This window comes from Ornithodoros turicata, chromosome 5 (genome assembly GCF_037126465.1).
Source record: "Ornithodoros turicata isolate Travis chromosome 5, ASM3712646v1, whole genome shotgun sequence".
Lineage (NCBI taxonomy): Eukaryota > Metazoa > Arthropoda > Arachnida > Ixodida > Argasidae > Ornithodoros > Ornithodoros turicata.
Genome location: NC_088205.1, coordinates 59566228 through 59627846, shown reverse-complemented (window position 1 = coordinate 59627846; position 61619 = coordinate 59566228). Strand labels below are relative to the sequence as shown.

The following is a 61619-nucleotide window of genomic DNA, read 5'->3' as shown; positions in this document are numbered from 1 at the left end:
AGTGTTCCGTAAGCTATGACTCTATTTATTTATTTCCACATTTAGTGCCCGCAAACAGCGGTTAGGCCTTTGATAGCGGTGCCCCATATATAAAGAAGAAGACAGAAATACAAATTTAAAAATGCAAACAAACAAGCTATAATTCATGCGATCAAATTAAACGCTATAAGAATGCAACATGCGCTTGAGAGTGATGCCTGAATTGACATTAAAAATGTCTAGTCGATTGTTACTCGTGAAGTAAACATTAAAAGTCATCTGCATCCATGATATTGGGCAGCATTTGTCTAGAACAGTGAGATAAAAAGGACAAAAGGTGCGCATTTGCCTCGGCGGAGCATGCAAATTTACAAAAGTAACCACCAAGGATGAGTCAACTGATCTGCGAATAAACTTGCTTAAGAACATATTTGACTATCATCATCTGACTATCAGAAAACTATCAGCCTGTGAATTAGATGATAGTTTTTCGGTATGTCTTCGGGAAACCTCAGGTACATTTTCTGAATTTACAATTAATTTAATAATTAAATTTACATATCTTCCGTTGTGCCTATACATGATGCTCATCCTCATCGTATATTGGTCAAACATTTCTGATGGTAATTGTGTGGTTTGCTTCTCCCAAAATTTGATTGCCAGTTAGCATTTATCTGGATCGATTGTGTGCTGTCTGTTATGAGGATTGTGTGATTAGAATTGTAGACTCCGCCTGCACGTCATGCTTGTAAAATCCCCCATTTGCATCGCAGGATTTGATAATAGATTCCTTTAAACATATATTGTCAAAAGATGTTATAGACATTCTTTCAATTATACATTTGTCATTGCTCAAGAATAAGAGAACAAGAGAGCTAGTCAAGCCGGTTGAGAAATATACACACTGTGCAATTTAATTCACGAAATATGATAAGTTTTTGCAAAAGATTAGTGAACCACTTTTGTAAACAAAGGTTGGTGTATCATTAACGATGAAAGATCAGTTATCTGGTGTATCATGCCTCTAAATTTTAATGACCGATTCTTCGCCGTCAATTCTATCCTTCGGATGTTGAAGTAGTAAAGATCATGCTTCTCTGCATTCTATTGCTGTCAGCAGAGAGAGAAATAGTTTATTGGTAGTCGGGTAAAACCTATTTGATGGTCAGCTCTGATTCCATATGATAATTCTTGCACATAGTGTGGAATATTCGTTTCCTAGGCAATCAATGTTCTCAGTCTAACCACGCTAAATACAGTCGCAATCAATCTGTTCAGGTTGCCATGCATATAATTCACTATAGTGATGACAAAGAAATTACATGTATTATTCCAGTTATACACTTGTTTATTTTGTTAAATTTCAATTGGCCTATTCCAAACTCTGAAGTTTTCGTTTGTTGTCTTGATTGATGAATTGAGAATGCATCATATAGTAATGTCTTATTATGGGTCGCTTGAATCCAGCGTTGATTAATGCAATCGATACGTTGTCGCCGTATTTGTATCGCTTCAGTAACTTGCACTTGGTCGTGTATTCCTTTCTCAGGTCGCAGGCAGATATTGGTATCTTTGGGCTACTCCATCATGAGATATGGTCTAACAATATTTTACAACTGTTGATTTACTTGGAAGAACAGGATTAACCAGGTCTTAAGGTTTGCAAAAAAAAGTGTGTCCTTTGGCGAACAGACTCGTTCAGACTGTTTATTTAAACAAAATCTACCTACACTTGATAACTTCTTTGCCCAGATGTGATTCGCAAATATTACTAGACCGATAATTTTAAAACTGCGCGGATTTTTCCAATAGAAACCAGACGTCCTGAAATATATATTATCCCTAGAATCTTCACTTCCTATAGAAAAGGGCAACGCTCTCACTATGTTCCTTCCGTTTTTAACTCTCTATCAGCTGAATTTATCATCGATTGCCTCCCTAAAAACATTGTTTCGTTGTTTATTCTGTAGTTGAAACATTTCCTTTAGAAAGTCGTCCTATTTCGGAACGTACTTGGGGTTGTAGGCATTTCAGTGCACTAGCTGCACTGTTGATCCCTCTGGAAACTGTGAACTAAATATTACGCGAATATTTCATGACAGTATGGCCAAAAACTTTTAACATGCTACAGGAGGCACAGTGTTTCAATATGCCCCGACCTTGGGGCACGTAGCAACAGGCTACGGGCATGTTCAACCATTGCCCAAGGCAGGAATCAGGGATTTGCCGTGCAGTCATAGCAAACGTATAATATAGGTCTTTGTTACTACAATCCCAGTGTGACCAGCCTTTGCCAACCTTTCACTGAACTCACCCTTGGTTCGCTTCGTACAATGGCTTCGTACTTATCATGTTATACCAGAGTGTAATATTCCATGAAGTCATCCACAACAGTACTTGGACGCTGTTTATTCCTGCATGGATGTCCTGGGCTCTGCTGAATGTTTGCCGTGGTCTTGCTTTTCCCTACGATGTACATATCACTTTTGCGCAAGGCCGGTGAGAGGGTTGAACAGCCGGGGATAGCACCATGGGGCCCGCACTACCCAAGGCATGTCGTAATCAAAAAAGAAGAAATACTTGGACTGTGTTATCACGACGTGAGGAGGGGGACTTACGTTTCGAAGTTGAATCACTTGTTGCAGTATGCCCCATAGCTGCATGGCTTCGGTAAAGGCCATTTTGCCGCTGAGGGAAACGCCACAAGTTACCAGAGTTTGGGAAGTTGAGACTACGAAACAAGGACCTAGAAGTACGTCCCAACTCTCGTGCTGCTAGTGCAAGCATTCTCCAGCACACCGACAATAAGTGTAGTCAGAGAAAATTTGACCAGCTCCCGTGGCATAGTGGTTAGAATGATCGCTTTCCACGCCGAGAGTGGGAGGTGACACGGGTTCGAATCCTGTCACCGGCTGTGCTGTCTGAGGTTTTCCCTGGGTTTTCCGAAGACGAATGTCAACACTGTTCCCCTTGAAGTCGGCCCAGGACTCATACTAACCCCCCTGTCCCCCACTCCTTCCTGCTGTCCTCTCTTCACCTGTCCACCTCTGTACGCCGCTCATAGCCACAGTTGCTTCGCGGCGCTAACACGGAATTTAAAAAAAAATGCTTTTGTTATACCGTCTCTAAGGACACATCAGAAGTGGCCCTTTCGCCGAGTATTCTTCAACACCTTAGTCAAATATCCTCACCTTTTCATTTTCATTTTCATTTTCTGATGTTCGCTCATCGCTTAACCCCTGACTGGACTGCAAATCCAAACATACACTCCTGTTTTCACGGGCTTGCGTTAGTTGTGACGTTGCCCGCCTTGCGAGGCCGACTACGGCAAGCAGTTACAGCACCACCACCATGTATTTCTTTATGTTCTACAAATTATGTGCTGTTCACGGACGCAAATTCAGAAGCTGATTATGTCTCTGCCGCGTCCATATTTAGGTCGCCGTACACGTCCATGACGCGGGACCATGAAACTATTTCGTACCATCAATTACAATTTATTTTATTTATTTATTTAGCATAACTCTATTTTGTGATTGTGATTGGAAGCCTCTCTACCACATTGCTGGCGGTCATGTTGTGAAATGAGTCACCTTACAGTGAGGACCGAAGCCCTACGGTGTCCAAGAAGGCCACAGAAGGTGCTTTGAGGGCAGAACGTTGGTTGGCTGGATTTGGCCAATGACCAAGCAATTTTGACATAGTGAGAAGGGGAGTGTCAAGCTGCTTGGGAGACCCGGAGAGCGTGGTTCGTGAAGGCTGGTAGTGCGGGCAATGAAGGAAGATTTTTCTCTAGATCTTCCAGATCACCGCAGTGACGGCATCTGGGAGCGTCAACTTGCCTCACTTGGTAACGCTACCGAGCTGTAAATTAAAGCAAAATTGAGTCGCATCCGATGAATTAAGGCATGCATCCTGACGAGAAGTGTTTCGTGGCATGTGGAAAGCGAGCCTTGGATCAACTCTTGTAAGGATAGAAGGGAATGGAGAGGGGGCGATAATGTAATTTCTCCACTGACGGGAAGCCAGAAGAATGGAATGACAGTCTCCACTCACCAGTGCAATACTCGTCCGTCTCCGAGATGATGAGAGCTGCTTCAGCGACGCTGTTAGCCTGTTCGTCCCCCACGATTCCACAATGGGCTGGGGACCCACTGGAGAACCAGCCAGTGCCCTGCTTCGTACGCGTGCTGGCAAGCCATTAACACACCAACTGCATAACATCGCAAGGCAGAGCGCAGCAAAATGCATTAATTTGATTTCTGTACTACGAGCACTTCCATATTTTGCTCGGACGTACAGAGTGTCCAGGCAGTGGCAGGCACTGCGGTGAATGACCCACCACATCATCACCCCATCAATGTGTATGTGTGTGTCCAGGCACGCGCACCGGGGCTAAACAAAATACGGTGCGTCATAGGCGAATAAGAACCCCAGAATATTGTGCGGGATATTGCGTGTTCTAATTTCTCGAATTTTTTCATGGCGCCCGATTAATTGATTAGGCGCAATTAATTGACTTTGTAGTTGTTCGTCCTAGGGTCGAGGTGTGAATACGAAAATTGTAGAGCGTGTCGGAGAAATACCCATAGCAAATGTTTCCTACGCCGTACGCAGAGCCGTAGCGACGGGGGTGCGAGAGCGGCAGCCGGCCCGGGCGCCCTCGCAGGTTAGTTGGACATTATAAAGCGGGAATGAGGAAAATTTGAATTTAAGATCTCGGCAGTGTGTTCTCTTTTCTTTGTTTACAGAGCTTCTGGTGGCAACTGGAGGTGCGAGGGGGGCGCTTCAGATTTGCCCTGGCCGTGGCTCTGGCCGTACGCCTTGCGTAGAGTTTTTTTTTTCCTCGCCCCGCGAAACCCGAAAGTGTACCACGTGACATGAGGCGAGCGCAACAACGTGCGCGCCTCGGTTTCAGGCAACACCTCCTACACAGTATAGAAGGCTCGCGCACTGCCCAACTCACGGAGTTGGGCAGTGCGCAGGCAGGTTGGGCCCCGGTACACGGAGGCTTACGTGAGCTTTGTGAGCTGCTTCCAGCTTTTCTCTTTGTTGGCTCTTTCATTGACGTCGTAGCAACATCCACAGCAGGCCTTCGTATCTGACGCTGTGTCACGTGGGACGCAGGCCTGATGCTATCTAGGAGATGTTGTTTCGGGGCTCTCAAGCGTACAAAAGAATTATTACGTTCCTTACCTGACGAGAAGCGACCTTCATGTGAGCTCTGACCTGATGGTCGCGTTTCGGCAGATAACGGATGCAGTTCTTTTTCTGCAAAAACAAACAAACAAGCAAAAAAGCACCTCCAGCGGTGGGTGCTTCTCGACACGACCTACAGCTGTCTAATTCACATGCGACCCTAAGACGAACAATTAAAAAAGTAAACTAAGTAATCGTGCCTAATTGTCGGTCACCATGAAAACATTCAGGAGATTAAAACACGCGATTCCGCACAATATTCATTCGCCTATGACACACAGTATTTTTTAGACCCCCGGTACACGTTAGCCTGGACACCCCGTATGTTTTGGTATAGAAATGCTTGGTTTGAAAAATTTGATCACAATCTATACCCACATCAAGGGCCTGGTAAAATATCCGAAATTGCATATGTAATTCTGTCTCTTCTGTGCCGTCTCTTTGCGCTTATCCAGCATGAATGTTACGCAACTAGCCCGTATCAGTATTGTTGAATTTCTTTCATGTCTGGCACTCAAACGTCGAGCTTTAGACCCGAAGCAATTTCCTGTATGACACTATGCCTGCGTAGGAATAACTTTGTTTTCCGAAAAAAAAAAAAAAAAAATTGGGATTGGCGAGCAGGCTCGCTGGGTCATTCCACGTGGAACGGCCACGCTCTCGTCCATGTTGTCTGCTTCAGAGCATGAATGTCAGAACGGCACGGCACGAAAGTTATAGGCAACTTGGGCTTCACTTTAATAACTCTTTAGCAGTGGTTACAAAACGTATAACTTCAAGGCACTTGCTTCTGGGAGTGTACAACGACAAGTGTGGCAGCTGTTCCGCACGAATGTTATACAATGTTATACAACCCAGTATGTATTAGTGGTCAGTTGAACATGCAAAATGCACAAAACAAAATACAATGTAACAGTTAATACAGAGAAACTGATCAGATATCGATTATGAGACAGGGCGTGAAATGCGTAAGACAGGTAACGCGGTATAGGAATGCAAAGTCGCTTCTATGTCCCAACTTCCAAGTGACAACAAGTCTCGCAACATGTGCAACAAAAGTGAACAATGGCTGACAAATGTAGGGCACCACAACTTGGATATATATATATATATATATATATATATATATATATATATATAGTGACTAGAAAGTCCAATGAGCAGCAAGCCTGACAATAAACACGAACGCACGTGATATACCGTATTCACTCACATATTTTGCGCCATCGCATAATTTGCAAACTAAATAAAAAAACTCGCGTAATTTGCACAACCACGTTTTCGCGCGCGGATATCTTTCCCCGGCCATTTAGCGACCGCAGCGATCGTTTTTTCGCTTAGCACGCGGTTTTCGCAACGCCTTTTAGTGCTACTGAAGTTACTGCGGCGCTTTTGTTTGATTTGCGCCCACGTGCGGGTGACGGTCCACTGATGTGATAGACGATACTGTCACTTCAACTACAAAATAAACGCGAAAAGAAACGCTAGACAACTTCGCTATGGACTTACAGCACAACACGACAAAGCTGAAGAACATAGCGTGCTTTCGGTTGTCAGTGTGACTAGCGGCATTGCTATAGAGGAGTCTTCAAGCAGCAGTTGCAGCGTGTCGCCTTATTACACCGGTAGGTCGAGCGGTAGGGAGCCGTGCCTCCCGACCGTCGCCGGTCGGCGGTTAGGTGAATATTGTACTTGCTTGCGCGATACAGTGATAACGTCAATACCGGCTCTACCGCGGACCTATTTGACCAGCAAACAAAAATTTTGGAATTTTGCGCCGTTCGAACATTGTTACGAACGTTCCTGCACAATTTTCGCACCCCTGACTTTTCCGACTTTTTGGGGGGGGATAAAAAGTGCGCAAATTATGCGATATACAGCTCCTGCCACTTGTACCGCGTTTTACTGTAATTTGTATGAGACACAAGACCTGCTGTTTCCTCTGTGGCACAAAACGCTCATGCAAAACAATCAAACATAACAACTGTGTGGCCACCTAAGGGCAATACTGAGTGGACTGGTCTTCAGTAGGAGGGCCTTAAGTAGGTGTTTTAGGGTAAAACCCGTTTTTACACCCCGATTTGCATTAAAGGAGCATGGAAGTGATATTTAACATGACTCGAAACCCTGATTCATCTGTGAAGCTGTCAACAAGGAGTTACCATGCAAAATATTTCCGATCTACGGCGTAATGTCACTGCGCAATACACTTTACAAAAGACAGTCGGCAGACGGCAGTCGCGGGAGAGAGACACGAGCCCCGCGTGACGTAGAAGTTGCTCGGTGCCTTCTTTCTTTGTTTTTTCATCTCGGCTCGCGCGCCGCTTATACATGTTTCAGCTGTGCCGTTGGACGTCACTGGTCACGTGCCGTAGCCTGTGATACGTCACGCCGTCTTCGGCTTCTCTTCGCTTCGGCGCTCTTCGGATCACCTGCGTCATCGTTCTTTCGCAGCAGCTCATTTTATTTGTTGTAGAAGACGTTGCAGCGAAAAACTAAAAATATTTTTGGGGTCACTTCAATGCTCCTCTAAAGTCCTGCACGGGCACGGGCCCCGACCCGGACCGGGCCGACAAAAGACGCCAGCACGGCTGGCCGGGCCGACAAACATGTTTCCGAGAGTCAGGCTCGACCGTGTCACGCAGCTAATTGCACGCAATGGAGGACGATTAGTTCATATCATCACGTGATTGCGTCGTTCCTGTGGATATATTTGCAAAACAAGCAAGGGACACTGCATTATGGTATGGTTATCTCAAAGCCGCTTTACATTGCTCCTGACTCCTTAAGTATTTCAGAAACAGTTCGCAAAGCTTGGTGAGAGGGCTAAGGAGAAGGAGTCTGTCGACAACATCCTCTACCTCCACGAAAACTTGGTAGTGTAACGATAACGCACTTGCCCGTGTGCGTTCTGGATTTAATTTGGTCTCGTGCTGTTGTGGTGTTAAACCGACAGTTCTTGTATGTTTGTGGCCGTGTCTTCTCTTCTTATAAATTTACTTATAATTTTTTATAAGCTCTAGAAACGCGTACGTCACGGCTGGAAGTACTAGGCCGTGATCTACTTGCTGAGTCACCGGGCAAGGCCGGGCTCTATTCACTGGGCCACCGGGCCTGGTCTGGCCGCATAAAAACATGAAGGTCCGCGCCCGGGCCGGGTCGAACCCGGAAAAGTCGGCCCGTGCAGGGCTGTAATTTGCATCATTGTCACGTGGGATAAAACCCAAAAACTAACTTGGCAAAGTGCCAATTCAGCCACCAATACGGCTACTTCAGAATGCTAAGCACTGCGCAGTCAGCATGGCTGTTTCGTATCTTGTGTTCATCTAAAATGCGAGAAGCGCTCTTCTTATTTTCGACCCGAACATCCGCTCTTCCACCAGATATCGCCCAATTTTACCCTTTTTTACAGCTCCTGATATAAAATCAGACTTTACCCCATTTTAAAAACATCAAACCCGAAAGCACAGGGCCCTAATACGAAGGGGGTACATTAGCGGCCACGCCCGTATCCTCCAGCCGTAAGTGGTCGTGGCATTCAGCTTGCTCCAGGTCCTTGTAGTACGAAAGAATCACGAAGAGGAAGTACACCTGCGAACAAAATGTTCAGAATGAGGCAATCCAATACTCCACATGTGCAAGTAGTTTCTCAACTTCATGCAATCCTTACGCACCCTTGCAAGGTGCAGTGTAAAATTTTGAAAAATAAATGGACGTGTTTCATGCTTTAATTTCGGTGGCTAAATTTTGGGGTAGTATAAAGTTGAAACTTGCTGTGCCATGTAAATGGCTGGTTTCTTTTATATTTTTTTACTTCTGTGTGTCCTCGCAGAACACGGTCGGACACTTTGAAGATTCCACCCTCGTTCCTTGCATGCCTGGGGTCTGGATGCGGCTCCCAGAGTCGCAAAAATACCGGGGATCGGGTTACCGTGAAGGGTTCTCCCAATGGTTCTGTAGCAAACAGGAAGCTATAAATTTCAGCCCGCGAATACGTTTCGGTCAGCCGAGGTAACATTTGTACGGGGGGAATATTGTTTTTGTCTTATTTTTGGCAAGTGTGTAACAGAAGCCGTGCGAAGGGAAGGGTATCACAGAGATGCACAGAGAGAAAACATCACACATAGACAAAACGTCTAGTGCAATACGCTTAAGTATGTATAATAATGCAATGCAATCGACCAGTCAATGACATTACATCACACACCTGTGTGCCTCAGTTCAGAAACAGTAGTTAATGAGTACCCGACCAAAGTATATGTGTAGTTTTGCGCATTTCTCCTCAAGGTTATTGGTAAGTATAAGCATTTATTAATGTTTAGTTGCATCTGAAATTTAGAAGTGTGATCGCTGACGTAGTGCTCTAAAATTTTGCTGGTCATGAAAAGTAACAATACCATGCCAATGATGAGGACGGTGCCCAGAAGAAGAACAGTCTCTGTTCGAAATATCGGCGGCTTCTGTCCTGAGGCAACTCCGTTCCGAGATACCCCTACAGTTATTGGGCGTCTTCATACAGCCTGATTTATGTACAGGGATTACCACATCGCATTTCCATGCCCCAGGTATAGCCGCTAGTTCGAGAGATATATTAAATATCACAGTGAGGTACCTGGAGCACCATTCCGCGGGTGAGTGTTCGTTGTTATCAACAGCAAACACTGTGCGAAAATAATCGTCGAACACATCTGCTATTAACGTTAGGCTGACTGATTTCCTCCTCGTTCTGTATGATTTTTGTACCTGTTTGCGAGGATCAGTTAAGTGTGTTTGGAAGGGGACTGTTTGGGCAAATTGGACAAAGTGGCGTTATGAAACCGGAGCAGTGCATCGCGTATCTCAGATCTCAGCTCCTGCTTTAGCCGCAACAGGACTAGTTGGTCGGGCTGATGTTTTCTTTGGTATCTGGGGAGCCTATGTTTAATGTGCAGAATGTGCCTTGTGATCCATGGACTATTAGGGAGCACTTTCCTCTCACGTCCAGGAACGTGGCGTGTGAGACATGCGTCAACCACTGATTTAAAGAAAGTCCATAACTCATCGAGATTGACGCGATGATCTGGGCAATTTAGTAAATACCTCAAAAATAAACGAGAGTTGGTCAATAATACCTGCGTCATCAGCTCTGGAATAATCGTAAAAATACTGAGCAGAGGAAGACGACCGTTTCGGTTGTGGTAGTTACGAGTGAATTTTACGAACTGATGGTCCGAGATGCCCTCCTCAACGGTTATTCTGTATGGGATACGAACAACTTTTTCTGAAAAAAAAAAAAAGAGAACACAGATCGAGAATTGATGCCGTGCCGAGTCCCAAACGTGTTGGTTCTGTAACCACTTATACAAAGTTAAATGAAAACGCGAGGACTAGAAGTCCCGAACTGGCGCACGCGCTACATTTGAGCGTAGCAGCATCCCAGTCAATATGAGGCAAGTTGAAATCCCCGCTTATTATGGTAGGCTTCAGTTGGTAGGGCTTCTCGCGGTGACTGTGTGCGGTGACCGCGGATACTCTGCACCACTGCTCAGGGTAATGGACCATTTCCGACAACACGTATGCGCATGCCCAGCCCTTGAGTCCGCCATTTTTGAGCGGAAAACATCGCCATGGACCCACCTGCGGGCGACTGTCGTGTTCATTGCGGGGAGATAATCGGTTTCAAGGTTACGCGGACGTTTGAGGTCTGGTAATGAGTACAATGCGCTTTCACTCTTTCCGCATTCTTCTTCCAATCTCTTTGGCTACTTTCCCACGCAACGTACGTGCCAGTTCGTAAAGCGTCACCATTATTAGAGGGATAGACACGACGTTCGACATTCCGCCGCCAGGGGCGACGCGAATATGGAAAAGGTCCATTTGGTGAATGTATAACGATGAGCCTCACTGTGCTATAAGCGTCCGTTATCATGCAAGGTCCAAGAACCCTGCCCGCCTCGCCTTCTACCAGGCACTGGCATACTACTTCCATACTGGCATACTTCCATACAAGACACTGGCAGCTCGTCCAGTCAAGAGGCCTTGGGACCAATGTGCCACCAGGGACACGCACGGAGGCCACAGTGAGTTTTACTCCCGGCCTCCCCGTGCTTCACGATGGTCCTCCCCACAGTTTCCTTGGCGACAACACTACGAGCCCAGCTCTCACTAACCGGTTGCCGTTCTGTCGCCCCTCTCTGAATTACTTCGGCCTACCTGCCTTCACACCGCTCCTGGAACCCGCCCGGTCAGCGCTTGCCCGCCCCAACCATTCTGTTGCTACTGCGCTTTCTGAACAAGACGCCAAGCCCAGCCGTCCCTATTCCACGTGTCGCCGCTCGACGGGTGTCGACGGGTCGGATGCCTTCAGGTGAGATGGCAAGTCCCAAGAAGCTGAGGGAGGTAGCGCCGAATTCGCATTTGGCCGGATTGATTACGACGCCGTACTCCTGGAGTTTAGAGAACAGCTGGCGCAACTGATCATGATGTTCGTCTTCAGACTTGCTCCCAACCAGAATGTCGTCATGGTAGGAGAATGCGAAATCGAGGCCACGGAGGACTTGATCAATAAAGCGCTGGAACGTTTGAGCAGCATTCCATAGGCAAAAGGGCATCGGAAGATGTCTACTGGGTGAGGCAGAAGGGTGTTACGATGGCAGTCTTCGGTATGTCGGAGCGGGAGAGGATTGACCAGAATCTGATGGCAAGCCTTGATTAAGTCAATCTTCGAAAAGAGGCGGGCGCCGTGAAGATGGGTGGTGAAGTCCTGGATGTGTGGCTGGGGGTAGCGATCGGGTACCGTGACAAGATTTAAGGCCCTTTAATCGCCACAAAGGCGCCAGTCGCCTGAGGTAGACTTCAGCACGGTATGAAGAGCTGACTACAACGGGCTCCACGACTGTCGGATTTTGCCCAAGTCCAGCATCTGCTGAAATTCATGCTTGGCGATTAGCAACCGCTCGGGGGAAGGCGGCGTGGATGGGCGGTTACTGGTGGTCCCCGCGTCACGATATGGTGCATGACAATGCGCTTGGGCGAGGAAGCGGCATGAGTGGCCTTCATGATCGAGGTGTACCCATTGAGAAGGTCGGCAAAGATTGTGGAGTCGGGTAGGCGTAACGTAGGACTTATGGCAGCGACGTTGGATGGCGCTCCCCGCGCTTTCAGAGATGTGGTGTTGTCAATCAAACGATGGCGGCGGATGTCCACCAGAAGGTCGAAATGGTTGACGAAGTCTGCCCCAAGAATGGCGTAAGGGAGGTCGGCGACAGTGAAAATCCAGCAGAAGGCGTGGCGTATGCCTTTGTTCAGTGTGACTGAGCGCTGGCCAAACGTAGCAATTTTGGAGTTGTTCACAGCTTGTGATATGTATTCGGCTCTTTGGTGCGGTTTTTCAGCAGAGGTAGGTGGCAGGATGCTCACATGAGCACCGGTGTCCACCAGAAAACTACAGCTAGACGTGTGGTCCGTGATGTAGAAGAGCCGGCCGTGCCTGCCCTCACCCATTCCAGCCGTTAATGGTTGTGAGCGGAGTTTCCCGGCCAGGAGCAAGATGGTTTGCAATTCCTGGCTGCATCACCGGAAGTACGGTAATACCAACAGTGGGGATGGTTGGTTGGTGAGGGCGAGCGGCGGTAGCGCGGTGGCGAGATGATGTCCGACGCCAGACAGAAGGGAGGCAGAACGGTTGACCAAGGCTGTGGAACAGGAATAGCAGTCACCTTCTCCGCGAGTGCAGCGACAAGGCCGTGAAGATGCGCTATGGACGTGTAGAGGACAGCGACGGAAGTATCGGTGGTAGCTGGCGACGCCGCATGGGGTGAGACCGCAACTATATCGCACGGCACGGAAACGCCAGGTAAATTGAGAATCCGATACCCCATCTTGGCCAGGCCGTCGACAGAAGACTGTTCGGCTGCTACCAGGATCATTCGAACATGATGGGGAAGGCGCTGCATGAACAACTCATGAAGAATGAGATCATCAGTCGTGGCAGTGCCAATCAACTCCCGGATACGCCGCAGCAAGTCGGTGGGCCGACGGTCCCCGAGTTCCTCCTTTGTCAGAAGCTCTTGAAGACGTCGTTGCTCAGAGATAGAGGTGCGCCGTATGAGCTCGTCTCGGAGGGTATCGTATGGCTAGTCAGAATGGGAACGAATAATGAGATTGCGGACTTCCGCTGCTGCCTCGGGTGAGCGTGAGAGGTGAGCGACGGCGTATGCGAACTTGGACAGCTGAGAAGTGATACGGGGCCCCGCAAATTGCACTTCGACTTGACCGAACCATAGTTGCAGGTACGGCATTGAGTACGGTGGCAAGCGAAGTTGGATGGTTGTGACTTCCAGCGAGGGAAGGGTGCAGTCGAATGATCTCCGTCTTGTGCCATGTTATCACGTCCGGGTCACCAAATTGAAGAGCTAGCGAGCAAGGACAACGGTGCTCTTCAATGGAAAACGGTTTAATGTTCACGAAGGTGCGCGCACGCAAAACGAAACCTGGGGTGCCTCGGGGAAACGAGCGTGGGAGTGTGCTGACGGTCGTGATGATGCTGCTGCATGTGGCAGGCTGCTACAGACTTGTGTCATTTCTTTATACAGTTTTTTATTCTTTAGTTTTTTAACAAGAAAGCTACAAGAGCGACATAGATGTTGTTCTTGCAGTTGAGTTATACAGCCTGGCAGATGTCCTCTTGAAGAGTGTCAGTACCTACTACATGATTAATTACTCGAATTCATTAATTAGGGCATGCCGGGAAATACGAGACACTCCTTCTTCAAAGTCATTCTACTTTTCCAACAACCCCGAAACGAGCATGTGCGTTGAAATATCTATCGCCGAATTTTCTCACGGTGTACGCCTTGTACGATATAGTATGCGTATGCTGTGTATGCCAAAATAAGTGGGCAAAGTATTCATGAGGGTGAGGAGGATGTCGCCCACATGCTGGAATCTTGTGCAAGTGTAGTGTTTTGACGCCAGGAAAACAAGGCACTCACGTTCAAGATGCAGTACACAATTAATGGGACAATAATAGCCATCAGGAACACATAGCCCACCTCCTGCAACCAACGGAAAGGAATTAGGTGAAACAAAATATTGGGAGAGTCCATGCTCCCATCAACTTGCCATGCCTATTACTTTTGTGGGAAACTATAATCACTAACAAATGGAAGATGAAGTTTTATATTGAAAAATGTAGGAGGCATTCCTGCTGTTGCAGAAGCATAATGTTTCCACCCTAATACGATACAGTCGAACGTACAAAAGGCCGCAGTTCAGCAGCTATGGTGTCTCTCTTTAGCTGCAACGGCCGGTAACAGAACTTGATGAACTGGCTAATGAGTTGGGTACATTAATTACACTCAAAAAACAGAACTTCACCGCATAGCACGGTGTGCTCCAACCATTGCCAAGAATGATAGGGTTATCGCTTCTGATTGGAAGAGAGCGGAGGGCGTACGCCTTTTTGTGTCAATTTTCATATATCCAAACTGACACAACAAGGCGTACGCCCCCCTCTCTCTTCCAATCAGAAGTGATAACCATATCATTCGGGGCAATGGTTGGCGCACAGCGTGCTATGCGGTGAAGTTCTGCTTTGTAAAAGTTCTGTAGAGTAAAAACTCGTAATTTTGATCTGACCCTACCTGACGTACGTGGGGCGGGTTATGGCAACAATGGAAGAACACTCCCTCTGTGAGAGTGGAGCACTTGGTGGAGGGACCACGGACTACTTAAAACATTTTCAATGGTCTGCGCCCGTAACAAAATCTGACTTCTGCAAAGTGCTCCTGTGTACTCTTGTGAATGTACTGAAAAACTACCAGTCTAGAATGCACAAAGCAAGCAAATCTTATGACAACCAACATTACAGGGAAGAGGAGCCCAGACAGAGTTAGGACACTTACAACTATACTATGCAAAAATAGCAAACTATGTAACAGTTACAGTAAATGCCTTACACGAGGGTAGTCACCGTGGCCCGATGTCGCGGCGTCCTTTCCCTGGTGGTAAAAAAAAAACATATGTTACTCTACAAGACATGTACAATGCTATGTCCAAAATTTCACGGAACACAGCGCAGTGGCATCGAAATTCCCTGGATTTCTCTCGTCCAATCAAGCATCCCAGTGCTATCCCATCTGTGTATCCCAGTGCTATGCTGGGGGTTTTTACCGCTTTTATATCATTAAGCATCCAGCTCTCTCAACGGCCAGTGCATCAGCAATAGAGAACTGACGCCGCTCCTGTGTTGTGAAAACCTCTGTCCAGCACCATTCCACAGAAAAACATTCACATACCCGTCAGACTTTTCCTATATGTTCACTCGAGTTTGGAAGCAAATATTGACTGCTGCTTTTATGGGCGTGTTTGAGCATTGTGCGCCATAACTGTACATATATACACCTTACGGCAGAATTATCGAGTAGTGACAGAGGGACCTTTCCTAAACTATGAAGAACTGGGGTCTACTGTAGAGAAGACACGCCTGTACTCTGCACTGTGCGGTCTTGTAGGGTCTGATCGATTCCTAAGCTAAGCAGATATTTTATTCACTAGTAATATAGGAACGCAGCTGTAAAAGTTTCAGTTAAAACAGCAAAGGTGCTTGAGTGCATCGAATTAAAATCGATAAAACCCTCATAGCGGGGACAAAAACAAAGACAAATTCGACGACACAGCACTGAACTGCCAACCAAAGAATTTTATAACAATAATTGTACCGCAATGTTACACGTAAAAATAATTTTATTGTGCAACGGGGTGCTAAATACACTCGAAAATTCCCTAACCCGGCTCCTCCTCGTGTCAGACTTCCTGATTATATGGCTATCACACACTTTTGTTATCTTTGAGTCGCCAACATGAACGTTGTTATTTTTTGGTACAGACAGGGTGTCGTACCGAAATGTTTTTCGTTCCGGTTTTCGTTCCGGTTACATCATAAACGATCTGGTACCGGTTCTGCTCCGGAGCAAAAAAATAACGGTTCATATCGGTTTTTAACCGGTTCCGCTTCTGCTGGGAATATTTATCCCCACAAAAAAAAAATCAATGTTACAAAATGTAAACTCGTTTATTCCGCATACATGGTATTTAATATTAATAGACAGCTGTGAAATTGGTAGCTCCTAGTTCCTGTAGGTTACTGTCTGTTCAAATAGCTTTTCTCCTTTCTTGAAGCACATGCTACAAACGGACTTGTTTGTCGTGATGTCATACGTAGAGTACTTTCTTGCTGGGTTGGAGCGATCGCGTCCCATCCGAATGTCTGTTGCTACTGTCTAGCCAGCAAGCGCCATCGCACGAGTACGACGCAAATCGAGGAACACCTTCACTCACAAACGCGCTCGACGGCTCCGTTTTATGTTCTTCGTGTCCTGTCCACAAAAGAGTTGCCACTTCGCACGGGCTTGCCCTCGCGTATACGTATTCAACTTAGCTGCTCTCAAACAAGGGACGCGTTGCGCGACATTACCGATAAAGAAGCCGTTATGCAGCCCCCTTGGGTCGCTGTTTAGTTGAGGAGAGTTTGCGGGGATCAAATTAGGACGAACAGTACGGCACATTGCTAGAGAGTCACATGTACCTCTAATTCTGTGTGCGTGCGCGAACGATAAACCATTACACAGGAAGCCTAAGGGTCATAGTATACCGACATACATTCCACCGTAACCGTAACCCTCGTATGGTACCCATGACATGACTTCAGAGCACACGACGTCTGTTTCATTCGCCTATCCGTAGCCCAAACCGGCTAAGTTTTTTTTTGGACCGAAAACCGTTAAATATATTTTTCGGTTTCCCTCCTGAGCGAAAAAGAACGTATACGGTTCCGATTCCGTTCCGGTTCGCACCAAAATAGCGTTTTTTTTTTTTCGGTTTTCGGTTCCGGTTTTCAGTTCGCTCCGACACCCTGGGTACAGATAAATAGACGTATTACTGATACACCTATCACCTGCATTTTTGATATCATATGCCTCCCAGCAAAGAAGACTGCCCTGTTTCCTACACCTCAACAAGATGTTTGTTTAATTAAATCATGCACGACAACCTCCTCAACGTGCTATAGGCCTGTTGCACTAACCAGGCGGCGCTGCGATTTCCCGACACATGCGACACGGGCGCCCAGACACGAATAACTTCCTAGTTCTCCGGCGGTCGGTCGTGCTGGGCCTGATGTGATATCTCCGTGTAGGACCTTTCTGCCATTTTTACTGATGTGCCGTACTGTGCAAAATAAATCATATGTTAGTCAACCGACATTTGTTTGATGATGTGAAGTGAAAGTTAGTTAGAGCACGACAGCAATTATGTGTCCTATTCACACGTGAGATTGAAGTTACAAGTATTTTTTTCGTTCAGGAGAACGTAAACCTTTACGCACTGAGTGGCACGTTCGACATGGTTGCGAACTTGAGCAATGTAGTCATTATCTTGCATCTGCTACTCTCAAAACTGCGCGCTAGACATGAAATTGGAGGCATCAGCTGAATTTGATCTTTGTTCTCACTACGGCCTTGAATTCCAGAAAGCCCTTTATCAATCAGTACGAGGTCCCCTGCTGAAATCATCTTAAAAACTGCTATGCTTTTTGTCTGTTCAAAGATTCAAAACGTATGTGTCATTGTAAAAAGTGAAAACTCGTTTCCGTCGTCTGTCATTCCAAAGCTAGAATCACGTTCTTTCACATATTTGTTGCCGAACTTAACCACACCTGCTGTGTGCCAAATTACATGTGAAACGTCTTGTCTGAGTCGTAGATAAATGTAGCTGGAGTCATTCCATTGAAAATCTTGTAAACATTGTTATCACACGGCGAACAGCACTGATCCAACGGTGGCTGCGACACCTTTCGCATGGTTTGTTTGCAGGACTGTAGAGACATGTTTATCTTCTGAATTTCTGTACATGTGGCTACAGCCTAACAAGAATAACAACTAAATTTTAATACTGCGATGTTTTCGCTCTCGTGCGCTTCTTCCCATTCGCAGGAAAATTACGCAAAAATGTACACAGGGGAGGCCGCTGAACTAGGGTCTAGTTTGCATGTCCGTCGCTAGCTGGCTCTGCGAAAAACACCAGCGCAACAGGCCGCATTAATGCACCTTGACGATTGACCGATATAAACCTTGCCACACTTCAGTGGTGTACAATAAACTACCACCAATATGATAATCTACAAATTTGTTCCCATAATTAATTTGGCAACCCCTTGGTAAATCCCTAATTGACATTATTCATTAAAGAATCCACCCGGAAACCTTTTTTGAATGGCATTTCCGCAACGTAATGTTTGGAAAACTTTTTGAAATGGTGCTAAGCCCCCCCCCCCCCTTTACGCGCATATAGAATAATCCCCACTCTTTGTTTACTGTCTGCACGTTTATCCTTCTGTTAGGGGTTCACCCGACTGACGACGCCATAGATAACCGTTATGGGAAAGCCAGCTTGTTCTAATCTACAAATTTGCGCCTCGCAATTTTCTATCACCTTGTGGCAACACAACCTATTTATGGCACATGTAATCACATTTCGAGCAAGAGCATTTTTCACATTCTTTGAATCGTATGACTCAGGCTGTAACAACGCCCAGGCAGCACAAACCCTCGGGAAAAGAATGGGAACGCAATGGGGGCTTCCGCTCCTGAACGGGCGATAGTGCCCGACTGGTTCCCAGCGGTGTGGGAACTGAGGAGGTAGACCGCAAGAGAAGATAAGGTAGTCCCCCGACGGTGCCTTGATGATTTCCCGCTCTGGTCTCCTTCTGGTCATGTGAACAATAGGGAGTTTTAGTGTACCGTACGCTATCGCCTTTACGTACGTAAGGGATACCGTTGGTGCTTCTGCGCACGCACAAACCATAAAGAGAGCTTCGCGCAGTGCGCAGAGCCACCACGCTATCCCTTACGTACGATGTACTAAAACTCACTATTAATATAGGATCGCTCCCCGATGCTGATCTGATCACTTGACGATAATCAGTCACATGACCAGGGTGCAGCAACGAATTTCTCTTCCCAGACTGTCAGGCGCCGAGTATTGCAATCACGTGACCGACAGTTTCGAATCTGGCCAATGATGTTCCTCGATCGTCCAGCCGTGCTTGCACTTTCGGAGTCCCCGTCGCCCTGGCTGCGAGAAACGAACGTATCCGGTCGTGCTCCCGAAACTTTCGAGGAATTCTGACATTTTTAAGCGAATTATCGAGGGGTAAGTGTGCCATACTGCACTCTCAGAAAAAGGGTGGAGCAATTACACCTTTTAGGAGATAATAGTTGTCGCATATGTTGTGCCTAAAAGGTTGCAAAGTTTTACCTGCTAGCTACGAGTGATAGAGCTACCGCTTCTGATTCGGTGAGCGAGGGGGGCGTACGCCTTTTGTCGCAATTTGGATGGACGATAATTTCTTTTACCACCCTTTTACACCCTTTATCAGACGCTATGTTGACCTAGGAGGTAACTAAGGAAGTTACTATCTTATCACACCCTTGTTTTCTTAGATTGTGGTTCTCATATTGTATGTACTGTATGTTGCCGTCGTATTATCAAAGGTGCGCAGATATTTTCTTCTATTTTCTTAAAGAGGGTATAGAACGATCATGACACATGTAGTACGGATTCTCAAGTTGTTCACGTGTTCCATGTTGTTGGGGGTAACTCGTTACCAGTAACTCAATACTGTAACCAGGCTACTCGGCTTAGCGAATTTCAGCAACTTTGTGCATAGCTCTTTGCTTTTGAGCTCCAGTAACTTCTTGTGGAGTTCGTTCCTTCCCCTTTTTCTTTTGTTTCGGGGGTGGAGGGTTAAGTTTGTCAAAGTAACTTGAAGAAAGTTCCTTTTGTTCGATTCTGGTCTACAAACATCGCAGGCTGTGTCCTCCATGATTTGAGATGAAAGATGACACGTGCATGGCGCGTCTAACTCCTGTTGTTACATGGTGAATGTTACAAATTATGTTTTAGCCGATCATTAGGAAGCTGAGGTATCGCGCATCTTAACGATAAGCAGTGTATTGATAATGATAGAGGGCATTGAGTAGCAGGGTTAAAGCTTGGCACGGTTCTACGATATGTGAGCTTTGTGCTCCTTTCACGTACCTTATTACGAGATCAAAATCATCAAATCCCTCCCTAAAGGAGCCTATAAATATAGGCTTCTTTTGTCGTAGCAGATATTGATATCGTTTTTGTATATCAAGACTATTTTGAAACTTCTTGAATCGCCCATTGTGACAGCAAGGTCTGAATTAACCATATAGACAGGTCAATAACTAAAAAGTATATATATTCAGCAGCAAATACCTTGAAGGTAACTTGTTACATTTATAAAGCAGCTTAGGAACTTCATGTCAACTTTCATTACGTTATATTACGTGTAACTGGGTTTGAAATTTAGTTACGGGCCGGTTTCACGTCAGTTCAGGCAGGGAGGTCCGAGCGACCTCCTGGGTTTCCAGTATTTTTTATATTTATAAGCTCATCGTGTATTATGATCAACAGCGGAAAAATGAATCATTTTTGCCAAGTAGCTTTCGTACAAAAAAAAAAAAAACGAGAAAATCCGGATCTGCATTCGGCCGTGTTTGTACGCGTATATCTCCCGGGTGTTAAAAGATATTGTTGTGAATTTTTTTGGTGCTTTATTATGCCTACAGGTCAGCTGTCAATGAGCAAATTTTAGCGCGCAGGTGCAACGCTGTGTGCCATAAAAAATGGCGAATATGCCCTCTCGCGCAGTTTGGTCCCAATTTCGACACGTGATATCTCTGGCTATAGATGTCCCTGATTGCCATACTTGGTATCAGCTCACTCAGCTTTTAATGCTCTTTCATCTGATACATCTATCCCGCATATACTTCCTAGCGGCATGTGCTGAAATAGGCAAATGTTTAGGCGTATTTCGAAAAAACTTGGATTTTGCGCGTGTATTTCTCAAAAGTGTCCCACTTGATTTCGTATATATTTTGCCAGGATATGACCCGATGTTAGGCCTTTCATCTAACGCAAACAAAAAATTCTTCTCCAAAGGCGTATACTGGTTATTAGCGCTTTAAAACGCGGCCCTACTGCGTACGAACCTGTCGGAGATATCTACAGCCACAGCAAAAAGCGTCGAAGCTGGAACAAAACTGCGCGACTGGGCATGTTCGCCACTTTTTATACAGCACAGTGTTGCACCTGTGCGCCGAAATTTGCGCTCGGACTGCTGGTAGGTAGGCATACTAAAGCATAAAAAGATTTCACTACGATATATTTTAAAATTCAGGATGTATACACGTAAAATTGCAACAATCGAATTCAGGGCCTGATTTCTCGATTTTTTCCGCGGAAAGTATTCGGTAGGAATGATTAATTTTATCAATGTTGATCATCATTTACGATGAGCTTCTAAATATATATAAAAAATAATGAAAATCCTGTCTGAGCTAACGTGGAACCGACCTACAATTATGTTCTGACTAACCTTTTCAGTGACTTCGATCTTTCAACAGTCTAACTTAACTGGCGACGAGTGCCAACTTCTATCTCTGTTCCAGATAACCTCTGTTAAGTGAATATCTGTGAAGTAAATAGTACATATGCGGGACTGGTGATTGTATACTTTCAATGTAACACTCATTTTTTTCATTGCTGGTGAAGTGATGCCATAAAGAACCCATGTATCTTGTGACTATGATGCAATAAAGAATTTTCTACAGTGACATATTGATTTTGTTTTTAAAAATCGCGCAAATTAACTCTTGTTTGGGGGTCGGAGGTACCCGTAGGTGGGCATTGGCTGCACCTCGGGAAATCGGGAAATCGTTGGGGTACGATACAGGCTGCCGATAACGGACCATTAACATCCCCGTGTTGCAAACCGTATGCCGGACCATGGTCGGGAGCCGACCCGGTCGGGTCGGTCGCCGCCGGCGCACCGACGTTGGATCGTCGCGCTGTGCTGCCTGGGCGGCTTTTCACCCCTGTTTTTGTATTGCCAACAAATACCTTCTTTGTTAACCTGTATCTGAATATCAAAAAGTTGAATGGTTCCACTACTGGATTCAACAGTGAACTATAACCCATTGCCATAAATTGCAAACATTTTCTTCACATTAGATACCCGCAATCAATCGTTGTAGTGCAAATTTAAAAATCGTCTACATATCTGCAAATTCCCATTACCCCCAATAATCAGGAATGATCGGGAAGTCTGACATGAGGAGGAGCTGAGAGAGGAAATTTGCACGTGTATTTAGCACCCCGTTGCACTGAATAAAATTATTTGGTTGGCAGTTCAGTGCTGTGTCTTCGCCTTCTTTGTGTATCTCGTTGTAATAATAATAATTTGGAGTCTATTTGCACGTAAGGTGAGTCAGCCTATTTGTGTTGCGACATCCTTCACGTGCCCTGTCTCTGTCCTCGCACTGAGGGTTTTATTGATTTTGCTTATGAGTTACCAACCCGCCCAAGTTTTAGCCCTTTTTCAAGAAATAAAATGGATTTATGCCATTCGCTAAAAATTCGTACTGCCCGATAATTCCGACTGATCTCGTGGCTCCTAGAAGTCCGAAAAATTGGTCTGCGACTGTATAAGGTGCGTGCCAGTCCATTGTCCTCCGATGTAACAAACGGAAGAATTGCTTTCATTTTAAATGTGGCGTCTGGAGCAACTTATATGGTGAAACAGTTATCCCGTTTAGAGCTTCAAATTTAACACGAATATATCAGGCACTGTGAATCGAATTTGGATTGTTTATTTCATTTTTTGACATGATGGAACGCACAGAAGACACAGACGGACACGGACTGCGACGAATCGAATTGGAATGTCTGCTCGTAATTTGGGCACCTACCTACAGCTACAGCAGGCATCTTGGGGGACACCACGGGCAAAATCAGTATAGGTTCATTAAAGAAACGTGTAGAAAAATGATGAATAGGAGGAATGAATGAGGATGAATAGGCAGTTCTTCGTGAGAGGTCGTTGAGAACTTCGGGTGGATGGAAAAGGCTATTCTTGTAAGTATGAATGTTTGCACATTTCGTTGCACTTCGAAGTAGCCCAGGTGTAGGAAAGAATGTCCCCGGAAGAAATGTCCCCAAAAATGTCACGGGAAAAAATGTCCCCTATTGGCAGCGCCATTTACGCTGTCGGAAGTATGCGGGCGGCAGTATTTTTGTTGTACTCTAAAGCTACATATTTCCTAAAATGCGAAGGCTTGAAGGAACTCCTCGTGGATATTACTGCCGTTTACCATTTTAGGTCTTAGTATTGCATTGTTTTTGGTAATACCCAAGCATAATTATTGCAGAAGCAAATATTGGCATCAAACGAAATAACATACAACACAAAAACTTTTATCAAATATACTTTTCGTTGTCTTGCATTGCTTGTCTGTTGAGTCATAAAACGTTTGCCGTTTCTTTTAGATGCCCCTTTATTATAGTTCATTCAGCTCCAGAAAAAAATTTCCAAACCACTGACCTATTTTCAAATATAACGTCTAACGCTACGGTAAAGTCCGATTCAATTCGATAAGTACCCTACAAATTAATTTGGTTTGGTTTGGGCTAAGTCTGTTTTTTCACATAATAAAATTTGTACTTTGCAACCCTAGTACAACACAGGAGCACACTAAATGTTCTAACAAACAGCGCCATTCGCATCTGGTACTTTTGAAACAAATCACTATCCATTACAACAACAGATATTCCAGAATTAAAATTGCGGGGTTTGCCGGACGCGTGCTTACTAAAGCGTTGGATCGCACCCGGTTGCGCCACCCCGGGGGCATTTTTGCCGTCTGTGACTGCTAGCTCTCCTGGGGACTTTTCTTTCGGGGACATTTTTTCTGGATCCTGACGCCAGGAAGGACTCGGGACATGCATGCCGCGATGATGATGACGACCGAGCGGAATACGCTTTAGGTCAGAATAACATGCATCGCGTCGCCACTCTTATTGTACAACATGTTTTACTTTTCGCGAATTTTTGCAGCTACCTTGGTCTCGTCACATCCCAATGCTTCCCAAACAAGAGTACGTTGCTGCTGTGTGGGATCTGGCACAGGAGTCACACACTACTCAGGTTGAAGGCTAACAAAAACGTTCAGCACGCTTCATCCTCAGCAACAACGTTCCTATACAGCCAGTGTCACCCCGATGAAACCCTTCCTTAATCTCGCTCATCTCTCGTTTCGCCGTAGGGTAGCTCGTCTTTGTTTCATAAAATTGTATTATCGTGACATAATTGCCCGCATCTCTAGAGTTTCCAGACCGCAGTACGTTTCTTCACGGCTGAATCACACACGAAATGTAAAAGCTCCTATCTTGCTACAACTATATACTACTCATTTTTACCGAAAACATCACTCGAATGGAACCACCTTCCCGACTCTATCACATCCGTTAATGAGTCATCACAATTACAAAAATCATGATTTCACTATCTCTATGTAACATAGTTTTTATTTTGTTGCTGTTGTTCTTACTGTTTGGTATCTGTATTACGATGTCCGCTAACTCCGTACTTTGTATTATTACCCCTCCCCTCTGTTGTGCTATCATGGCCTGATGATACTTTAAGTAAATAAATATTGATAATGTAATCAACAGACGTAAGTTCTTGAGTCAGGGATTTCCAGAAATGAAACAGAAGACACGTTGAACATCATTTTGGGTTTTGCTTCATCACCACATTTAAGTATACAATACACTATACACAGAGATTTACCGGCCCTGTGAAATTATCAACGTTAAAAGTTCCAGGGATATGTGAAGACTTCATTGCATCGAGTTTAGCTACATTTCTTCTGATCACTTACACCGTTTTGGCTGTGCTGACAAGAGGTGCCACGATATTCCACCGTTAAGAATCCACCATTTAAAATCCCAGATGTCCAAAATTTCAGATTTCTAGATTAAAGCATTAATATGAAGAATGGCGGTATGATACTGTTAAATAACACCTATTACTGACAACCCTTGGGCAATTGCGTAATTTTGACGTCAGTACAAGTCATTGTCGTGAATGAAATCCAGGTTTTTGGCGACCGTTAGGCTTAGCATGGCGGCCACATCAAAGCAGCAGAAATGGTTGGAATTGGGTTAGGTTAGGTTAGTTTTCAGAGATTAGGTTAGCTTAGGTATTTTCTGACAGTTCACCATGCCATTGGGAGGAGGCGGGCTCCAGCTCGGCACGCACGCAGCGCTACAAAACTGGTGACCGCTGACAAAACTGTGATCGCCTGTTTTAGAGAGGTTTTCTGTACTGGACTTGTTACCATTACAATTTGTCTTCTGCTGTAGTGCTAAACTCTCAGTCATGTGGTGTCATTGAGCACTACGTCATATGACGGCACGACTTCCCAAAATGCCAGAGCAGTTGTTGAAATGCTTTGGCACAGATCATGCCGTGGTGTAGCACTCCAGCCTAGCTTAGCTGTTGCAAGTACGTGTAAATAAATTCATTTTGAACTTACATATACATAATACTTAACTAACTTATCACAACTTGTAATATCTTGTAATAACTTACATAGCCATTCGCAGAGATAGCCACCAGAAACGTTGTACAAAAGGCTACCGTGTAGACCATATAGAGAACTTGATACACAATATATGGGAAGATCAAGCGACGTTGTTTCTGCAAAAGAAAGGCGTCACATGAAATTGTAAACCAAAAATTAATGAAGAGCAGTTCTGTTTAATGCTGCACTGCCAGACAAGAATCGTTCCCAGAAGATGTGGGCAACCAGGAACTTTAAAAGCGAAACGAAGAGTCTATATCCGAAGGAAATACGGAGTGAACCATAACAGAACATGACATTGCATACATGCATACGAGTAGTATAGATACATGCCAAGGGAAAAGCGTGATCAGTTGTAGTCGCGTTCATTGACTCCTGGGCCGACTTCATTCGCGATTTTGTTCCGCGCGCGGTGGGTGGCGTCTGGGTGGAGGGATGCCTGTGCGCTTACCATCGTGCCTTTTTCAGCGTGGGCCAACTTCTTTCACGATTTTTCTGGCTGGGCCGACTTCACTGACAAATTTCTTTTTTCATGGCACAGAGGACTGCCCGTGTGCTCATAACATGCACATACATGCAAAGAGGAGTCATGCACAAAGGTACAAGCTAAAATATATTTATTAAAGCCAATTGTAATGCCAGTAGTGGTGGAAATTGTGCGAATTGTGATGCCAATCAAGTGGAGGAGAAAAATCCAGCTTAAAAAAAATCTGAGACAGAAGAAACCCGTTACAACACAATTCACGTTTTCTTCACGCCGTCTGTATCGCTTCCGTAACTTGCACTTAGTTGCCACGAACTTGCACAATCTCTGATTGATGTTCTTGATGGGCAATTCTTGAATGGCGTACTGGATTGGCGTACAAGAATGGAGTACTAGAGAGTATTAGATGAAAATCGTCCAGTGGTCCGCCGAAGTTGATATGTTCGTTGAGTTTCAATAAGTGATGGTACATCAGACCTTGTACAACAATATTGAAATTTTGCTCATTCGACATCGCAACAAGAACTGGTAGAAGAAAATAAGTGCGTAGCCGTGGTAGTGGAACATATCACATGATAAGATTTTTTATGTACCTTCCATGTCAATAGTTAGTTGTAATTTCAACAAATCCATAATGAATCGTGCGATATAGACTGCTTGTATATGATAACATGATCTCACAGCTTTCATGATGAATGCAATGTCCATTCCAATGATTATGATTACATCTGGTCTTGAGTAGTTCAATTCTTCGTTAGCTGACCTCAAAAACTCCACCATCAATCCCAGTGGTCCTTCCAATCTTGATGTGCAGATATTTTTATTACTATTGTATATTCGGCATACAAATTCTTGCACCTTGAGTTCTGTAATTTCTACCATATCTCCGAATACGACCATGTCTAGAACGTATTGAAATCAGTGATAATGGAATCATTTCGCGGTTCTTCTTTTTTGAAGCAGTTTGTTATCACATCTTCGCATTAATTATGGTAACAGGTGCAAAATCTGTCTATCTCTTCAGTGTAGAGCAATTGTCTGTTCCGTTTTCAAGTGCGCGTCTACACTCAATTAAAAGCATATCTGTGCTCATTTTATTGTTTAAAATTTGTCATGCTATCAGGTTAAGAATGTTATTAATATCCCGCCCGTGTTGCCATGAGAATTATGGTAATTGATTTACAAAAAAATATTTGATGTGTAAGAAAAAACGTGTGCTTTCAATGACGTTGTGTACAAGGCCACGCGAGAATCCTCCCCTCCCTATCTTGACGTGTGTGTGTGGGGGGGGGGGTAGTTTATGGTCGTGGGTTTCCATCTCTCACTTTATTGTTTGAATCCACTAGTTGATCCTGATTGTTCATTGAAAAAGACAAGTTTCTGTACAGATTCTGTGGTGTATTCACGTTGCTTGCTTAGAAATGATTTGTCTGAACTAATTATTCTTTTTTATTTGTTTCAGTTGTTCGCTCGATTGAGATTAATAAAAATAATCAATCAGTTGGGAACGCCCTATATTTCTGAGTTGCATTTCAGATATGTTGTTTCTGTGTGATTCATCTGTGTAGAACTTTTTGTTGCAAGATATTGCAAAAAAATCTGAAGTACACTAATTAAACTTGCAATGTTTTTAGTTTTGATTAAGTATTGTTTCATTGATGTTAGTAAAATATTTCTCGCTTGCTTAGAAATGCTTGTCTAAAACCCGTTTGCTCTGATATTGATGTCTGTGATTACTTTTTGCTGGCTATTGATTGTTTTGATAGAATTGTTGTTATGTTCTTCAGAATTGAATACTGCTAGCATCTATTTGCGATAAATGTATAATAAAATATATCGCCCTTGTACTACCTTGTCTGGCATTGAGAGCATCCTGTTTGCTGAAAGAAGAAATAGGGGTGACCCCCCCCCCCCCTTGGAGTGATCAAGCATGTTGCTTTGCTTTGGTTGTATAGATACAGATAAGGTCTTCCAGCTTTGAGGAAAAGGGTGAAAAACCCTAGAGCCTCTCTCACTGTACCATGTCGTTTGGCTCTCTATTAGTGCTAGCTGTTGATCGTGTTGTGTTATTTCTCATTATTTCCTTACATCTGTACTATTTGCTTAATAAGAAACTGATTACTTAAAAGGTCTGTCATGTTGGAACAATACATGCGCAACTTAGATTTCATGTTGTGCTCAATTCCTTACAATGGTTAATAACAAACATGATAATGAGGAAATTATTAGTGTTGCAATAATGGTGGTCATATCTCAGACTTTTCATAATAAGACAGTTTGACAGTCAATTTAATTGAAACTAAAACTCCATCATATTGATTGTCTTCTTTGATTAAAAGTCACATCCATTTCTCGTTTTGATAGAGCAATGTTTCACTATTATTTCTCTACATGTAACTGTTGTTTGTGTGCTGGAGGATGCAGCAGTTTTGTTTCTCATATAGTGCTAGCTATTGATTGTGTTGTATCGACTTGAATTATTTCCTTACGTCTATGCTATTAACTTAATAAGAAACTGATGAATTAAATCTTTGTGATGTTGGGATAATGCATATTCAACTTAGCTTCCCTACTGTGCTCAGAATTACTTACACCTATCAGAACTTGTAATTGAAATTTAAACTTCACTATTGCAATGATGGTGCTAACGTATAGGAATATTACACTTTTTATAGTAAAACTTGTAATTTTGATTGTAATCATATTGATTATAAGAATGTCTTCTTTGATTAAATGTGCTATTCCATTCCAATTCTGATTAATTGAAAACTTGTGTGTACGATTCTTTCTGTGTGACACCTCTTCAATGCTATTGCATCATACCTGTAATAAGTAAGTATATTTTTTATTACATGAATTGTATTGTAATGTGTTTCTTCTGTTTCAGATTTTATCAGCTGGATTTTTCTCCTTCACCCGATTGGCACAATTCCCAGCACTATTCACATTACAATTGGCTTTAATAAATATATTTCAAGTCGTACTTTTCTGTATGACTCCACTTTGCATGTATATGCATATTATAAGCACACTGGCAGCCCTCTGCACTATGGAAAAAAATGTGAGTGAAGTCGGCCCAGTCAGAAAAATCGCAAAAGAAGTCGGCCCAGGCTGAAAAATGCGCGATGGTAAGCGAACGCGCAGGCCTCCGCCCACGCGCTGCCCACCGGTAAGCGCACGGGCAGCCCCCCACCCACGCGCCACACACTGTGCAGGGAAAAAATTCGCGAGTGAAGTCGGCCCAGGTGTTAATAAACGCGTCTACAACTGATCACGCTTTTCCCTCGGCATGTCTCTATACTACTCATACGTAACAGAACGAAACATATACACAGCATAAGAATGCTGTAGACGTACACCATGTGTGAATGATACATGAGACATCACTCACTTTGTTATGTAGCCGCTCTTCAAGTATCCGAACGTATATTCTTTTTGGAAGAGACATGGAACACACAGGGGGTCTCAACTATGAACAACATTTCTTCAATTGTTGGCGATCGACAGTATCAGTTGGCGATATATACTTCTGACTATTCTATACATGATAGGTGCATCTTCGGGAGTGCTAGGTTGTGGTACTGGCATGGCTCTGTCATCAGGCACATGTGCTATGTGCGGGCAGGCTCTCTCCGGACAACGCAGGCTTTTCCGGGCTCGCTAGCCCTGGCCTAGCTCTGGCAAATGCCTAGATATCTCTACCGTGGACTCCGACCTTTTTTTCTTTCTTGGGTGAATGAGGTCTATATAAATGTAAGGCCTGTACTCAACACAGAAACGCGAATGATTCTGATGTTTCCACTAAAAGCACCCCCTGGCCGGCACCACCTTTGAAAATCCTTCTGCTCAATTCTATTGACTCGTATATCACCCCTCTGCTTAAAACAATTGATGACGTCGCAGCTGAGGGGTCATAATTGAAGATGCAAAAACTCTGCTACTGAACTTGGTTCAATCGATTGACAAGAATGCAAGTTCCCTTAGAATGGAACTTTTTCACGTACGCGTCGTATCCTAGCGGCTCTGCAGCGAACCACCATCGGCGCGTGCCATGCCAAGCCAAACCTACGTGGGTAGCACAAAGGACCAAAACCCAAAACCGGTCCGGAGTGGGACCGACGTGATCGCACCATTCATGCAGTGTCCCCAGCTCTGTCCCCACTTCTGTGGTCTCCATCCAGCGCCATTGCAAACGGAGATAACCTTCTCCAGCGCACTCAAGGTCATGGGCATGGGTGTAGAGGAGGTGGAGTTCCTCTACATGAGCCCCGACCGGCGATGATGGTATGCCACGGAGAGGCGATGACTGTGGCCTATCTCCATGGCCGCGCCGGTGGAACTGTGGCAGGTGCTCCAGGCGCGTGGCCATCTTCGTCGTTGTCCACCGGCCGCTACATTACTCCCCCCTCAGACGCGGAGCGGCGATAAAGCAGATGTCCGCGACTTCACTAGAGGAGGGCAGCGATGGCGACCGTGGTTAGCATGCACGGTTGAACAGGATGACGGCACGGCAGACGGTGGCGAAACATCACAGCTGATCAGATCCGGTAGCCCGAGAAAAGCGAGGAAAAGAGTGAGGCGCTGGGGTAGTGGAGGTCCTGGGGTGCCACTACCGGCACGGGAGCCGAAGCTCTGAGAGTCCCAGAGGAGGAGAGGGTGGGGCTGTGGGAGCCGTTGAGAGACGCCGAGTCGCCGGCTGAAGCGTGCCGTGGCGTCGGCTGCCGCGACTGCCGCGACCGGCAGGTGAGCGCGAAGCTCGGGTGTCGCGGCCGGCAGTGAAGGAGCGCCGGGGTGCGGTGAGCGTCGGGCTGAAGTGATGGTTGATGAAGCTGTGAGGCGCGTGTGTGTGCCGAGGGATGTGCTTCGCAATACGGAATCTGCAGTACAGCTGGTCTTGCCGAGCAGAAGAAGTCTTTGGAAATATGACCAGTTCGTGGCGTGTGGATGAGATGGTTCGAAAGAGTCGAGTCGCAGTTGAATGGGCCGGTCGTTGCGTGAACGCTGGGCGTCGTTGGGCTGAGAGGCTTCAGGATGGGGTGCTCTGCATCATGCCGGTGAAACTGTTGCAAAACTTGGGATGGTTGAAGAGGCCGAATTGTTTACCGAACTGAGGTGTGCGTAGTTCGGGTCACCAAATGTAGAGAACGATGGTCTTCCTCTACATGAGCCCCGACCGGCGATGATGGTATGCCACGGAGAGGCGATGACGGTGGCCTATCTCCATGGCCACGCCGGTGGAACTGTGGCAGGTGCTCCAGGCGCGTGGCCATCTTCGTCGTTGTCCACCGGCCGCTACATGGGCATTACCGGTTGTAAAAAAGGTCCACTGAGCTTGCTAAGGCGAAAACTGAACTTCCACTACTTGACACCTTTCAAGCGCCCCGGGCTGTTTCCCGTTAGGCGTGTAGCGGACGACGACAACGACGACAACGATGGCCACGCGCGTGGAGCACCGGCTTCAGTTCCACCGGCGCGGCCATGGAGATAGGCCACCGTCATCGCCTCTCCGTGGCATACCATCATCGCCGGTCGGGGCTCATGTAGTGGAAGACCACCGTCCTCTACATTTGGTGACCCGGACGAAGAACATCACGTCCGGAGCAATTCGGCCCTTCACCATCCCAAATTTCTTACCACGCCATCGAGCAGCACTACCTCCGGCACACACGGCCCACCTTCACTCCTGCCGCACTCTTCGCTCTCTCTCACCTACGCTTCTCTCTTCGCTCAAGTCTTCTCACGCTTCTCACTGCCGGCCGCGACACTCGAGCCTTGCGCTCACCTGCCGGTTGCGGCAGTCGCGGCAGCCGACGCCTCGGCGCACTTAAGCCCGTCTCGGCACCTCATTCTCGCCACCTGGGACTATCGAGCTTCGGCTCCCGTGCCGGTCCCGGCACCCCAGGACCACGACACCGAGCGCCTCACTCTCTCTGCGACGGATCGCTGTTCCCGTCCACACCTACCACAAGGATGACTACCTACACACAGATGCTGTTCCCGTCTTCATCCCCTCTCAAACGCCGCCAACGTGTGCCGTGCCCCTATTCGACCACACGTCACCACATCTGCACGTCCACCACGGTCGTCCTCAACTCCAGCTCTTGCGATGCGTCCGCAACGCATCTGACGGCCGGGGGACCCCTGTAGCGGACGACGACAACGACGACAACGATGGCCACGCGCGTGGAGCACCGGCTTCAGTTCCACCGGCGCGGCCATGGAGATAGGCCACCGTCATCGCCTCTCCGTGGCATACCATCATCGCCGGTCGGGGCTCATGTAGTGGAAGACCACCTCCTCTACAAGGCGGTTCGAAGTTATACCTCTCTGTCGTCCAGATGTAACCGTCTCCGGCCCAACCGACACAAATGTTTGAAAGGGCATATCGTTGGGCCTGTTCGTACTGCATGACTGTTGCGTGTGTTGTTCGTTCGTCCGTTTTGTGCTGTCTTCTTAGCCCTTTTACTTCAGACATAAATGTTTGCAGTCATAATCCTACAACTGCACCTAACATGGATCTACGAAGTGGCCTTTCGCCCACTATGACTGCCACTTCCAACGTCTCTACTCTGCACGTACAGAAGTCTTGGATGTCCAACAATGATATGTATCAGCTCTTAGATGTCTCCCTGTTGTTGTTGTTTTTTTTGTTTTTTTTTTCATGTTCATTCTGCTCACCGGCTATGCCCAATTAATCGATCACTGTTAATGGTGAATACTCTCACACAGAACTGCAATGCTAACATTTTTGCAATCAAGTTTCGCATTCGTTGTTTATATTTTCGCATCTTTCTTGGATTTCTCATAGGGCCTCCCACAGTTTCAATTCATTACTTTGTCAATCATCTTGTTAGTTTGACATAGTTTGGCTCATTTGTTGTATTGTTCTTGTTGTATGACTTTTTTACGAACTTTTGTGGTCATTGGATGGTGCACCATTCAGTAGACCGCACTTGGTTGTTTATGGGCACCAACACTAAAATAAACATAAATAAAATTATTGTTCAATTGGGCAACCTCATGGGTGCAAAGGCGACCTCCTGGAGCGTTGTTCTAATCAATTTTGACTAATTAACTTTCGAAACACCCCAGAGGAATGGGAGATTTAGATTTTTGTTGTTGCCCTGGAAATGCGCTATTCCCTTGCCCCTGCCCTTGCAACTCTTGTTCTCGCTCACTATATGGGAAAGGAAAAATCACCTTTCCTGGGGGAAGGACAAAAATTACCTCAATCTACCACTTTTCTGGGGCAATTTTCTTGTGTTATATACCGGTTCGATACCTTTTTCTGAAAATAGCTCCAGAGTGCCTGACAATATGAAGTGCCAGTCACTCCAGTAACCAGGTGGTTTAATATGGAAGCAGGGTAGAGAAAACTTCAGTGCTCATCTCGCCCTCACATCCCTTTAAAAAAAAAAGCTGACAGCCACAGGAGCACCGAGCGACCCGCTTGCCCGTGTGCATTTCTGTGGCATGAGAAAACAAGAACAGACAATTTTGTGAAGGTACCTTTCTTCACGATCCCACTGCGTTTGACTAGTCCGAACTGCTTAGGAAAGTTTCGGGTGTTTTGAATGTCACTTTTTCCGATTTACCTAGCTCCAGTCATGCCTTTAAATGCCACCTGTAAATGCAGAACGGATGTAGCCGGTCTAAAATAAGCACAGAACAAGAAATTCAAAAATGCAGATTGTCTCATCTTGCCCCATCCCTCGGGGCAAGACGAAACATCGCGTGGGGCAAGATGAGCCATGCCGTGGTAATGAACTATGCAAATTAGTTTTTGCAATCCAAGCAGAAAAAGGAAAGAACGTAGGCCCCTACACAACCCTCTTGAGCCCATCCGCCCACATGATGCGCAATAAAAGCCACACAGAACCCGATGCAAGGTATATATTTATAATATAATAAATAACGGCACTGGAATGCTACACGTAAGGTTTGTCTGCGCAGTGTGGCGACATGTTGCACGTGCAGCAGGGTAGCATTGGGGATAATTTGACCGTAAGGTTCTTTTGACGTGCGCCGCAAATCTCCGACACATGGTGCTGGAAGCAATGTTTACCTCCCCCGTATTGCTACCGCCCTCGGCAGGGATCGCACCCACGGTCTTGAACTCAGCAAGCCAGCACGTTACCGACAGAGGCACCGAGGACGGTCCTTTTTTGCAGGTAATGACATTCCAGGCAGAAGTTTTTTTTTCTCTCTCTCTCTTCAACGCAATCACCAATCCCGACAATAGGAGATATGCGAAATAGCGCCATCTGTCGAGTGCGCCGCTCCCGACCGCCATGGCTAAGGCAGATCTCTCACGAGCTGCAGTGCGGCTTGAGGGGATTCCGCTAAAGAGGTATCCACGGCCGCGATTTTTGAAGCACGGCTTCTCGGTGGAGTACAGAACATTTCGGCGGAATGTACGAATGACAAACTGTTCAGAACTCTAGTCTCAGCAGCAGAAATAGTCCTATAGTTTTACGGTCGATTCCATTTTCAGCGAGATCTCACACGGCATTTATCATCGACGTTCGGCATTTGCATTTACTTTGTTTTCTGTAATACTTCACTTTTTAGTTTTAGCTGATATTGTGATGGTAAGATTAAATGAGATACTGGTCTTATAAAAGGGAATATTTTGATGCAGGAGTTTTTCATACCATTTGCCGCACTGTGCCGAACAATCTCTTTCTTAACGTTTTGAGATTCTGGTACCCACGCCACGGTTGTAGTGCTGCTGCATTTCGTAGTTGTGATATATAATTAGACTATATAGTGCTAGGTTTCAGATTTAGATGTTGGAAGGTATCTGGTTCTATCATTGCTGCTTGCTCTCCTTAAGCCACGACTTGACCTGTTTGTCGAGCATGTGACTTCATGACCAACATTTATTTGTTATTTAATAAAAAAATTTGATCAACATAAATGCCATGATTCTGAACCTGTAATAAGAGTGGTTTTATCCTACGTAGTTCAACTACAAAAAGTGATCTTCCTTAACACACACACAAACACAAATAAGATTTAAAAGCAAATATTCATAGATTATGTCCTATTCTCGCGTTCTGGCCTATTTAGTGGCTCGACTAATTTCTTTTCTTACTTTCCCTTGTGCACGAGAAACTGGAACACAGTAGAGAACACATGTAGAGACCGCAAATTATTGTGCACATGCTTATTTGGAGTTAGGATGTACGTCAAGAGAGCGCACTAGGTACATATGCAAAACAATATTCCAATCTATCACATTTGACAATTCACCTGCGGGTTATGATATAATTCACCATAAGTTCAGTGATTTTACAAAAAGAGTCAAATCAGGATCACTCATATCAAATTATGGGTCTGCCTCTCAGGTTCTGCATCAGTGGTGCGTAAACGAGCGGTAAATGTCTGATTCTAAAGTGACTGCATACTCGTATTAATTCTGAATTATCGAGAATGTTAAGCTTTACTCGTTAAGCTTTAGTCTGGTCCGATAGTAGCCTCAACTACAGGATACTATTTCAGGCTTTTTCTTCATGTCATTTTCTTCCTAGTGCTCAGTTACAGCAATTCATGAATACGCACCCTTTTGTCGTTTTATTCCTCTCTGCTAGTACAGCAGTGCGGTGACACCTTCATCATTACTGAATAACATTGTGTTTTGTTCTTCAGAGTTTCGACATACGCACTCCTTTTCACGACAAAAAGTTGTGGTAATCAGACGATTCTTTACTAAGCAGAACGAAAAGCTTGCAGTGTCTTTTACACTATGCTGCCGGCTGCTGCCTTGCTGCACAACAAACTTTTACTAAGGCAGTGGTACACGAGGCGCATACACATATGATGACAACAGAAGCCCTTTTCAGCTGCCACTATTCAGTCAAATTTACTCAGGGGCAACGCAAACCGTGTACACGGAACAGCGGGGCCATGCTTTCCAAGCATCGCCTCGACGAAAATGGCGCGAGCGCGTTTTCGCTAACGGGCAAGGGAGGGCGCTTCATTTCGCATATCTCCTATTCTCACGTGCAATAAAGCGGACATGCAGAGCCACCTATGAGTAAAGTTTCAAGCGCGTGGAGCAGCGCGTCTTTGAGACAGGCGGCTTCTAGCAAAAATGTCTCATATTGTTCCGTGTCTCATCTTGCCCCACCTTACCCTGTGGTGCGGGCCAATTAAAGTCAATGCGGACCCTCGGGTGCGGATGTGACGACACCGGATACAGTTCGGCAACGTGCTGCCCAACCAGATCGGGACTGGGCAAAAAAAGTACTGGTTGGCAGATTCCCGGCGCTACGAAAACACCACGCGAGATTGCTACATTTTCAGCAAGCGAACGCAAGTGCTCAGAATCTGGCAAAGAAATCTGCCAGGAAGGGACCACGCGAGTTCACCAAAGGTACATAAGGTATAGAACACGCTACAGCATTGCACGTCCCGGCCTTCCTTTGATTTACACGCCCGGGCCCGGTCTGATGGCTCCGTACCTGGCGCGGTCCAAGTCCAAATAATCCCTAGGTTTCCCGGCCCGGCCCAGTGTAGCGTGCTGTAAGTTGACGGGCCATTTCTGGGTACGCGTTTGCGCATGCCCAGCCACTTCTTGCGGCGGCCACTATGTTTGTTGACATGAAAACATGCTGTAGGCTGTGAAGCGAGTTGGCGAAGCTTTTTCTCGCAATGCCTGTAATGTGTCAACTGCTGAGACATGAAAGGCATAAATGTCGGTGTATGGTTCTTCCGCTTCCCACCTTACAAGCATCACCGAAGGAAGCGGGAGCTTTGCATTCGTGCCGTTGGGCGTATGAAGAAAGATGGTCCCGTGTGGATGCCGACGAAGAACTCACGTGCCACGCTTTTCGTCCCCTCTTTGCCGGTGCTGGCGCATGCACTTTGAAGCTTCTCGCACTGCTTGCAATGTGATGATGATGATGAGGATTGGAGTTTTTATGGCGCACAAGCAACTGAAGCCATAGGCCTGTAATGTGTTGCGTCGAATTGTACGAGCGTCGCATTGATGGTTGACATGAAAACATGGCGTGTTATGAATATGCCTTAGCAAGTTTTCGTGTGTCTTCTTGGGGTGTATCGTGTGTTGAGTGCTTCCACAGGAGCAGGCTATACCATTCAAAACAAATGTTATCCTGCTATCTCCTCAATCTCCTGTAGTCTCTCGCCGCCAGGAGCGACGCGTACATGGAAATGGTCCATTAACAGTGTGGTAACACAGGCTCGAGCCCGACCTAGGCCCGGCAACGCCCGGGCCCATAATGGTCAAACCCGGACCAAGTCCAGGCCCGCAAAAAGAAGGATTGGTTGGGGTCGGGTTTCGGATACGCCCGTACAGGAGTGGAAGGGTTGTGCAGTCCCTCATGCTCTGGGAACCGGGTTGTCGCGGAGAACTACCCATCGAATACACGCGAGCATCCCTCAGTGGCCTTCACTGGGATGCTCTCTACGATAGCATCGCCAGGATAATTTGGCGAAGTTACCCAACCTATGCGGGGTAGGAGTGGGGTACAAGGATTTCCCCACCCACATCGTACTGGTACACACCGTACATTACACCGGGATGCTCAAAAGGCAAGATTAAGAGATTCCTTCTAGTCAAACTCTTCAACTATATTAGGGATAAAAATAGCCGGAGCTCTTTGGCTGCACGTATAGCATATGTTTGTAAGTCAAACGTCGCCATGCCAGTACTGGACAGCTGTTTCGGCCTTCTTGGGCCTCATCAGCGGTACGCAGGCAGGCAACGTTTGACTGGATGGCGTCAGAAGGTCACGTAACACGTGATTCCTTCCGTCAGGGTGAGCTAACTCACCTCTGAAAGACCAGTGCAAAGCCAGTGAAGTATACTAGGGATAAAAATAGCCGGAGCTCGTAATGAACGTTGCCTGCCTGCGTACCGCTGATGAGGCCCAAGAAGGCCGAAACAGCTGTCCAGTACTGGCATGGCGACGTTTGACTTACAAACATATGCTATACGTGCAGCCAAAGAGCTCCGGCTATTTTTATCCCTAGTATACTTCACTGGCTTTGCACTGGTCTTTCAGAGGTGAGTTAGCTCACCCTGACGGAAGGTATCACGTGTTACGTGGCGGAAACAGCTGTCCAGTACTGGCATGGCGACGTTTGACTTACAAACATCTTCAATTATATTGCATGTATTACCTTCGTAGAAACTGGAAGGAACACGACATACCCATGATTGTCACGTAAGACTTCACTACGGGTATAAAGAAGACACGGGCACTGGTTCGCGGACTTCATAAATGAAGTGTACAATCTGCATCTAGCCAGTGTCGATAAAATTCCCACAACCCGACGGGAAGTGTCTTCGTCAGGGACAGAGACATGCTAGTGATTGCCAAGTAGACCTCTACTGTCCATAGTTGGAGAATGCCCGCAATTAGCTCATAAGTGCTATCGCATTTCAATGACAACTTGCACAGTGATTTCTGCCGCAATTTTTTAGCACGCCGTTAACAAAACACTAGGGAATTAAAACACCTCCAGTTTGGTGCAATTTTGAAAGACCCGCAATGAGACAGTTTTTCTGTTGCCATATGTATGATTAGTTAGACAGCATGGGACAGTACATCCAAGCCTCTCGTGCGAGACCATCATTAAACCAATGCAAGTTTGTTGAGCAACCATGCATTTGTGATACTGCTTGGTGAAAGGCTTGACAGACTTACTTGCGTACAACTTACCTTAAACGCCCCTACCGCGCAAATGACGGACAACACAGCACCAATGATACAGAACACAACTTGAGACACGTCTAGCCCATCGAGAGCTGAAAGATAACATGCACGAAACATCAGAGAGAGATAGCAAAACATTTACGCCTGCCGTAATGTCCATGATGCGACAAGCTTGTGATCCGTCGCTCTTCTCCTATCTGGTGTCCTACACAACAGTGCACAACTCTGAATGGGTGTTGTTGATCTGACATGCTTTACTCTACAGACAGTTTTTTTTCGTTGTTGTTGTTGTTGTTGGGGGGGGGGGGCATAACGTCAAAAACGTGAAGGAGAAGGTCGCCTGCTTTTTGTTTCAACGCCATTCTAGTTGTACCTTTCGTAAGCTAGCAGAAGAACAAAAGTCATTAGTCGCACCCTTTCCATGGCTACCACATGTTTTGTCACAGTAGGTGGGAAATTGTGTGGGGTGATACCAGTGCATTCATATAAGGAATGTATAGCACGGGACCAACCGTCTCATTGTCCTCTTGGTGACACCGCGATAACATGATACATCCGTGCCTAAATATCACTATGGTGAACTAGAAGGACTCGGCGACTCGGCCTGTTCTATGCATGGGGAGCGCATGGTCCCTCTTTTGAAGACAAGCACGTGAGCTTCGCCAGCACTAGGATGCCTGAATACTATCCCCCTCTGCACAGAGGGAGCTAGTATTCTGGGCACCCTAGCCCAGTGCCGTGTATTAAAAAGGAGTCTGGTCATTAATGGGCCTGCATATACCTGAGGCTCCACCCACTTTTTGGGTATCTAGCACAGGTCGAAATACAGTTCCCTATTATTGCATGCCGTCCAGTACTTATACCTCACCCCATGGAGGAAGGAAACCCAAGGAGCGGCCCTTCCGACAGTTTTCTATCGGGACGGGCGTAGCCGGCCTCGCATTGCATTCTGGGATGCTCCTGTCTACCACGTGACCGCTCACGTGACCCTCCAGACAGCATGCCTCCAGCAAAGCAGACGACGCGAGCTGTAGTTGTGTCGCAGTTCAGATGGCAGTATTACGTTGAACGCGTGCTTGCACTTTATTTCTGTGTGTTCCAATGTTTACTGTGCCTGCAACGCAGGCAGGACGCAAACGCAGGCCTGCAGAACGCAAAAGGAGTACGCGGGACCGGAAACATTTTGTGTGGCAACGGTTACTACGTATGTACTTTTCTTGACTAAGTGGTAAAGAATGCCGTTTCATTAATCAGATTTGCACAACAACATAATATATGAAATGAATCTGCGGCAGAGTTTGTGTTTGAGTCCCAAATGGACAATTCAAGATGACACGAAGACACACTGGCAACTAAAGCAAGTTACCGTGTACTACGAACAAAACGCGTTCCCGTGGCAGAGCTGCTTTCAGTTCGAGAGCCGCAGTCGGGACAGGGACACATTACCATACGTCATTTCTACGACGCTGATCACATTTTCACAATAGATTACTTCCAAAAAGCAAAATCATACGGAGAGCAGCGCGAGAAACAAAGCTTTGCAAAACCGAAACTTTAGAGGGGATCACATGGTGGACAGGAAGCAATGGCGATTTTGACTGGAGCGACCACTAGAGGGTGGCTACGCTAGTCTGGAGGGAAGAGCCGCTCCTTGTGTTTCCTTCCTCCATGCCTCACCCATATTTAGTGGGTGCCACCATTTTGGAGAAACTCGATTGACTTCTATTGAATCGGATATCACTGGTGACAGACCAAAATGACGGATTTTGCGTCCACTTTTATGAACGCCATCTGCATGGAGAGAGGCATGTTGGGAAGGCTCAGAATCGCAGAAATGGTTGCTGGCAGAAGCGATTGGCCAGGAGAACAGTAGAACCTATTATTCGTAGCAGACGGCCGGCAGACGGCTGTGCTGTCTGGGGTTTTTCCTGGGTTTTCCTCGGACGCTTTCAGACATATGTCGGCACAGTTCCCTTAGAAGTCGGCCCAGGACGCACATGCCCCAGGGCGTCAGTCGTGACGTTGTCCACCTCCGTGAGGCCGACAACGGCGAGCCCTTTCACCACCACCACCACCACCATCACCACCATCGTAGCAGACGACTGCCAGTATGAACTTCTAAATCACGTAACGTAAGTAGACTGAATCGAAAACGCGTAAAGATGTATGTATAAATAAAATTCAATTATACAAAGCAAAATGTTACGCATCAGTAGCGTCTTTCTTGCTATTTTCTTGGATAGCAGTCTTACCTAGGCCTAACTGTAGCGACGAAACATGTCATTTTCGCGTAAATAATAATGGCGGAGGGAAAGTTGAAGCTACTTTTGCAAATGCGTACATGAGGATATATATTCACAGCATGAAAGTGGCAGCAAAATCCATAGTTTCGGTATGTTGCTAGGATTATCCGTTTCAATTCAAACCAGTCCAGTTTCCCAACATGGTGGTACCCGGTAAATAAGGACGAAATATAACTAAGGATAGCCTGTACTGTACCGAACGGTATTTCGAGTGGTGATTGGTCAGAGACCTTAAAAAGTGGGTAGAGCTTCAGACTCCCTTTTAATACACGGCACTGCTCGCGAGCAGAGCTGTTTATGGAGAGAGTTTGGAAATTAGGAGGAGCCTAACTTGAACCGCGTCATCCGACGTCACGACCTCATTCGCCCCGCTCTATTGTTGTCCAGACGCCATGTTGATGCAAAGCGTGTTTGACGATGCAAGGGGAAGACACGTGCGTATAGCGTCCTTCCAGAACCCTTCGCCCTTGAAACCTTTCAGTATGGTAACAAAGCCCCCATTCCACAGGCGCCTATTGGTCATAAGCCGGGATTACGTTGAGGGAGACAAAAGTTCTTGTCGACCAGCCGATGGACTGCATCAAAACGGCGGATTCCTTTTGGCTTATAAGCGGATTTCGCTTGGATTCAAGCTTTTTGGGCGGTGGTGAAGAGACTCCGACGTCAAAACAGGCTCCGCCCGCGAAGCGGCAAAAGATCAAAAGATGGCCAAACTCTCTCTATATACGGCTCTGCTGGCGAGGTACAGTTGGCGCCACCTATCGGCATGCACATCGGCGGCTACACGTAACGGCGGCCGATAAACACACCAGTCTTTCTAGTTCACCATAATATTACAAAGCAAAGAAACAAACTGGCAGCAATTCACGTAGTCCGAGTAGTTTATGTATTTATTTATTTTTATTTTTTTATTGAAGAAGGGCAGCTCACCACCTGCCTAATTGTTCCGACATTTCTAGTGAACCAAACAAGAAGTTTCGCCATGGAATGCTCCCCGAAGACCAGTTTCCAATTCTAACAGGCTTCCATGCCCAGCCTTACTTACAGTGGGGCAGTGTGAAGATAGTTTTTTGGTATAACTAGCACTTACTGCCAAAATAGATGTCTCCAGTTTTTGCGAGGGTAGTGCACCACCCGATGGTGAACGAGATCTGAAAACAAAACAAAAATATTTCAAAGAAGCAGAGCACTAAGCAGAATTAGTTTTTTTACATATGTATAGCCGTGCTACCTGTGGAAAGTGTTATGTTCATCTACGTACTGGATACTGACTTCAATGAGTTGCAGTCATGGGGATACCTAAAGTCCCAGGTACTCTAGTACTTTAAGTGCATTTTGAAGTACATCTTGTACTTTACTTAAGGTTCATTATCGCTTTTCCTCAACATCAAGCGCGCATATGATACCGACACGCACATTTGTGTGCTGCACGCCTTGCGCTCGTTTGGGGTATCCGGTAGGCTCTTCATCTGGCTTCAAGACTTCCTTACGGACCGAACTGTCGCTGTCCGTACGTCCCAAGGCCAAAGCCCTCAGCATCCTGTTCCACAAGGAGTCCCCCAAGGAAGCATTCTCAGCCCGACACTCTTTAACGTGGTGATGGCCGGCCTACAATCAGTAATTCCTCGTAAAGTGTCGTTTTTCGTGTATGCAGATGGCGTCGCCCATTGGACAGTATGAAAATCACGCCCAGCCATACAACGCCGCCTGCAGCTCGCTTTAAATAATATCCATACGTACCTCACGCACCTTGGGATGGACCTTTCACCCGAAAAGTGTGTCGAGCTCCCTTTCATGCGCAAAGCTATGGCCAATTTCCCTCTTTGGCTTGGTACAAAGAAGCTTGAGCCGGTACACTACCACCGCTTCCTTGGCGTGGTAATCGACTCGGACTTGCGCTGGGCTCGGCACATTAAATATCTTGAAACAAAAGTGCAGCGATGGCTCCCCGCAATTCAACATCTTTCTGGCTCAGGATGGGGCTGTGATCAGCGTTCCATGCTCGCGGTTCACGCGGCATTGGTGAGGGCGACTGTGCTTTACAGCCTTCCTATTCTGCACAGGATATCAACAATTTCATTAAATACACTTCGGTCCCTGTTTGCTCGAAGCCTTCGTCGATGCTTCGGAATTCCAAGAATGACTGAAACACGGCAAGTACTGGCTGAAGCTGGTGAGCTCCCGATTGAGGTTCTCCGTGAACGTGAAACGGCTCGGCACTTCCTCCGTTTGCGTGCTCACATTACCCGCTACCCGCTCCTCAGGAAAATTCGATATCGCCCTGAAAGCGACTTCTATCGAGTAGCGCAGAGGACATGCCAGACTATCACTGGCTTCATAACTAAGGACACTATAGCGCCGGAAGCCCCCTGGTCTCTACCGGTACCGCCCACTTTTGTACGCCTTCCAAACCTTCTGGAAAGAAGAGATCAGGTCCCCCCTCAAGTCCTCCGAGCCCATTTTCATGCTTTGGTAGACGAGAAGTTTTCTACGTTTACGGCGGCATATACCGATGGCGCATCCCAAAACAATAAGTCCGCCTCAGCATTCGTCATACCATCCGAAGGCGTAGTGCACGGAAGACGCCTTTCACATCCAACCTCCTCCACAGCTGCGGAACTCTATGCCACCCTTTTCTTTCTACAACACATCGCTGATTTTACACCGCGGGAATGGGCAGTCTTCACAGACTCCAAATCTGCACTTCAAGCAATTGAAAATTCCTGCATACGAGGCCCATCCGCACCCCTCGTCACAGATGTGGTAATGGCTTACCAGCAGGGTTCTACGCAGCAGGGCACAGGCTAGTTCTCCAGTGGGTTCCAGCCCATTGTGGTGTCGTGGGGAACGAGCAGGCCGACAGCGCCGCAGAAGCAGCACTCTCGTATCGGAAACGGACCAGTATTGTTCTGCTGAGAGAGACCGCCGTTCAATTCTGCGACGCCTAGTGACACCCCTGGCTTCCCGCCAATGGACAACCGACATACTTCCCCCCTCTATGTTGAGCAGAGTTGATCCAACGCTCGCTTTCCGCATGCCACGAAACACCTCTCGTCAAGATGCTGCATTAATCCACCGAATGCGCCTCGATGTGGCCTTTACAGCTCAGCGGCGTTACCGCTTGAGGCAAGTTGACTCTCCCACCTGCTGCCACTGTAGTGTTCTTGAGGATCTGGAGCATATTCTTCTTCATTGCCCCCACTACCAACCTTCCCGAACCACACTCTCCGAGTCTCTTCGTCAGCTGGAGTCTCGCCCCTTCTCCCTATCGAAATTGCTTGGTCCCTGGCCTAATCCAGCCCAGCAACGCTCTGTGCTTAAACATCTTCTGGCATTTCTGGACACCATCGGACTTCGATCGTTATTATGAAGGGGCTCGTTATTTTATTCCCCACATTCCCACCAGCAATGGGGTAGAGTATCGCCTGTGGCGATGAACCTCACCACTCTCCAAAGCCAAAAATAAAGTTGTTGTTGCAACCATAGATGTATACCTCCGCGAGCCGAGGATGTAGCCCGTGCATTGACTGCGGCGCATAATCGGGGATACCTTTTTCGGCTGTAGTTCGAGTCACACAGGCTCCGCCTCATGGCGTGCGTCATATGTCATGTGAGGAGGGAAAGAGAGAGCAAGGGATTGGGCGGGAATGGCAGGAAGCCCAAAGACTGGGAGGTCAGATTGATATGTGCCCGGCGGCAGAACTGTTTGCAAGTAGGGAAACTGCGATTTTTTGGGGAGTTCTAACTTACAGATATTAAGAGCTGTTATATGTACGCACTACGCAGCCCGTCAGACTGAGAACAGGATAAACATTCCGTTAAATGTTCCGTTGAAACCAGTCAGCACTTCCAGTCTTCCAACACGTCATGAAATATTATTTACGCCGTCGCCTGTGTACCGGTGTCCGACGCGTACTACCCCCCATTACGGCTTCTCGAATTCATTATTGTGTATTAGATGCACGGCGATTTTCACATTTATTTTACTTCACAAAATAGTATTCATTATCATAGCTATGTGGTACTTTTGTGAAGCTGAATATGTTGAATAGTTATGAAGATACGTGTCGTCAAACTTCATAGGAAGCGCTATATGGTCGAAATGCCCACATCTGAATGATGGTTAATTAAAAAATAGCAACGAATAGAACTGTACCGAAGAAACGTCACCGTGACGTTATCATGACGTTAGTAGACACAACGAAACCGAAACGGCGCGGACGGAGGACATAGCCGTTTCACTAAGTCACAACCTTCACACACAACAGTCACACCAGCGGCATGGCCGAGTGGGCTAAGGCGTCCGCTCGTTGGTGGTAACCAAGGTCGTGCTGTAGACTGGGAGGTGGTGGGTTCGAATCCTACCGCCGGCTGTGCTGTCTGAGGTTTTCCCTGGGTTTCCCGAAGACTTTCCAGACTGAATGTCGGCACAGTTCCCCCTGAAGTCGGCCCAGGACGCACACTAATCCCCCTGTCCCCCACTCCTTCCTGTTGTCCTCTCTCCGTCTGTCCACATCTGTACGCCGCTCATAGCCACAGTTGCTTCGCGGTGCTAACACGCAATGAAAAAAAAATCCTTGTATTTGAAATCTTGTATCTGGTCTCACCCCTATGTAATGTCTTAATATACAGGGTGCTTCACCTAAAGTGATAAAAAAATTCTAACTGGCGACGTACTCGCCGGAGGATTGTGGGACTTTCGGAAATTACCTTCTGAAAACGTTTGCCACCACTGACGAAAGCTTTGGACTATTTCTAGTTACGTGATTTTTTTTTCAATTGAATTTTGAAAATTGCGAAGCGAACCTCACTCTTTTTACATAAATATGAAGTCTTCCACGGATAACCGCAGACCCAACAAAAACTATGCACAGTATCACAACAGAAATAGTCGAAAAATCTGTAACAATTACGCTTTAGCCCCGTCTGCTTAATTTTCGCAAAGAAGCGCGAGCGAAATGCGCGTCAACAGAAGGAAGTTTCTCTGCCTTCATTTGTTTTGCCTTCTTGGTGACAAGACAGTTGTTTTATTTTCCTTGCGGTAAGACGGTTGTCACCAGCATCAAGGTCAAAGCTGGGAAATAAATGTAAAACAAGAGGCGGGAACACTTCCTCCTCTCCACGCACCTTCCGGGTGCCCTTCCTTGCCACAAGCAAGCAGCCGGGGCTAAAGCCGAATTTTTACTAATTTTTTCGACTATTTCTGTTGCGATACTGTGCATAGTTTTTGTTGGGTCTGTGGTTATCCGTGGATGACTTCATACTTCTGTGAAACAAAAGTGAGGTTCGCGTGGCAATTTTCGAAGTTCAATTGAAAAAAAAAATGGCCATCAATTAAAAATTGTCCAAAATGGCGGCAAAAGTTTCCAGAAGGTAATTGCCTAAAGTCCCACAATCCTCCCGCGAGAACGTCGCTAGTTACAATTTTTTATCACTTTATGTGAAGCACCCTGTATAGGCCCTTAAAAATAAAAATGAATTTAAAATAAAAAAATGAAAACTACTTTTAGTGACAATATGATTCCTAGGGAGCCTAGACGTTGATATATGCTTGAAGGGTAAAAAATTCAAGGACAGTTACGACTCCTGTAACGCGAATTCCAGCGTCAGCTAGCTGTGTGTGTTTGAGTGAGGACGCATTAAAGTTTGTGTTTATTTCAGTGTGATGACTACTGCTTTGTGGTCGTTGAAATGGCTGGTGAGATGCCTTGAACGAAGTGGCTGTTTTCAATGACCAAGTCTATGCACGATCCGTGTCTGGCGGTGGGTTGGCGGACGTCCGTGCGTAGCGTCAGGTCTAGTTGATGGGACATGTTTTCTGGGAATGCTGTGTTCGTGCCCGCTGAAACGTCCACGTTGAAGCCCCCGACGAGGAGGGGCTTGTTAGTGCGGCAAGGTGTCATTGTGTAGATTATATAGTCGCGCATCCGGCCCGTTGTGGTGCGAGGCCAGAAGTAACACACGGCTATCACGAGTCCACTGGGTATCTATCTCTCTGATGTCATCTTCACAGACAGGCACTCCGAGTGGTGCTGTAGCGGTCAGTGTGCACTGAAGGAAGATGCACACGAGTTTGACGAGGAAAGCTGCGCGCTGTGGCGTGATGACCTCCTCTCCACGCACGCTCATGCAGTCCCCCCCCCTTTTTTTTTCACGTTCCTTTTGCGTCGCATCTTTCGCCGTTTTGTGCGGAGCACGCTGGTGACGGAACTAGCAATAGGTCTGCACATAACAGCTACCGCTGTAAAATCGGAGTAAAATCCCTCAGCAATGAACTGCCCATGCCTTGTGTGCATCTTCTGAAATATATATGATTTCACAAACAAATGCACGGTCTCCTCAGTGGTGTTGCCGCTGGGAGGGGTCATTTTCAAAGGATCAGTGTCAGAATGGGAATACCTCCAAAACGTATTTTATCGAAAGGCGGACAACTTCTGCTTATTTGCTTGAAACCCAGTGTACGAATGTTACATTGAGACGTGCTGTAAATAATCACGCCTGTCTCGCCGGCCACCAGGTGCTATGGTTAGGACACCGAGCAGAATCAAGTGTACCTTTAAAAACTTGAAGCGGTTACAACCGTTAACAGCTACAGATTCTCAGAAATGGAGGTTATATGGTGTCCTCAAACGCAGGAGTTGGTGAGAAGCAATTCCAGCACGAGTTTTGCAGGTTTGCCTGGAGGGAATAACAGAGTGCCTTGTCCAGAATCGCAAGCACCCCAGGGTGGGTCTCGTTGTGGGCTGGGATATCATCCTTAGATCAGTTAGATCAAAGCTCCAACAGCTGCATGTGCCATTGCCGACATGTGTCAAAATCAGAAACAAAGGTCCCCTTTGGGAGATGCACAGGTTGGAGAGGGTGTCCCCAAACATCTGGGGAGTGTCCGGGGTAGTGGGTAGAAGGTGGTTCCCCACACTGGCGCGTCGCACTTGCTGGTGTTCACCAAGAGAATCGTCGTAGTGGGGACAACACGGTTAAGACAGATACAACACTTGCCGATATTTCGGACGCTTTTGCAACATTCCAGGTCCGCGTTCACCTGCTTATTCCTAATGTGTGTTGCCCCCATGCATACTCTCTTCGAGAACATGCAGCGTCCGTCGGTTTCGGTGAGACACGATAAGTATATGTATATACGAAGTCTTATACACATGCGCAAATTACAACCGGCGCTCGATTATTTTACGGCGACAGCCTTGTTTGTCAAGGACGGCGATAGGCTGCGTCGTTGACAGAAGTTACGTCCTTGCCAAAAAACGGCAGCCGTACGGGGTGGTGTGGGGTACAAGGTACAAGTGTCGCCAGTTTATGTGGCTGCCACGAAGAGTACGCACAGCGTCTGCAGATGGGGAGTGGAGGACTCGGCAACCCGCTGTAGAATGCAAACGGTATAGCACACTGAGGGGACAAAGAATCAGACGCGCATTGATTGCACGACGACAACATGACCCGCAGCAGTGAGGAACTGTCCCTGACGTGTGCATCTAAAACGAGAGCGCGTCCGTCGGAGTTTGCACTGGGCAGTGGTGGGCAGTATCGCAGATCCATGTATCTTCGATACAATCTTTCGATACATTTTGTGTATCGGTATTAGGTATCGCGTGCCAAAAATGAGAGTATCGGAGTATCGGTATCGAAAATACATTTTTAGTGTATCCTGTATTTTAACGATACTCGATACTAAAAAAAGACGCAAACATTGAGGCTGTTGTGAGACTTAGGGTCGGCGGCGCTCGCTCAGGCGGTAGTACAAGCCAGGCCGCAGCGGCGTAGACATGTCGACCATAAATTCGTTCGAAGCTTACGTCCGCGCGCGCGCTCCACCGTCAAGGTCGCCCGCGGAGGAGGCCCTGGGACGCGCTCGTGGGCGCGCGCGGCTTCTAGTTGGTTCCAGAAGAATCTCTTCCGTCTCTTTCTACGGCGGGCGCGCCGAAAACGCCTTACACAGGACCAACCTCACGGCTTCTGGAACTGCGCTGCCCGATGTCCCCCATCCTCAGTGCGCAAGAGCACGTCCACTTGACTTGAAGTGTAGATTCCGCGTCTGCCATGCGGAACGAATAACCGCCGGCTTAGCTTGAGCACTGTAACCCGTTCTACAGCTCACAATTCACAACGGCCAACTAAGAAAATCAAGTCAGAGGCAAAGTCAGAGGCTACTGGGTAAGTACTGCAGTACCAAACGATAAAAGCAGCAGAAAAAAAGTTTCGGGTTTATTCGTATGTATAGTCAAGTGCCCAGTTTTCTTCCTATAAAACTGTTAAGTTTGCCAGTAAGATGCACCATGCGAAGTAATTTACACCACAGAGTCATAATTATCACAGAAATTGAATTTAAAATACGCCGCAAAAAGAAACCGTGCGCAACGGTGGTGAAGAGCAGTACCAGCCTGTGATCTGCCTGGAACCTCGCGCTGACGCTATAAGGAGAACGCTCGCTGATTGGCCTAGAGAAATGTTGTCTGCTACTCCGCTGTCGTCTGCTACTCGGCCGTTCGGGGTTCTGATAAAGCCTTTCTCCTTGCTCGGTAATGCTTGGGCCGCTCTTTCTATCCCCAATTCTCCGGGAAAACTGGCAAAACAGGTTTACGGCGGCAAAGGGACAATGCGCTGACCCCCACTGACCGGCAAACCAGAACGAGTCTCCTTATGCCGTCATCGGTGACGTGCCATCATACCTCCTCATCCTCGTTATAGCTTGAGTGGCGAGTTAAGGGTGAAGGCGCGGAGCTATGTTTATGTGAGTTTTTTTCCGGGAAACAAATTGCACACATCAAAACCTTTCGCGCTATTCGGTATAATGACACACACACTTTCATCAGATGTCTTAATCTGAAATTTTTTTGGAAGACCCTCTGTACTCCTTTAAAGAATTGTTTTTTGCTAGGCTGCTTATTGATGCGGTCGTTTCAACGTACCCATGGCTTCAGTCTAAAGGACTTGCTGCTTAGACAGTGCAGCTTCATTAAATCCGTGCGGTCGGATACGTTCAAGCCCTGTCAGAAAAAGTGCGCTATAAAAATACACTAAAGGCTCTAGAAATAACGAATAAATGTTTTTACTTCCCTAATCATATTACCAGCTTTATTATATTGTTATTTCAGTGATGTAAACTTCGCGAATCATAACACCAGCTTTATTATATTGTGATTTCAGTAATATAAACTTCGCTAATCATAACACCAGCTGTATTATATTCGGGATTTCAGTTATGTATCGAAGTATCGACGATACAGTACCGAGTATCTGTATCGAAAATCAATTTCGGTTCTCTATCTTGTATCGGTATCGGAAATACAATTTTTGAGGGTATCGAGTATCGGCATCGAAGATACTTTTCTTATGTATCTTGCCCAGCCCTGGCACTGGGCGACGTAGACTTTGCAAAGAAGTTTTTGAAGAACGAGTTTGGATGTATTTGTGACGTTTGCGATATAGGCTGTGGTTTCGCACCGACGTGGCGCCCGCACGCGCGCAACACCGCCAACTGTTCGCCAGGGAGCTCACGGCAGAATGTGCTGAAATCTTTAAGAACGAAAAAAAATATATATATAAGGAAACTTGTCCATATGTGCGTGCTCAGTACAACCATGAGCTTCATCTCGCCCTAACTGCGCATACACGATACAGCTGTGGCCGTTACTTCTGCGCACGGGGGCTGCGAAAAGGCCTGAATTTTTTTGTGTTTTGTTTTCATTTTTCTTGTTGTTGTTGTTTCTTTTCTTCTTTTCTGTCGCTGTCTCTACTGCGCCGTCGGACGGCGCGCTAAGACTCCCGATGTTCCCGCGCCGTCGGACAGCTCAGCAGCCATTGGATCTTGATAATTCAACTGTGTCTCTTTTCGTCATAATTCAACAGTGTAATGAAATACATATCACTATACTAACCTAAGACATTCATCATAAGCGATGTTGGTTTAGTATTAGGTTAGATTAGTGCGGCTGTGGCAGGTGGCCTCCCCCGACTTCATTATCGAAACGGATTTGGCGGCTATCACAGCCGCACTAACCTAACGCAACCTAACTTATCACAAAACTAACCTAAGACGCCATCAACTTGGTTAGCTTACTGATAGGTTAGGTCAGCGCCTATGTGGCAACTCGCCACGCCACCCCAATCCGTTTCGACAGCGAGGTGAAGCCGACTTGCGGAATTGACAACGTTGACCAAAAAAAAAAAAAAAATGCCAATACAGTCCCCCGTAGTAGACAAAATCAATTAATTTCTTGTGTTTGCTTCACATTGTATGTCGTTACACCGAGGCGGCTATAGCTTGTAGTGACTGATACCCGGAGCATAGACGCGTTTTCGACACGAACGGCACTGTCCAACGGCGCGGGAATATTGGAAGCTTTGCGCGCCGTCCGACGGCACGGTTGCAGCAGACACAACGGTTTTTTTTTCTTCTTTTTTCTTTTTTATCGGTACTTGTTTTTCCGTATTCCTTATTGTGCAGCCAGCATGCAGACACACGTTACGTGCCGCTCTCCTGTATCACAAACGTATTTCCCAACTTTCTAGAAACAGCTTAAAAATAGAAACGCCACTCACTGCTGCCAAAATGCTCAGTATTTTGGTTCCCGTCTCTACTGTACAGCAACTGCAACAACATGTAGTCATGTACTTCATTTCTGCACTGGCTGTTCCTTCGGATATTCAGACAGCGCAGTAGCAAGTCGCAACTGTCGAGGCAAGTGAGCCGGAAACCCTGCCCTACCCTGTCTGTCGTTCTGACAGACGCACGTGCTGCAATCCTCCTCAAACAAACATCCGCAAAATACGTGGAAACGCCTTCCTGGCCTCCTTTAGCTGTAACCTTGGCAAGCCGAACGGGTTCATGTGCGAGGAGGATTGCAAGAGGAGAATCGTGGATGAGATGGATGAGATACTCCGTTCGCCCGCCGCTATTAATAGATGGCGCTGACATCAAAAAGCATGTGATCTGCCTCCCTCCCCTCTCCACTCTGCTTTCTCTTTCCCGTTGTTATGCTGTTGTATGTTCTGCGCTCGCCACTGACCAGCTCCGGTGGCGCAGCGGTAACGCGTGCGCTTGGAGACTGGGAGGTCCGCGGTTCGAATCCGCGGGCCGGCTGTGCCCTCTGGGGTTTTTCCTGGGTTTCCCTCAGATGTGTAATAGGCGTATGCCGGCACAGTTCCCCTGAAGTCGGCCCATGGACGCAGCTATCCTACCTCCGAGCGGATTCCGCTCGGTCTTCCACTTCACCCTTTCCTCTCCACCACCTTTCCCTTCCCGAGAAACATGCCGCCTAATCAGGCAGGCAGACCTCTCAGGTTCCTCCCAACGACACTCCTCCTCCTCCCGCGCTCGCGACTGGTCAAATTCCACGGTATTCAGATGCGCAAACAAAAGGGTGAGAAATATGCGCAAACAAAATGGTGAGAAATACCATGACCCCTGAGAAACAATCTCAACTGCTCATAACACCAGTTACGAGTACGATACCAGTACCAGTACGATAAACTGATGTTCTGAGGCTGGAACAACATAGAAGGGACAGATACAAACAAAGCCTCAAATTGCCTAGTTACGACATTACCAGTTACGACATTAGGATGTGCACAAGCTATAAAAAAAAAAATGCTTACTAGGAAACGCCTCCAAGAATAGGACAACTGTGCCGGCGTCGAATTTACTGATATTTATACATATGTGCACTAGTTGGAAGGAACGGACGTATACAGATGTAGATACAAAAGCAACAACGGTGAAACCTGAAGAAGTGCAGCCTACTGCACGAAAGTCTTGTTTTTAATGTATATAGTAAACAGCTGATGCTCTTAACCGTCTTTGTTAAGATTTAAATACATTTACACATCTATAAATGAGAAGCATTCGCTACACATGGTGAATGCGTTATATGTTATTACTGAAATTTAGAAAGAAAGTCTACCATACTACACAGAACACACATTTACACACCTACAAATGAAAAGGAAAAAAAAGTTACTGTACTCTTTGGCGCACTTCGAAACGCGTATGAAATGCGACAGCATTGCGACAGACAAAAGACGGCGACCCTTTCGGATGCGAAAAAAGCACACTTTCCGGATATTTAGCTGAGCCGCAGCACTTTACGGAAACGATACGATAAATTAATTGCCATATCAAAGATCAACGTGATGTCATGACATCAAGGTGGTGGTGGTGGTGGTGATTGGTGTCATGACATCAAGCAATTGCAGTCGCCTAAGCAATCGCCAATCACAAAGTAAGCAATCGCCTAACTCCTTTGAAGTGGCTGCAGCCATGGCTGCTTACCATGTTTTCCGCAGCGTTATCATTAAAGGTACTGTAAAGCAATAGACAAGCATAATATGCCGGTGATGTGACTAGAGACGTTGTTGCGTCTAAATACCATATGCGGAACCATACGACCGACAAAGCGCGATAAATATTTTTAATTTGCCATGAAAAATGCGGCGTAGTAGGGAGCCTCCATGTGCGTCCCCTCTTCAGGGAGGCGACAACTCCGTCGTCTGCTACGAGCGCCGGCATCTTGACTCCCATAGGGAGCCTCCATGTGCGTCCCCTTTTCAGGGAGGCGACAACTCCGTCGTCTGCTACGAGCGCCGGCATTTTGACTCCCACATCGCATTAGGCGTCAGCGGCGGGGTTGCGTTTTTCTCGATTTTTCGCGACAGGAAGGGGGTAAAAGCAGAATGAAGGATACTAGCGTAGCAAAACTGTCATATATGCTAGTAGAGCTGGTCATGGGTTGTAAAATATGTTGCTAATGCTTTGTAACGTTTGTTTAAACTCGCGGACACGCGGTCGCGTCTCGACCAGCGAATTACAATAGTAAACATGGGAATGTGCATAGACAACAGAAACATGTTAATTGCAAGCAGATTTTATTATAACACCTCATTCAAGTGCAACGCCAGCTGCCGTTGTGCTTGAAAACGACGTTGTTTTACCGACATGCTCCTGTCGCAACTGCACCCTTAATCGCAGTTGTACAAATTTGCCCACGATTAGATGACATAGTTCTTCTTTGTGTTGGTTACAAGTCGGAAGATTATTGTCCACTTTATTATGAATAAAAGACGAATGCCTCTTCACACTTGTACGAAGAAACGTGTAGCACCACGCTGCCCGAAATATACCGAAGATTCATTGCACCACGTACGTGTTCACGAAGCTCAATGAGCTTGTTGTGGCTTTGCGGAGATTTAACGCAATTTAGTTTACTTTAACGTAAATGACCACTGAGCTACCAGAATACACGGTACACACTGCACGCTGCAAAGGTGCTGGCTTACCTCGCACACGCACCAGCTCCTTGTTGGTTCCCATTCTGCTCTCTTTACTTGCGCAAGCGAAACATCTTTCCGCTTTTTTAGATGCTGGGAAGCGATACAAACGCGCACCTTTCCGAGAGTGATTGGCACACTTTGGCACACAGCACCCTCGCATTTCGCTGCACGATGTATCATGCGAGTTATGCGCTCTGCAGATCTCCACGCACGCTTGCCTTCGTCTACCAACGAATGTATTTGCTCAATCAAGTACACTCTAAGAAAAAAAGAAGTAAAACGGGGAGTAATGCAGCTTCTGCTCCCCTAGTCGGCAATTACTCCCCATTTTAGTCTCCTAACCCGACATTTAGTCTCGACATTTACTCCCCAGGACTGCAAATTGTCACTAAACTTCGCGAATGGTCTCCTGAATGCAACAGTCTACGTAAATATGTGCCCTTGGTCAATTTTAACGACATAAGGCTGTATAACTCAGACAACGTAGCAATTTTCCAGCCACACAGTGTAAGAAACAGTTAGCGCATCTTTCTTCGCAAATTGTGCCCTATTTATATGGCGCAAGATCTTGTATCACTCATTATATCACAGTTGACGGTTTGCTTCAAAGTATTTTCATGCATGCACACGAATTATGTACCTGGGACTCTTACAACAGCGCGTGAAATGCAGTCTCCCTCTGTGACATTCATTTACTCCCGCGCATTTACTCCCGAAATTGACTATTTTTTTGTGGCAATGCATTTAATCCCCAAAAACGAACGCTGGTTCGCGACCTAGCTCTTTAGGCGACAGATCAATGACCCCATGCCAACCATACGGAGATGAACTGAGCCCTAGCAGTGGTTCATAAAAATAGAGAAAAGAAAAAAGGAGCTCTTTCATGTGTAAATTCCGACGTAAAAGAACTGTGACCCGAACGTGGTACACGCAGAAAAAAATCTCTGGAACCCTGGTATTACCCGAGAAAATGACTCGTGGAACGACCGATTTCAGCTGTCATAGAGGAAGCTCTGACACGCTTGTTGCTCGCTGGATTTAAAATTCCGGAGGGATGAGCTGGGATATTTGTTCCCAAAACGTACAATTACGCTAAGACACCGAAGAAATGCAATCACTTGCGTGTACATGTGCTGGATGGCCGCTCGAACGCGCAAAATGCACAGCCGGCAATGGGCAGCGTGTAGCAAGTTGGGAGTCAAAATGCGCGCTCCGCGTAAGGGCGAGGCAGAAAGGCGGCGTTGGCACGGTTAAAGGGACTCTGACCAGAAGTTGTGGGAGCTCTTTCGTACTTGCACTCGATAAAGCACCCAACAAGGACTCTCCATGCGAAAATCCACGCATTAAAACCCCACAGTTTCTATAAACTCGAATTTTAAACATTCGACTTCATCCGAGTGCAGCACGCCTAGCGTTAAACCGAGAAAACATACGTTTATATAGAATATCTACCCCGGCCCACCATCAAAATGACGTCAACATGGGGGCCACTGGCAACACCCACAATTGGCTCAAACGCGTCACGTGGCCACGCAATACCCAGTCAATTCCCTTTATGAAATGGCATTTATATGTTAATATGTTTTTGTTGCAGAGTCTCAAAAAGAAAAAAATATACCCTGCATTTAACACATGCAGTAGGTTCTACGATTGCCTTTTCAATCTGCGTTCTGTTGTCTTGCGTTCCATATGGTTCCGTATCCGGTCAGCTGTAATGGCTGTCATATGACGAGCTTGCGAACTTGTGTGATTCCCGGCTCATCCTGCCTTTTTCGGGTCATTGGGTTGGTGTTGGAGTTGTTCGCCATATTCGGAACGTTTCACCTATCATTGCGGCGTACTGTTCTTGATCTGCTGCGAAGCAACGAACCGCAACGGCAGTCACTAGCCTCAGCGAAATTCAGTCTGCTGCATATCAAAGGAGCATCGGGACCTGATGATGTACTGCAAATGCTGAAGTTGAATTCTTTGAACCTTCATCTAAAGAAACCAAGTGTGCTCTCGTGTGGTTCTGACGGAAAAGCAGTTTCAACAAGGTTAGCACATATATTTTTCAGTTGTAAGTCTACGCACTCAAAACCACGCAAGTGCATCCGATCATTCTCGTAGCTGTTCTGTAACACGTATGCTTTCTTACGTATCCCACAGAACCCTCCGCTTCATGAACCCAGTTATACTTTATGTGACCCTTCTGATGGCTCCTTACTAGGCTGTGCCGCTCTGAAGCATTGAGATGACGAAGCATCGTGGTGGCTGCACCTCTGCTTAGAGGTGCAGCCGATTAGAAAAGGGTATTTAGGAAAAACTAACGTAATTCGGTCACAGCATTTTGAACTGTCTTGATTTCTGGGTCCACGTAGATGCAGTATTTTTTTATTTTGTAAGGGCTTTTGACACTGTGTTTTATGCTCGCTTCTTGGCTAAACTAGCCTCATTAAAATTTGATCCTGCTACCATTAACTGGATATGCAGTTTCTTGACTAACCGCAACCGTGCCAACAATTCGTGAGGAGAACCTATCATATCGCCACCATGCAGCGTTTGTCACGTTACATTTGCATCACATTTTAATCTAGTATGAAGCAAGGCCTTTAGGTGATCGGTCTTGTATAATTACACGCCCCTCCGTTATGTAACACCACACGGTTCTTCAACCTATGACAGATAAATAAATATATTGCCAAGGAAATTGTTTACAAGGCTCATTACCCCATTTCACCACATTAGCAATTGCTAGACTAGTGGCCCAGGGTATGAAGCTCGCCACTAATCATCATTCAAACAAAGTTCATAATGTAGAATCCCTTACTGAACACACCGACTTAACACAACGATTGATAACAAAGACAGTGAACGTTTCATCGCCTATCCGGGTGGCATCATCGCTACAACAGAGAGCAGTCAACAAACAGCAGCAACAGCAAAACAACATCGAAGGAGTCAAATCAGTGTTGGGCATTCCTTTCATCCAAGGTGTTTCATACGCCATTTGAAGGGCACTCTGCCCATCAGGCATTACGACTGTGCATATAAAGTTAAGTGCATAGACTGTGATGCCACCTACATTGGCGAGACAGACAAAAGACGTGGGACAAGACTAAAAGAGCAGACAAGGGACGTTGCCAAGGCTTCTAATGTTACTCAAACCAGGACCGAATTAGTCTACCTTTGCTGGCCTAAGGGACATGTATTTAATTTTGATGGTACGGTAACCTTTGCACATGACTAGCGATGTAGCCCTAGAAAGTTCTTAAAGTCCTGATTTATCAGACGTGATGCATCAGCCTGTAGTACAAACTGTGGCCACCTATCGGATGTGTATGACGCCGTCTTAGATAAGTAGGCTGATGTGCTCGCCTTTGGCCTCTGTTGCACTGATGATGCCACCCGGATAGGCGGCAAGACATTTACGCTCTGTTTTTAATCGTTGTGTTAACCGATGTTTGCAGTAAAGGATGTTACATTATGAGGTCGTCACCCGGCATTCGGAATATATTTTCAAATAAAGTTGTTGTTTTACAAAGCTCATTATATTGTAGAAATCATTCTTATTGCCTATTGTATATGGGATACTATTCTTGCAGTCACATGAAGCACTGAAGGGCCAATTTCGAAAGTAAAGGCAACCTGATTTATGTTCTTGCCGACATGGCACAGCGTATGCACGAGGTAGCTCCATTTCAGGAGCATGAGAACACTCAAAGCAATTATTGTGCTAGCATTAGATATTGTGTGCAGCATTACATATTTGCTTTTGCTAGGGCAACTAGAAAGGGTGGATAGAAAGACAGTTGCAACCTGTTTCCACAGAAGACACTCAGATTCATTAGCAATTTCCTGCAAGACAGCTAAGGCTTTTCCAGATTACTAGAACACGGCTAACTGATTGTAGGTAACAAGAACTCATACACCAGAGGTCAGTGTTACACACACACCCTGCTTTTCATCAAAACAGTTAAAAGACGTGACCCCCTAAACCTGCACAAAATTCCTGGAGTGTCTTCACTGGGCACTGTCGCTGTTCCTCTCTATGAACCTGACTCCCAGTTCTGGATGCACTGCCTGAGGTAACTTCAGCATGCTTTCACGACATGCATGGTCGCAACTTCTATATGAGCAGTGTTGTACTTACTGAAAACAATATGTAATGCTATGCCTTGACCGGTTATGTTGATATCCTTCTTAAGACCTCACAGTCAGGGCAATCAAGGGAATCAATCACTGAGGCTCAGAAAAGCTGTTGTCTATGGGGGATCTGATCTAGGACTGAGACATGAGTAGCCCCGAGAAAGCACCAGGGTTTCTTTGAATTTTAGATGTGTCAGCTTTTAATCTCCTCCTTCCCCCCTTTTTTTGATGTAGTACCTGATTACTTTAGCCTTGTACAGCTTTGGAGACTGAGGATGTGGAGATGATGTAAGAGATGGGGAACCAGCCTTTAGGCACAATGAGGCAAAGTGTGACAACGTACCTTTTGAGAATGTTTATGTATCATTCACCCAAAGAGAGGATAGGTATTACAATAGATTTTACATCTTCTGGTTTTGATATTTATTTATTCATGAATATACCTCAAAGGCCCTTGCGGGCATTACATGAGTGGGGACATCAACATGGGTCACTTAACAAATACAGAAGTTACAAGGAACATGCATATTTGAAAGACAGACTCTGCTTTTCATTTGTTCATCAGTCTTGCTCAAGAAATTGTTTAGTGTAGCAACGGTACACAAATGTCACGAAAGAAGTGCTCATCTATCGTTCCACAAAACTCATTAAAAAGGACTAGTGTTGTGTTTCAACACAACATATTGAACTCGTGAACCATGCAACATCCTGATAGCTATACGTCATCCTAGCTACAGATGCTTAATTATTTTAAATGCGATAGACGAGCTGTGCAAAGAGGTACCTCCAGTTAGGATGTTGGGTACTTGAAGCCTGTGGCAGTTTCTGTGTGGAAGGCTCGCCAGATCCTGTTCACTGCACAGGCTGGGATGACCATGCTCTTGTTTTTCCCAAGCTTGTGGTAAAAACACCTTGCAAACAGGCGATACGCAGTAGATCCGTATCGTCTTCGCAGATGTACATAAAATATATAGTTTATGCAAATAGGTAACCGTTCACAGTACAGGGTGTGTGTCGTGACATTTCCACATGTACATGAGAGCGACTGCAATTTATCTGCACACACCCCGTATATTACTACACATGCTGTATTCTTTTAGAAACCAACATTTTTTTTTTACTTTTCAGTGAATCGAAAGTAAGAACACTCAATATCGCTAAAAGCCTACGCTAAAAACCTAAGCACAGGGCAATACATAAAAAGGTCACAGCACACTGACAATTACACAGTTGCCTACATTGCTTTTCTCCAATTCACAGTTCTGTATTGTGTCGTCTTCGATGTGCTGCGCCCTGTACTGGAGTTTTTAGCGACTTTAATGCAGGACCAAACCAATTGAGCGCCCAAATTTTAACATCGTTCGACAGGGCCACATGTGACTTACTTGTGAATATGGTCGCTCATACACAGTAAATCATTTTACACCTTTATTCGCTCAAAAATGGAGTATTCTTCTAAAAACACCTTTTTCTATTCCGCAAAGGGTGCAAGAAAAGCATTACTATAGCTGTAATATCGACATACACCGCGTTTTAGCCAATGTCGATCATTCATGGTGTAAAGTGGGGCGTTGAAACAGGTGTTTATGTCCAATATACACCTTTTTTACACCCCATTTGAATTGGGAATATGGAGTTAATAAAGGTGTTTTAATTCGTGCGAGAAAAAATATGCTGGTTTCACAGCTCCGCTCAGCAAGTAATCACATTATAGACGATAACCTGAGTTAAACACACTGTATTTGTCAGGGAAGGATGTCAGGAATTTAGCTTATATCTTTGACTCGTTGCAAGCGTGGGTGTTAATTGCAAAAACGCATTCCCGTCACCGTTACAAACGTCCCGCCCGACCACATTTAACGAACGTGCCCCAACAAATTGTATTTCAGTATATGATCCATCCGACACGCCAATATAGGCTACTCAGAGTGCCCAGGTCTCTTCAAACCTCGGCACTCACGTTGGTCCCACAGTGTTACCAAACTAACGAGGCGTGCGTGTGACGCATTGCGCTCCGGATGGAACCACTACTGGAAGTGTGCCGTGTTCAGGGTGGTGCTTGCCATAGAAGCAAGAGCGTCGAACTGTATGTCTCGGCCACTGGTCTCGGCATGCTGCGGAAGCTCGTATTACACTACCTATTTGAGAGGGAATATTTGCCAGAAAACAATTCCATCCTAAAAGGTGTTTTCAAGAGAATACACCACTTTTAAGGGTGTTTTTGTTTTTAAACACCCATTATAAGAGTGTTTTATTAGGAATACACTTAACTAAAGGGTGTTTTAGAAAACACCCATCATTCAAGTGTAAAGGCAACACCAGAAAGGTGTGCGCCATGGGACAAGCCATTTACACCAAAAAAGTGTAAAAAAGTTTACTGTGTAGGTTCGCGCTGCCCACAGAATTCAAAATATGCCACCATCAGGACAGTCGTATTGAAGCATATAGAAGTTGGAAATCTTCGTGAGTTGTAATGCACTCATATTGCTGTCATTCGGCTGCGCTTTCGAGGAGGAGGGGGAGGAGGAGTGTCGTTGGGAGGAACCCGAGAGGTCTGCCTGCCTGATTAGGCGGCATGTTTCTCGGGAAGGGAAAGATGGTGGAGAGGAGGAAAGGGTGAAGTGGAAGACCGAGCGGAATCCGCTCGGGGGGAGGATAGCTGCGTCCATGGGCCGACTTCAGGGGAACTGTGCCGGCATACGCCTATTACACATCTGAGGGAAACCCAGGAAAAACCCCAGACGGCACAGCCGGCCCACGGATTCGAACCGCGGACCTCCCAGTCTCCAAGCGCACGCGTTACCGCTGCGCCACCGGAGCTGGTGCTGCGCTTTCGAGCTCCTTGCAGCACAAGCATTCGATCTCCTTCGGCATTATGACACACCAGCCGCACCGGCACCTTAAACAGCAAGTACGCATTAAATATGAGGACACGAAATTTCAGAGAACGTTTACGTGTTCGATCACAGTGAGCGTTAAAATGCTCATCGCTTACCTGTCTGTCGAACACAGGCGACTGATCCTGTTTGCTTCATGTCTGACCGATGTTCGTAGAGCTTTGACTTCG

General features: G+C 46.2%; 1 protein-coding gene across 1 annotated transcript; it reads right to left on the bottom strand.

Moving 5' to 3' along the window:
• Positions 1-5892: 5892 nt before the first annotated feature.
• LOC135394529 (uncharacterized) lies at positions 5893-51971 on the bottom strand. The gene is made up of 7 exons (XM_064625309.1): positions 51698-51971; positions 42234-42294; positions 38847-38932; positions 25679-25786; positions 15117-15158; positions 14151-14213; positions 5893-8769 (listed from the first exon to the last, which is right to left on the bottom strand). Exons 1-7 carry the CDS (start codon positions 51773-51775, stop codon positions 8653-8655), a joined length of 555 nt encoding a protein of 184 aa, XP_064481379.1. The 5' UTR covers positions 51776-51971; the 3' UTR covers positions 5893-8652.
• Positions 51972-61619: the final 9648 nt, after the last annotated feature.

What these genes read in the sequence shown, in the direction of transcription:
- LOC135394529 (XM_064625309.1), bottom strand. Translation starts at nt 51,775, where the DNA reads ATGAAGTACATGACTACATGTTGTTGCAGTTGCTGTACAGTAGAGACG. An exon ending in TACTGAGCATTTTGGCAGCA is followed by an intron (nt 42,295 to 51,697) that starts GTGAGTGGCGTT and finishes TTTTGTTTTCAG; the next exon opens with ATCTCGTTCACCATCGGGTG. An exon ending in TGGAGACATCTATTTTGGCA is followed by an intron (nt 38,933 to 42,233) that starts GTAAGTGCTAGT and finishes GTTATCTTTCAG; the next exon opens with CTCTCGATGGGCTAGACGTG.